The 70,597-nt window shown below is 49.2% G+C and overlaps 2 protein-coding genes and 1 long non-coding RNA gene across 3 annotated transcripts in view; 2 read left to right on the forward strand and 1 right to left on the reverse strand.

Annotated features, from left to right (window-relative positions):
• The first annotated feature begins 5,485 nt into the window (after positions 1–5,485).
• Positions 5,486–28,855, forward strand: LOC309522952 (acidic leucine-rich nuclear phosphoprotein 32 family member D-like). Its single transcript, XM_082206711.1, has 7 exons — positions 5,486–5,656; positions 19,841–19,990; positions 21,093–21,215; positions 22,286–22,481; positions 23,626–23,741; positions 25,240–25,276; positions 26,814–28,855. The coding sequence occupies exons 1-7, from the start codon at positions 5,603–5,605 to the stop codon at positions 26,903–26,905; spliced, it is 768 nt and encodes a 255-aa protein (XP_082062837.1). The 5' UTR covers positions 5,486–5,602; the 3' UTR covers positions 26,906–28,855.
• Positions 28,856–36,235: 7,380 nt separating this feature from the next.
• LOC309523098 lies at positions 36,236–39,806 on the reverse strand. The gene is made up of 3 exons (XR_014215246.1): positions 39,264–39,806; positions 36,739–36,812; positions 36,236–36,630 (listed from the first exon to the last, which is right to left on the reverse strand). It is a non-coding gene; the product is annotated as an uncharacterized lncRNA (long non-coding RNA).
• Positions 39,807–60,568: 20,762 nt separating this feature from the next.
• ANGPTL4 (angiopoietin like 4) overlaps positions 60,569–70,597 on the forward strand; it is a 22,337-nt gene continuing 12,308 nt past the window's right edge. Inside the window, exons 1-3 of the mRNA XM_082206470.1 lie at positions 60,569–61,139; positions 66,312–66,422; positions 69,573–69,708. Of these exons, the coding sequence (XP_082062596.1) occupies positions 60,651–61,139; positions 66,312–66,422; positions 69,573–69,708 (736 nt within the window). The 5' untranslated portion in view covers positions 60,569–60,650. The remainder of the gene's footprint in view (positions 61,140–66,311; positions 66,423–69,572; positions 69,709–70,597) is intronic.

Raw genomic sequence — 70,597 nt, forward strand, 5'->3', positions numbered from 1 at the left:
GAGGGAACCGCCAGAAGGCCCTCGGCGCTGGACCTCAGTGTCCGGGTAGAACGATGGGGGTGGAGACGCTCCTTCAGGTCTACAGGGCTGAGGGGGCATTTAGGGCTTTAAAGGTCAGCACCAACACTTTGAATTGTGCTCGGAAACGTACATTATGAAACAATGTATTTGATTTGAAGGCGACTGCGAAAATATTTGAAAAAAAATAATTTAAAAATTATGTATAAAAATTGTACCCAGGATAGTTGCCTTTAATCAGCAACCGTTTCCCAGCTTGAAATGACAGCAGTTATGGCACTGACAAATTTTTAGTACCCACTTCCTCTTTGCAGTCAAGAGTCATCACATCCTTGGCTTGTCTGTTGCTTTTGATTTCATTATTTGCAACGACGTTATTATTAAAACACGACAAAACAAAATCAGTGTGCTTAGCAGAGCAGCACTTTCGAAAGTTTCAGTAACGCAGCCCACAAGCGAAATGAAAAATCAAGTCGCAGGGTAAGTTATGCAAATGGGCAGAAATGAAACAGAAAACCTCCCAGTTTCAGAATATAAAAGTAATACTAATTTGAAGTGGGTACGTTTCCAAGCACAATTCAAAGTGCTGGTGCTGACCTTGAAAGCCCTAAAGGGCCTTGGTCCAGTATACCTGAAGGAGCGTCTCCACCTCCATCGTTCAGCCCGGACGCTGAGGTCCAGCGCCGAGGGCCTTGCGAGAAGCAAAGCTACAGGGAACCAGGCAGAGGGCCTTCTCGGTAGTGGCGCCTGCCCTGTGGAACGCCCTCCCAGCAGATGTCAAAGCAATAAACAACTATTTTACTTTTAAAAGACAACTGAAGGCGGACCTGTTTAGGGAAGTTTTTAATGTCTGATGCTGTACTGTTTTAAATATCCAGTTGGAAGCCGCCCAGAGTGGCTGGGGTATAAATAATATATTGTTATTAGTATTATTATGGGTAACTCGCGTCGAGAAGCTGAAAAGTGAGGCAGAATGGCTGGCGCGGCGGTATCTTAAACCGCAAACCACGCCCCCTCCTAGCCGCCCGGTTGGGCGCTTACCTGTGGGCATGGTGCGCCCCGCCCACAACATCTCCCCTCCAGGAGGAGGAGAGGCTTTGCTGCAGAAAATGTGCTGATAGGCTCATTCTTTAACTATTTAGAGCAGGCAGCTCCAGAAACTGTTTTGGGGGCCTAATTCGGCCCGCCAGTCAGTTTAATTCAGACCCTATGCCAGTTTATTTCCTGGGGTTAAAATCCTAAAAGAAAAAACCTCAACAACTTCAACCCTAATAAAAGGTCAACAAATTGTTGTAAGAGAGCCAGGGTCAGAGAGGGGAATAAAGGGAAATGACCCTACCAATATCAGAATTCTAGTGTTCTACCTTTAAAACCCCACAAGAAAATGAACTGTGCCTCGGAGAATGCATCGTTTGAGAATAAATCATTTTGCTGTGTCTTTTTCCCTTTGCTGTCACTGAAATGTATAAGAATGTATCACTGGAATGTATAAAAGTGTATCTGAATGTATCCTTACTGAACTGTATCCATGAATGTACCTTTAGTTATTTAGTCGCTTAGTCGTGTCCGACTCTTTGTGACCCCATGGACCAGAGCACGCCAGGCACTCCTGTCTTCCACTGTCTCCCGCAGTTTGGTCAAACATGCTAGTAGCTTCGAGACATCACCTTGCCAACAAAGGTCCGTACAGTTAAAGATATGGTTTTCCCAATAGTGATGTATGGAAGAGAAAGCTGGACCATAAAGAAGGCTGATCGCTGAAGAATGGATGCTTTTGAATTCTGGTGCTGGAGGAGACTCTTGAGAGACCCATGGACTGCAAGAAGATCAAACCTCTCCATTCGGAAGGAAATCAGTCCTGAGTGCTCACTGGAAGGACAGATCCTGAAGCTGAGGCTCCAAAACTTTGGCCACCTCAGGAGAAGAGAAGACTCCCTGGAAAAGACCCTGATGTTGGGGAAGATGGAGGGCGCAAGGAGAAGGGGACGCCAGAGGACCAGATGGTTGGTTAGCGTCTTCGAAGCTACAAACATGAGTCTGACCAAACTGTGGGAGGCAGTGGAAGACAGAAGTGCCTGGCGTGCTCTGGTCCAGGGGGTCACGAAGAGTCAGACACGACTAAACAACTAAACAGCAACCACACAATTCACCTTTCCTACTGAGTATGCAAAGAAACTATGCCACACTTTCTCCAAGGTATCTGAAGAAGTGTGCATGCACACGAAAGCTTATACCCAGAACAAACTTAGTTGGTCTCAAAGGTGCTACTGGACAATTTTTTAATTTATTTATTTCGACTGCGTCAGACCAACACGGCTGCCCACCTGAACCTAGTTGATGGTTGAGCATTGGGACTCCTCCTGAAAGCTAATGTGTTGGGTGGGGCGGAGGGCTTCAAAAGACAGGGCTTTCTGCCACCACCACCCGGTCCACAATGCCCCATTGTTGTGTCTCCTCCCCATTAAGCGTGCTTGACCTTATCACATGCCTGATTAGATCTCCTTCCCAATCAGTCCTGAATGGCTCCACTTCACCAGTTGGGGCACAAGAGACAATGTCTTGATAGAGGGCAGGATGGAGCCATTGACTCCACAAGCACCTCTCACCTGAGGAGAAAAGCGGAAAGCCCCCTCCTCTCCTCCATGCCCTGGGCCATCTTGCAAGCTCCCCCAGTCTCAGGCTGAATTTTGCTAGTACAGTGGTACCTCGGGTTAAGAACTTAATTCATTCTGGAGGTCTGTTCTTAACCGGAAACTGTTCTTAACCTGAAGCACCACTTTAGCTAATGGGGCCTCCTGCTGCCACCGCGCTGCCGAAGCACGATTTGTGTTCTCATCCTGAAGCAAAGTTCTTAACCCGAGGTACTACCGTATTTTTCGCTCTATAACACACACCGGACCATAACACGCATGTAGTTTTTAGAGGAAAATCCGTAGGCATGCCACCCGTAGGCATTCCCTCCATAACACGCACAGACATTTCCCCTTACTTTTTAGGAGGAAAAAAGTGAGTGTTATGGTGCAAAAAATACAGTATTTCTGGGTTAGTGGAGTCTGTAACCTGAAGTTTCCGTGCACAATTCAAAGTGTTGGTGCTGACCTTTAAAGCTCTAAACGGCGTCGGTCCAGTATACCTGAAGGAGCGTCTCCACCCCCATCGTTCTGCCCGGACACTGAGGTCCAGCACCGAGGGCCTTCTGGCGGTTCCCTCGCTGCGAGAAGTGAGGTTACAGGGAACCAGGCAGAAGGCCTTCTTGGTAGTTGCGCCTGCCCTGTGGAACACCCTCCCTTCAGATGTGAAGGAAATAAGTAGCTATCCTATCTTTAAAAGACATCTGAAGGGAAGTTTTTAATATTTAACGCTGTATTGTTTTTAATACTTGACTGGGAGCTGCCCAGAGTGGCTGGGGAAACTCAGCCAGAAGGGCAGGGTATGTATGTATGTATGTATGTATAAATAAATAATAATAATAATCTGTAACCTGAAGTGTCTGTAACCCGAGCTACCACTGTATTCATCCAGACTAATTTGTGCAGCAAAGGCCCAGATCACAAATGGATGTTCAACAGAAAAGCACATCCTGAATGGGGCAACTGTGCCCCTGAAGGACCAGGTGCGCAGCCTGGGAGTCATTCTGGACTCACGGCTGTCCATGGAGGAGCAGGTCAATTCTGTGTCGAGGGCAGCTGTCTACCAGCTCCATCTGGTATGTAGGCTGAGACCCTACCTGCCCATGGACTGTCTTTCCAGAGTGGTCCATGCTCTGGTTATCTCCCGCTTGGACTACTGCAATGCGCTCTACGTGGGGCTACCTTTGAAGGTCACCCGGAAACTACAATTAATCCAGAATGCGGCAGCTAGACTGGGGACTGGGAGTGGCCGCTGAGACCATATAACACCCATCCTGAAAGACCTACATTGCCTCCCGGGATGTTTCTGAGCACAATTCAAAGTGTTGGTGCTGACTTTGAAAGCCCTAAACAGCCTCGGTCCAGTAGACCTGAAGGAGCATCTCCCCATTGTCCAGTAAAATTACAGGGAACCAGGCAGAGGGCCTTCTTGGTAGTGGCACCCGCCCTGTGGAACGCCCTCCCATCAAGGAGATAAGTAACTATACAACCTTTAGAAGACATCTAAAGGCAGCCCTGTAGAGGGATTTAAAAAACAAACAAACACATGTTTAATGTTCTAGTATTTTATATGTTTATGTTGGAAGCCACCCAGAGTGCCTGGGTTGGCCCAGTCAGATGGGCAGGGTACAAATAATAATAATAATAATAATAATAATAATAATAATAATAATAATATTCTTTCTAGCAGCGATAGGATTTTAAAATTACTATTATTAGAGGGGTTTTTGAGTAGAAACCCTGGGGAAATGAGTTACCTTACCCTTGTTGAAATTAAATAATTGATTTTTTTTTTGTCGGGGAGGGCTAGGACAGAGGGCTGGCCCACTATACCTATATGATTATTATTATTATTATTATTATTATTATTACCCAATTCCTGAGCCAAAACTCCACCTATGTCTGTAAGCAATAAAGTTTGTGGCCCTTTCTATTCCATATCAATGTCTGCTTGAGTTTATTCATCCCAATCTTACATTTCCCACAGTTGGGGTGAGGGTTGTTGTTGTTGTTGTTGTTTAGTCGTTTAGTCGTGTCCGACTCTTCGTGACCCCATGGCCAGAGCACGCCAGGCACTTCTGTCCTCCACTGCCTCCTGCAGTTTGATCAAACTCATGCTGGTAGCTTCAAGAACACCATCCAACCATCTCATTCTCTGTCGTCCCCTTCTCCTTGTGCCCTCCATCTTTCCCAGCATCAGGGTCTTTTCCAGGGAGTCTTCTCTTCTCATGAGGTGGCCAAAGTATTGCAGCCTCAGCTTCAGGATCTGTCCTTCCAGTGAGCACTCAGGGCTGATTTCCTTCAGAATGGAGAGGTTGGATCTTCTTGCAGTCCATGGGACTCTCAAGAGTCTCCTCCAGCACCAGAATTCAAAAGCATCAATTCTTCGGCGATCAGCCTTCTTTATGGTCCAGCTCTCACTTCCATACATCACTACTGGGAAAACCATGGCTTTTACTATATGGACCTTTGTTGGGGTGAGGGTACAACGCTGCAACTGGGCCTAAAACAAAACAAAACAAAACAAAACAAAACAAAACAAAACAAACTTCGTGGTGAGTCCCCCCACCTTTATAAAAAAAAAGCACTGGTCATTATTATTCGCAGTATTCGCATGACCAATCCACTATGTTCATTCCTTTTCCCGTTGAAAGGAAAACGCGCCCTCGAACGAAGGCGCCGCGCGGCCAGCAGAGGACGCTGCCCGGCGGCTTCCTCTGAGGCGGGCGCGTCGCAGCGGCAATTCTCCGGCGCCAGGGGGCGCTTCTCCCGGCTCCGTCGGCTCCCCCCCCCCACCCCGCCCGCCTCCCTTTTGTTGCCTGGGGTGCCTGGCTGCTATATAAGCGGCGGCGGAGAGGAGCCCGCAGCTCGCTGCTCCCGTCCGCGCGGCCGCCTGCTGCTGCTCCCCTTCGCCTGAGACTCGCACCGCCGCGCGGAGACGTCGCCCGGCCGCCATGGAGATGAAGAAACGGCTTAACCTGGAGCTGCGGAACAAGAAGCCGGCCGAGGTGAGCCTTCCCTCCATCCCCCGGCCCAGGCCCGGCTGCCTTCCCCCGCCTCCGGCCCGCTTCGCGCACACGTGTGCGCGGCCGACATGTTGGAGACGCGCGCCGCGCTCCTGGGCGCACGGAAACCCATCCTCGCCCTGCAGTTTTTGGAGTGTCCTTTTCCCCATTTCTTCTCATTTCTCCTCGCCTTCTCCCTTTCCTCCGCGATCCTTTACATTCCTGTCTCTTGGAGAGAAAAAAAGGGGGGGCTCGACCTATTTTTTTGCGACCCCTTTTAAGAACCCCCCCCAAAAAAACCCAACAGCAACACATGCGCCGCTTTGCCTTTCGCCTCTCCAAAAGTGTGTTTTTACGCACAGGATAAGTTTTAGGGGGTTCTTGGAACAGGCGGGTTTAAAAATAAAATAATCAAATTGGGATCTGTTTTTTGGGGGGAGGGGGCTCCTGTCCCGCCCCTTGACCCATATGTTTTGTAAAGTGTGTGTGTATGGGGGGGGGGAATCTGGTTCCCCCTACATTCTGAATGCTTGCTTGGGGGCTTGAACCGAGGCCTACTTGGCTACTTCCCACGCCTAGTTGAGGGTTTTTTTTAATGGGGGGGGGGAGGAATTGCTTGTTTCTTTACGGGGACGGGGGGGAGAGAAAGAGAGAGCTCGGTGAGTGGGGTAGTTATGTGGCCGCGGGGGGGGGTGGCTTAAAAATTATTCCCACCCCAGGAATGTTAGAGTAGGCATTTGAATGTGTTCCGGAAAGGTGGAGCGGAATAACCCCCCCACCCCCACCCCAAAGGGAGAAAGAAATGCCCTGTAGGCCTTGGACCGCCCCCCCTCCATCCCGGGAGCGTGGGTCAGAGTTGTGAATTGTGATTTCCCCCGGCTTCGTTAGTCCGGGCTCGTTTTACCCGGTCTATAAATGATGCGTAACTAGAGCGCACATGGTGGGGTTTTTTTAATGCAATCTTGGGTCGCGGGGAGGGGGGGAGGAAGGATGGCGGCAGTTTCCTCCCTACCCATAGGCACTCCCCCCTCCCTCCATAAACCGCTTCCTTGCGCCCTCCCAAAAGCACAGTTCTTCTCTTTCCCGCCCCCCCCCCGCCAGCTGCGCACGTGGAAACGCGTTTACTAAAAAAAACACCCAGACGATTATATATATATATATATATATATATAACTCCTGGTGCTGGGAGGCGGGGGATCAGTGAGGGAAGAGTTTGTTTCCCACCCGCTTAATTCCCTCCTCCTAACCCCCCCCCCATTTCACCACCTCGGGGAGTGGGAGGAGAAAAAACCACAGTGGAGCTTTTGAGAGCGCAGAGGAAAGGAGGGGTTTTTTTGGCGCTGGGTGGCTGCGCGGCTCGCCAAAGAAGGCTCTGCTTTGTAAAAAAAGGGGGGTTGAGATTAAAATCTCAATAGTTTCCCCCCCTCTTGGTTTTGGGAGAGAAGCAGAAAGGGAAAGGAAGGGGTGGGGGGGCGGAGTGGATGCACGCCGAGCCGCGTCCACGTGTAGCTTTTTTTGGAGGCGGGGGGGGGGAGGGATGGGGACTGGGTCAGGCAGGCGGATGGAGAGGCCAAGGGGCCCTTTTATGGTTTGTGGGGGTTTAAAGGGTCATCCAAGATGGTCTAGCAGCAGGGGGGGAGCGTGGCTTGGGCTGAATGAAAGGCGGGTTGCGGGGGGGGGGGGAGAGGGCGGTGCTACACACACACACACACACGAACCAATTGAATTTATGGTTGCACCCAGGAGCTGGGAGATAGAGCCTTGACCCTGACTTGGACGGGGGGGGGGGTTCTGAAACTGCTGTTAGAAGTCTTGCAAGAACACACACAAACACACAATCTCTCTCTCTCTCTCTCTCTCTGTGTGTGTGTGTGTGTGTGTGTGTGTGTGTGTGTAGTCTTTCTGGTCCATTTTTGAGCAAAGCTTTTGGCTGCACCCAGGAGCCAAACTGACCCATATTACTGAGGGTTGCTTGGCTGCAGTTTGGATCAGCCACATTTTTTTGGGGGGGTGTTTTGTGTATTGGGGGGGGCGCTTGCCAGGTGTGGACACTGGTCCTCTGCTGTTGCTTCGCTTGGTTTCCAGGCGCCAGGGCTTCCTGTGTGTGTGGCTGCCATTGTGGGGGTTAAGCCTTGGCGTGCGCCCCCCCACCCCCGCCTCTATTAGGGAGGAGCCAGGACTGCCTTCTCCACTACTGATAGCTCGGGCAGTATCATGGCTCCCCCAGCAAGGAACTCTGGGAATTGTAGTTCTTTGGGGGGGAGGGACTATAAACTGGCACATCTGGCGAGAATCCTGTTTGGAGGGACAGTTTGCGATCATTGTACCTGTGTTTAAGAATAATTTCAGCGTGTTTCACGTAGAAAACACCCTCCCTTAAAAATTAAAAAGAGCCACGCTTAACTACGTAAAACTTGAGTCAGGTCATTGTCTGCGTTGGATGGTAGCAGCTCTCCAGCTGAGAGCTTTCTGCATGCCTAGCAGGTGTACTGGGGGGTCTTCTTTACTCCAAGCAGGTGTTCTGCCACTGAGAAACCTATGTATTCATCACATTGTTGAGACCGGGTGATGGGGGCAGCCTCTCTATTTGGTGTTAGAAACTTGAGGACCTCTGGGATCCCTTCCAGCTCTTGTTATACTATGAAGCTTCCACCTAAGGGTTTCCCTTTTTCCCCTAGCCTCATCCTGGGACGCGGGTGGCGCTGTGGTCTAAAACACTGAGCCTCTTGGGCTTGCCGATCGGAAGGTCGGCGGTTCGAATCCCCGCAATGACGGGGTGAGCTCCCGTTGCTCTGTCCCAGCTCCTGCCAACCTAGCAGTTCGAAAGCACACCAGTGCAAGTAGATAAATAGGTACCACTGCGGCAGGAAGGTAAACGGCGTTTTCCATGTGCTCTGGTTTCCGTCATGGTGTCCCACTGCGCCAGAAGCGGTTTAGTCCTGCTGGCCACATGACCTGGAAAGCTGTCTGTGGACCAACGCCGGCTCCCTCGGCCTGAAAGCGAGATGAGCGCCGCAACCCCATAGTCGCCTTTGGCTGGACTTAACCGTCCAGGGGTCCTGTGCCTTTTGCCATCCTGGGAGATCTTCCTTTCCCTTCCTTTCAAACACCTGCATCTCCTTAACCCACACAAAATGCAAAGGACCAGAGCAGAGCAGGAAGGGAAAAGGAGCAAAAAGAAAGATTTTCCACTAGTTTCCTACTAGCTAAGTATGATGCGAGTTGGAAAATGCTGTTCCGGAGCTTTGTCAAGCTGTCTCCCCTGAACCTTTGAGGCTTTGCTTTATACCAGGGTGGATAAAAACCAGTGATTAAAAAATAATAATAAAAAAATTGGATGTTTTTGATTTTAACTGGATTTTTTACAATACAAAATGCTTTGGGAGGAAAAATGTTTCTAAGGATAGTTTTCTGTTTAAGTTACATTATACTCCAGAGGCTATTCAACAGGAAATAAGGATTTGTTTTAAGTTTTTTATGTGTGCTAAAACTCAAGTCTTAAGTTGTTGCTGTTTTTAATTGTTTAACCACATCGGTTAACAAACATGGATACATACACTATAATGTTACTGTTTTAGTTAAATAAGTTGTTTAAATGGTTATTTTTTTTCTCCTTCCACTAAAGGACAGCAGAAAAGTTCTCCAAATATAAACAGTTAACTTACAAAACTTTACAATGATTTCGTAATTATGTATTCCTAATAGTATAACCAAATCGGTAATTTTTGATACAACTGTTTAAAAAAGGACTCTGAAAAATTTTTTCTCCAAAAATGAAACCTTAAATCTGGTTGTAAATATTAAGATAATACCAATGAGAATGAGTCTTTCTGTAAGAAAGTGATTTAAATCAAGTCTTACTGACTAGCGATTTAAATTGATTTGATTGAAATCAAAACCAATCTGCTTTTTACAATTCGTCCTGCGCTCCAGGCCGCCTTCCGCCTTCCCATGACGCTAGTCCCTAGTGTGGCAAAGCGGCGAATGGGAACTACGTACAGTTGAGCAGTTTGCAGTAGGGTGGATTTAATTAAAATTATTTAAATCACTAGTTAGTAAGACTTGATTTAAATCATTTGGTTATACCGTTAGAAATACATGGACAGATAATTATGAAATTATGGTGAGGTTTAATAAGTTAACTGTTTATATTTGGACAACTTTTATGCTGTACTTTATTGGAAGGAGAAAAATGAATCATTTCCTTAATAAGAATTTTAACAATTTATTTAACTGAAACAATAACATTACAGTGGTTCCTCAGGTTACAGACGCTTCAGGTTACAGACTCTGCTAACCCAGGTTAAGAACTTTGCTTCAGGATGAGAACAGAAATCATGCTCCAGCGGCAGCAGGAGGCCTCATTAGCTAAAGTGGTGCTTCAGGTTAAGAACAGTTTCAGGTTAAGAACGGACCTCCAGAACAAATTAAGTTCTTAGCCCGAGGTACCACTGTATAGCATATCTATCCATGTTTGTTAACTGATGTGGTTAAATTATTTTTTTAAAAAAAACACACACCTTAGACTGAGTTTTAGCACACATGAAAAACTTGAAACAAATCCTCATTTTTTAACAAAAGACCATTGATTTTTTTATCTACCCTGGTTTGGGGGGGGGGAGATGGCGAAGTCTTCCTGGAGCACAAAATTGCGTTTCTCTGAAGGGGGCCCTTTCCGATAGGAGTTGTAAAGGTAAAGGGACCCCTGACCATTAGGTCCAGTCGTGGCCGACTCTGGGGTTGCGGCGCTCATCTCGCTTTAGTGGCCGAGGGAGCCGGCGTACAGCTTCCGGGTCATGTGGCCAGTAGGACTCTGCCGCTTCTGGCAAACCAGAGCAGCGCACGGAAACGCCATTTACCTTCCCGCCGGAAGTATTTATCTACAGTGGTGCCTCGCAAGACGAAATTAATCCGTTCCACGAGTCTCTTCGTCTTGCGAAGCACGGCTGTTAGCGGCTATTAACGGCTTAGCGGCTTTACGAAAAAGGAAACAAACTCGCCAAAGCAAGCCCATAGGGAAATTCGTCTTGCGGAACGACTCAAAAAATGGAAAACTCTTTCGTCTTGCGCGTTTTTCGTCTTGCGAGGTACCACTGTACTTGCACTTTGAGGTGCTTTCGAACTGCTAGGTGGACAGGAGCAGGGACCGAGCGACGGGAGCTCACCCCGTCATTGCGGGGATTCAAACCGCCAACCTTCTGATCGGCAAGCCCTAGGCTCTGTGGTTTAACCCGCAGCGCCACCCGCATCCCGATAGGAGTTATAGCTGTCGTCAACCCCCCCCCAACAAGACAGGGAGCTCTTTGCAGCCTTAAACCTCTGGGCCAGGGGTCTGCAACCCTCGGCTCCGGAGCCGCATGTGGCTCTTTTACACCTTTGCCGCGGTTCCGGGGCGGATACTAGCGAGGGGAGGAGGCGCATTGTGCGCCCCGACACTCCCCACTATGGCGGGCGCTGTACTGGCTGTGACGTCGCATGGGGGCGGTGCGTGCGTTAGTCATGCACCGTCCCGACGTCACCTTCCCGCCCGCCCGCTACATTGTAAGGGGCATGTACGCTGGTCACTGCATTGAAAGGGGGCATGTACGCTGGTCACTGTTTTGAAGGGGAGTGAAGAACACACACACACACACAAAGGTAACTTGTTAATTTAACGTTTATTTCTATGAGGAGGAGTAATTCTGAGGGGTCAAACAAAGAAATAATAAAAAAGTGACAACAAAGTTTTGCGGCTCCCAGGTTTTTTTTTCCCTTCGGAAACGGGTCCAAGTGGCTCTTTTTGTCTTAAAGGTTGCAGACCCCTGCTCTGGGCCAAACCTTCCTCCATCAGCCCAGCCGCTTCCCTGATCTCTGCTGTCCTCTTGTTGCAGACTCTGGACATTTAGCGCAGGAAAAGTCTCTGAAGCGTCTGCACAATTTGGTGATGGTGTGGGAGTTTGGGGGCAACATTAAAAATGCAAGCGATTTTGGTGACGGAAGGATGAATTAACTCCTTCTGTTCTTTTAATGAGAGGATTCCGATTTTGGGTTTAAATTTGTGTAAATGGCAGGGGAGGGGTGCACTTGAAAGGGGAGGTGTTGCTCAGCACCCTCTTCTTGGGACCCCCCCCCCGGACGGATCTAGGTCCTGATCAAAGCTTCCGGGGGTGTTAGTTTCCTTGGATCAATTTTCAAACATGCCACGGTATGTTTATGCCACGATAGCCAGAACCTAGACAAAAGCTGCAACTGTTAAGAGCTTGTGCTTGCTTTTCTCTTCCTCCCTCCTGTTCTTCTTTCCTCTTGTGCCATGTCTGTTTTAGAGGGCAGAGACTTCTCCATTTGGAAGCCATGAGCTGTTTGCAGGGTGGGGGGGCTATAAAAGGGCACACAAATCCATCTCTCTAGTGGCAAAATGGGTCTGTGTGCCTGGATGTTAGCCAGAACATTGGTGCTTCCAGCTGTGTGCAGGATTCTTGCATTGCAGCGGGGTTGAGCTAGATGACCCTATGGGGTCCTTACAATTACAGTGGTGCCCCGCAAGACGAACGCCTCGGAAGACGAAAAACTCGCTAGACGAAGGGGTTTTTTGTTTTCTTAGCCGCTTCGCAAGACGCATTTCCCTATGGGCTTGCTTCGCAAAACGAAGCTTGCCCCGCAAGCTCCAGGGATAGCGGGGAAGCGCAGCGCGTCTTCCCCGCTGTCCCCTCTTTTGAAGCAAGGGGCGGCAGGGAGAAGATCGCTTCTCCCCGTTGCCAGCCCCGCAATCTCCGGGGACAGAGGGGAAGGCGCGCGCACTCTCCCCGGACCCCTTTTGAACCAAGGGGCGGCAACGGGGAGAAGCGATTCTCCCCGCTGCCCCTTTCCTTGCTTTAAAACGGGTCCGGGGACAGAGGGGAAGGTGCACGGCACTTCTCCTCTGTCCCCGGACGGTCTCCATAGGAACGCATTGATTGATTTTCAATGCATTCCTATGGGAAACCGTGCTTCGCAAGACGCAAAACTCGCAAGAAGAAAAAACTTGCGGAACGAATTAATTTTGTCTTGCGAGGCACCACTGTATATCATTCTCTGAAATGCCATAAGCAAATGATATAGGGGTGCTAAGACTTGTGGCTTACAAAGCTTCTGTTAGCGACCATCTTCTCTCTTTGGCAATCCCTTGTAGCCGAGTAAGATTGTCTTCCATAAACACGGTTTTAACAGTGAGTCCGTAAGTGACTGCGGAGGCCAATTCTGGATCCACACATCCTTCCACAGGGGGGACACAGGTTTCCGGGCAGGAGTTGATCCCTGTGAGGGTTTGCCAAGCGTGCCTTCCTCTTAGCACATTTCTCCCATTCGTCCTGAATTCGAGTGTCTTCAAAGCCCACAACACCTTTGGCAAAGGCTGTTCTCCAACTGGAGCGCTCTCAGGCCAGTGTTTCCCAATTGTTGTTTATACTACATTTTTAAAGATTTGCCTTGAGAGAGTCTTTGAACCTCTTTTGTTGACCACCAGCGTCACGCTTCCCATTTTTAAGTTCAGAATAGAGTATAGTGGAACCTCGGGTTAAGTACTTAATTCATTCTGGAGGTCCGTTCTTAACCTGAAACTGTTCTTAACCTAAGATACCACTTTAGCTAATGGGGCCTCCTGCTGCTGTCGCGCCGCTGGAGCACTATTTCTGTTCTCATTCTGAAGCAAAGTTTTTAACCTGAGGTACTATTTCTGGGTTAATGGAGTCTGTAACCTGAAGCGTATGTAACCCGAGGCACCACTGTAGTTGCTTTGGAATACAGTGGTGCCTCGCAAGATGAAAAGAATCCGTTCTGTGATTCTCTTCGTCTAGCGTTTTTTTCGTCTTGCGAAGCAAGCCCATTGACGGATTAGCGCTTTTAGCGGCTTTTAGCGGCTTATTTGCTGATCGGATCAGCTGATAAGCGGCTTAGCGGCTTAGAAAAGGGGGGGGAGAGAAAAACCCCGCAGGAACTCGCAAGACATTGTCGTCTTGCGAAGCAAGCCCATAGGAAATTCGTTTTGCGAAGCACCTCCAAAACGGAAAACTCTTTCGTCTAGCGAGTTTTCCGCCTTGCGAGGCATTCGTCTTGCGGGGCACCACTGTACAATAATCAGGCATCCACACAACATGACCAGTCCAACGAAGTTGATGTTGCCATAATAGGGTGCTGGCTTCCTTAACCCAAGTCCTCCCTTTCCCCCATCTCGACGTTTGGTTCGTTGTATCCGGACGGCTGCACCTTCCATTGGGTTTGAAGGAGGAGGCAAAAAAAACAGCTTGGTTTTCGCAGTGCAAAGAATGCGGCTGCTTCTCGCGCCGTCTGCTAACGCAGCCGGTTCGGCGGCTTTGCTGCTGGCGGCCAGGATTAGGTCACTCAGCCGTGATACCGTACAGCTGACTCACCCAGGCTGTGGGGCTGCTGCTGCTGCGGAAACTTTGTGCCTCCTGCCAAAATCTGGCTGCGCAGAGTCTGTCTGCATAGCCTGGTCTTGTCTTCGCTGACCTGCAAAGAGATGCCAGGGGGGTGAGTGTTTTCCCAGCGAACCGTTTGTTGCCTTTCTTTAGGAGAGTAGGAGCAGATTTCAGTAAGGACAGAAAAAGCTTTCTTAAGTTGGTCCAGGGTTCAGCAACCTTTTTCAGTCGTGGGTCGGTCCACCGTCCCTCAGACCTTGTGACGGGCCGGACTGTATTTTTTGGGGGAGGGAAATGAACAAATTCCTGTGCCCCACAAATAACCCAGAGGTGCATATTAAATAAAAGCACACATTCTGCTCATGTAAAAACACGCTGATTCCCAGACTGTCAGGCCAGATTGAGAAGGCGATTGGGATGCATCCGGCCCACGGGCCTTAGGTTGCCTAAGGTAAAGGTAAAGGGACCCCTGACCATTAGGTCTAGTTGTGACCGACTCTGGGGTTGCGGCGCACTTCTCGCTTTATTTGCTGAGGGAGCCGGCGTACAGTTTCCGGGTCATGTGGCCAGCAGGACTAAGCCGCTTCTGGTGAACCAGAGCAGACCACGGAAACGCCGTTTACCTTCCCGCCGGAGTGGTACCTATTTATCTATTTGCACTGGTGTGCTTTCGAACTGCTAGGTGGGCAGGAGCAGGGAAAAATTAAGTTGTTAGAACATTATTAGCCACATGTTGCCTGTTGCTGCTTCAGTTTTCCTATAAATTAAGTGGGTCAATCAATATGGGAAAAGTAAAAATGTCCCTTAGATCTGAAATATTTTCACGGAGGCTTGAGTTTTCTTTCTTTCTTTGGTTAAATTAGATCAGGCTTCCTCAGCCCTCCAGATGTTTTGAGACTACAATTCCCATCATCCCTGACCAAAAACATCTGGAGGGCTGAGGTTGAGGAAGCCTGTATTAGATCGTGGGAAGGCAAACTAAGGCCCGGGGGCAGGATCTGGCCCAATCACCTTCTAAATCCGGCCCACGTACAGTCCGGGAATCAGCGTGTTTTCACATGAGTAGAATGTGTCCTTTTATTTAAAATGCATCTCTGGGTTATTTGTGGGGCACAGGAATTCATTCATCCCACCCCCCCAAACTTGACATGAGCCAACAGTGTGACGCGACAGCTAAAAAAGCCAATGCAATTCTGGGCTGCATCAATAGGAGCATAGCATCTAGATCAAGGGAAGTCATAGTGCCACTGTATTCTGCTCTGGTCAGACCTCACCTGGAGTACTGTGTCCAGTTCTGGGCACCACAGTTCAAGAAGGACACTGACAAACTGGAACGTGTCCAGAGGAGGGCAACCAAAATGGTCAAAGGCCTGGAAACGATGCCTTATGAGGAACGGCTAAGGGAGCTGGGCATGTTTAGCCTGGAGAAGAGGAGGTTAAGGGGTGATATGATAGCCATGTTCAAATATATAAAAGGATGTCACATAGAGGAGGGAGAAAGGTTGTTTTCTGCTGCTCCAGAGAAGCGGACACAGAGCAATGGATCCAAACTACAAGAAAGAAGATTCCACCTAAACATTAGGAAGAACTTCCTGACAGTAAGAGCTGTTTGACAGTGGAATTTGCTGCCAAGGAGTGTGGTGGAGTCTCCTACTTTGGAGGTCTTTAAGCAGAGGCTTGACAACCATATGTCAGGAGTGCTCTGATGGTGTTTCCTGCTTGGCAGGGGGTTGGACTCGATGGCCCTTGGGGTCTCTTCCAACTCTAGGATTCTATGATTCTAAATATAGTCCTGACCCCCACAAGGTCTGAGGGACAGTGGACCGGCCCCCTGCTGAAAAAGTTCGCTGACCCCTGTATTAGGTGTTTTCATGTGCTGCAAACTGATTTGAGATATATTCCCCCCCCCCCGGCTTTAAAATACAAAACAGCATAGAAAGGAAATGAATAATAATAAATTTCATTGAGAAAGAGAATGCCATGGTGGGGACCTGCAGCCTAGCTTTAAGGTGCCGTTTGGCCTACAGATATCTTGAGTTTCTGACACTTGAGCACAGTTAATTGTGCATTTGTTCAAACTCCAATTAAAACTATTCCAAGGCCTGTGCATCAGGAGATAAACTCCCTCTGCAGTGTTTGATAATCAGCTTAAAAACGGGGGCTGGGGGGGGGGCTTAGAACCCTTGTGTGTTTTCCGGGAGGATTTTTAAAGCCCTTTAAAAAAAAAATAGTCCTTATTCCTTGCATTGGGAAATGGCTGTTGCTTCCGTAACTACGTTGCCGGAGTCCTTTTGCGGCTCGCAGCCACCAGGCGGCTCTGTGAGCTTGGCTGAAAATATTCCTGACTTAATGAAAAACTTTTTTCTGGAGAGGTTGGCAAATGTCTCTTTTTTGGGGATGGACGGACGGACATGTTTGGTACAGAGTCCTCCAGCTCCTGATCTTTAGCACAAAGGCCTGTTTCATTTGCCGATGCTGCTCTTTTCAAACGCCCAAAATCTTTTTTTCTTGGTGAGCATTTTATCTATGACTCTTAACAGCCTGACTCCCTCCTCTAGCAATCTGCACAGAATTTTGCTTAACGGTTGCCATCAATTTGATTTTAATTAATTTTAGAATGAAATGCTTTTAGAATGTTGGATTATTTGATTGTTGTTAGCCGCCCTGAGCCCGGCTTCGGCTGGGGAGGGCGGGATATAAATAAAATTTATTATTATTATTATTATTATTATTATTATTATTATTATTATTATTTATTAACGACTGTCCTATGAGGTGGTCTGTCCCATTTACCCTCGTAATTACAGATAAGAAAACCGGAGGCAAAGCAAATCTTGCCTTTCGAAAGGCCATATATACAGTGGTGCCTCACAAGATGAAAAGAATCCGTTCTGTGATTCTCTTCGTCTAGCGGTTTTTTTGTCTTGTGAAGCAAGCCCATTGATGGATTAGCGCTATTAGCGGCTTTTAGCGGCTTATCTGCTGATCGGATCAGCTGATAAGCGGCTTAGCGGCTTAGAAAAGGGGGGGAAGGGAAAAAAACCTGCAGGAACTCGCAAGACATTTTCGTCTTGCGAAGCAAGCCCATAGGAAATTCGTTTTGCGAAGCACCTCCAAAACGGAAAACCCTGTCGTCTAGTGGGTTTTCCATCTTGCGAGGCATTCGTCTTGCGGGGCACCACTGTATACTGTTCCTGTAGAAAAAGCCCAAGACCTGAGCCATCTTGCGTGGCGAAGGTGTCGTGAGAACTGGGTCCACTTCTTGTAATTTATGGATTTAAGAGCTGGGGGTGAGATCAAGGCCCTGGGTCTGTTTCAGAAATTGCACCTTGTGCCATTGCGATGCAGGACTATGCAGTTGTCCCAGGGTGGATAAAAATCAATTATTATTTTTAAAATCAGATTCTTTTCATTTAAATTGGATTTTTATTTATTTAAATCGGATTTTTAAAATAAAATGCTTTTGGGGAATTCCTCCCCCCTAAAGATAGGTTACATTACACTCCAAAGTTACTATTCATAAGTTACATTATACTCCAAAGGCTATTCATCAGGAAATAAGGATTTTTTCCCCAGTTTTTCATGTGTGCTATAACTTAACAAACATGGATACATATGCTATAATGTTACTGTTTCAGTTAAATAAATTACTAAGGAAATGATTGTTTTTCACCTTCCAGTAAAGTACAGCAGAAAAGTTGAAACTGAAACCTTCATCTGGTTGTAAATATTGAGATTATACCAGCAATAATGTGTCTTTCTGTAAAAAAATAATGGGAGAGGTTGGCTTCCTTCTTCCTTTCTTTACCTTGTTTAAATAAAAGTTTTATTTGGTTTTACAAGTTCATTCACACACATAAAGTTCTTACAGTTGTTAAAATTAAAAACAAGATTCTTCCGAATCTTAGGGGCTTCCCACATCCCATCCGTGGGTTCTTTAAAAAAAACCTTTTTGTCAAGTGCATATTTTAAGTTCATTCAAGGAACAGTCCTCCATTATATCCAAAGTCTTCGTAACGTCGTAAGAGTTATTTAAAGCCTGCCCAAAAGAGTTCAAGTGTTTAACAGTGTTCTTTTAGATACAATCTGTATTTGTCTCATTCTCTGTTGAAGTTTTGGTCCTCCTGGTTTCAGATTTTCCTGGTCGGTCTTGCAATCTCTGCATAGTCACAATAATTTCATCTGCCAGTCCGTTTTCCATTGGTATCTTGTCTTTCCATTGATCCATAAAATCTTGCCTTTCCATTGATCCGTAAAATGAAAGCAATAAACAATGTACAGTGGTGCCTCGCAAGACGAAATTAATCCGTTCCACGAGCCTCTTCGTCTAGCGGTTTTTTCGTCTTGCGAAGCAACCCGATTAGCGGTTTAGCGGCTATTAAAGGCTTAGCGGATTAGAAAAGGGGGGGAGTGAAAAAAAATCGGAACACTTGCAAGACATTTCGTCTTGCAAAGCAAGCCCATAGGGAAAATCATCTTGCGAAGCAGCTCAAAAACGGAAAACCCTTTCGTCTAGCGGGTTTTCCGTCTTGCGAGGCATTCGTCTTGCGGGGCACCACTGTACAGTGGTACCTCGGGTTAAGAACTTGATTCGTTCTGGAGGTCCGTTCTTAACCTAAAACTGTTCTTAACCTGAGGTGTACCACTTTAGCTAATGGGGCCTCCTCTTGCTGCCGCCGCACGATTTCTGTTCTCATCCTGAAGCAAAGTTCTTAACCCGAGGTAATATTTCTGGGTTAGCGGAGTCTGTAACCTGAAGCATATGTAACCTGAGGTACCACTGTACTGCAGTCACACAATCCATCAGATGGGTTCCACACAGTCGCACACACAAAAATGAGCCACAAAACCGCGAAATAAATAGCGAAAACAGACACACCTCAGCGTAACGCTCAAAACGGGGCACGTTTGGCTTCCAAAAAATGTTCGCAAACCGGAACACTTAACTTCCAGGTTTCCATGTTGTTTGAGTACCAAGGCGTTTAAGAACCAAGGTACCACTGTACAGTCATACCTCAGGTTGTGAACGTGATCTGTATCGGAGGCTCCTTCGCAACCTGAAGCACCATGTCTGCGTATGCACGGGACGTGATCCGGCGCTTCTGCGCATGCGCACAATGTCATTTTGCGTGCATGCGCAAGTGCCGAAACCCGGAAGCGACCCATTCCAGTACTTCCAGGTTCGGCAGGGTCCGCAACCTGAAAACGCACAACCCGCAGTGTTCGTAACCCGAGGTATGACTGTATATCATTTCCCAGAAATCCTTTTATCATTTTGCGGTTCTCAAATATCCTTTATTAGGCATAGCAAACCACACATTATCAAACAGACACTGTATACAAATTGTGCAAAGTACAAGCTCAACATAACGAGGTTTGGCCCAGTCAGATCTTTAACTCCAGAGAAGATCAATTTGCATAAATAATACAATACAACTGCTAAATCTCTTTAGTCTTTCTACATGGACAGCACTCATAAATTCAGCCACTATTAAAGTAATTTGATCATTCCTGTCCGAAAGCAGCTCCTGAACCGTGGATAGTGTTAGACATCAGCCTATTGAGTTGTAAGGCCTCTAATAATTGTCTTCTGGCGTAAATGCCAAAATCACAAGAAAACAAAATATGCTCCAAAGTATCAGGTTCCTGTTTACTACATTTGCAGAGACGCTCTGATTCCGGGAGAGCTAAATATCTTCCACTCACTATCGTTCGAGGGAAACCTATTAAATCTGGATAACATAAACATCCTGCACAATTCAAATCATTTTGCAATTCTACCACAATTCCCCAGGTGAAGGAGTTAGTTCTGGACAACTGCCGCTCCGACGACGGCAAGATCGGAGGACTCTCCTCTGACTTTGAAAACCTCGAATTCCTCAGTATGATCAACGTGAACCTCCTCTCCGTCGCCAACCTTCCAAAACTCAATAAACTGCGCAAGGTAAGCAACAAGACGTTGGCGTAAAGCTAAAGGGATCCTTCCAGGAATAATAATAATTTATTATTTGTACCCCGCCCATCTGGCTGGGTTTCCCCAGCCACTCTGGGCGGCTTCCATAGAAACCAAAAAACACTAAAATATCATACATTAAAAACTTCCCTGAACAGGGCTGCCTTAAGATGTCTTCTGAATGTCAGGTAGTTGTTTATCGCTTTGACATCTGCTGGGAGGGCGTTCCACAGGGCGGGCGCCACCACCGAGAAGGCCCTCTGCCTGGTTCCCTGTAGCTTTGCTTCTCGCAACGAGGGAACCGCCAGAAGGCCCTCGGCGCTGGACCTCAGCATCCGGGCAGAATGATGGGGGTGGAGACGCTCCTTCAGGTATACTGGGCCGAGGCATTTAGGGCTTTAAAGGTCAGCACCAGCACTTTGAATTGTGCTTGGAAACGTACTGGGAGTCAATGTAGATATTTCAAGACCGGTGTTAGTGGTCTCGGCGGCCGCCCCCAGTCCCCAGTCTAGCTGCCGCATTCTGGATTAGCTGTAGTTTCCTGGTCACCTTCAAAGGTAGCCCCACGTAGAGCGCATTGCAGTAGTCCAAGCGGGAGATAACTAGAGCATGCACCACTCTGGCGAGACAGTCTGCAGGCAGATAGGGTCTCATCCTGTGTACCAGGTGGAGTTGGTAGACAGCTGCCCCGGATACAGAATTGACCTGCACCTCCATGGACAGCTGTGAGTCCAAAATGACTCCCAAGCTATGCACCTGGTCCTTCAGGGGCACAGTTACCCCATTCAGGACCAGGGAGTCCTCCACACCAGCCCGCCCCCTGTCCCCCAAAAACAGTCCTTCTGTCTCATCAGGATTCAACCTCAATCCATTAGCCACCATCCATCCTCCAACCGCCTACAGACACTCACACAGGACCTTCACTGCCATCTTCCATATACAACAGGTGTGCCCAAGCTTTTTCAGAGAGGGCCAGGTTTGATGAAGTGAAGATGCGTGAGGGCCGAGCTGTTGTTGTTGAGATTTTTTAAGGATTTGACCCCCAAGAAATAAACTGCGAAGCCTGAAGCTTTTCTGTTTTCCCCCTCCGTAGCTGGAGCTGAGCGACAATAGGATTTCCGGCGGCTTGGAAGTCCTTGCTGAGAAAACTCCAAACTTGACGCACTTGAATCTTAGCGGAAACAAAATCAAGGATATAAACACTTTGGAGCCACTGGTGAGTAAAACGCTTCTCTCAAAGGGCTGGAGGAAACTATATCTATCTATCTATCTGTCTATATATATTTGTGTGTTCCTCTTTTGGTGAAGTCGCCTCTCTCCTTTTCTTCCTAGGGGGTGCACCCCTTTTTTCATCCTCAAATTCTAAGGTGCTTTTATTCTCCCTCCTGCCAGAATTCAGCTGCTGCTGCTGCTGCTTTGCTTTGTAACCCAAAGTCAAGTACATAGTCCTCATGGTTTGCCAAGAACTGCACGGTTGTGGTTTGGTGGGAACGCGAGGCCTCAAAACCTTGAATTGGCAGTGGGATTGGTCAGGGTCTTGGGGTTGTAGCCAATTGGGCCCTGTTTCTCGGAGTAGACTCATTGAAACCAATGGGCATAATGTGCCAGAATTAGACGTATGAGTGGCCTTGCCTAGGCAAAAACAAGGTTTTAGAAAATCATTTATTATATTTTATTTTGACAAAGTAAAAATCATGAATAGAAATGCGCTCCCCACTACCGAGACCATTCCATTGTAACTAGCCAGCCTCCCCAAATTTCAACACCTCTTGTGATGGTTTGACCCCTTTCCATTTTAACAGTACAAATTCAACAAACACCTTCCATATCTCCTCAGAATCATTTCTTCTGCATATTCCCCGTCTTACCTTAATGGCACATGTTAAAAGCTTCTGCGTTTTAAAAAAACACAAGTTATTTAAAACATTTTTTCCGATTCATTATATATCATTTCCCAGAAAGCTTTCACCACCTTACACATCCGCCACATATGATAAAAGGTACCTTCTATTTCTTTACATTTCCAGCGGGTGTTTTTTTTTCCCCCCTGCTGCAAAAAAAAAACATTTAATTTTTTTAATTAATTTTACATACCATTGCTAATCTGAAGGTGGTGGCTTGCAAAATATGGTTTATACACACTTTAAATTTGTCGCAGTAACAAACCTGTCGACGGTGAGCAATTTTGCTGCAGCATTCCATGCTGACTGCAGCTCCCGGCTCTGATTTGCAGGGGGGGGGTCATGTGATTATCGTTCGCCTGGTTCACCTCCAAAATCTCCACAGAAAAAGCTGTCTCACCTACGAAGTTTGGACCTCTTCAACTGCGAAGTGACGACGCTCATCAGCTACAGGGAGAGCATCTTCACCCTTCTCCCGCAACTCACTTACCTCGACGGCTTTGACACGAACGACAAAGAGGCGCCTGACTCCGACCCGGAAGTGGACGGGCTGGACGACGAGTACGACGAGAACGGGGAAGGTGAGACTCAGGGCTTTTGAGTTTTTGGAAATCGAACGCATGCCGTACGCTCCAATGCATCGTGGATTTTTCCTTTCCTTTCGCCAACTTCCTGGCCCTGATGCTTTTTTTATTTCTTCCCCATTTGCTGCACCCTAACTGGACACGGGTGGCGCTGTGGGTTAAACCACAGAGCCTAGGACTTGCCGATCAGAAGGTCGGCGGTTCGAATCCCCGCAATGACGGGGTGAGCTCCCGTTGCTCGGTCCCTGCTCCTGCCAACCTAGCAGTTCGAAAGCACCTCAAAGTGCAAGTAGATAAATAGGTACCGCTTCGGCGGGAAGGTAAACGGCGTTTCTGTGCACTGCTCTGGTTCGCCAGAAGCGGCTTAGTCATGCCGGCCACATGACCCGGAAGCTGTACGCCGGCTCCCTCGGCCAGTAAAGCGAGATGAGCGCCGCAACCCCAGAGTCGGTCATGACTGGACCTAATGGTCAGGGGTCCCTTTAACTTCCATCCCTTATACCAGGTATCCCTAAACTCTGCCCCCAGATGTTTTGGGACTACAACTCCCATCATTCGTAGCTAACAGGACCATTGGTCGGGGTTGATCGGAATTGTAGTCCCAAAACATCTGGAGGGCCCAGAACAGGTGTCAGATGTCTTCTAAAAGTCAGATAGTTGTTTATTTCCTTGACATCTGATGGGAGGGCGTTCCACAGGGCGGGCGCCACCACCGAGAAGGCCCTCTGCCTGGTCAATTGGCCTTAACAGCAAAACTTAAAATGCATTACATTTGAGAAACAGAAATGCAATTTTTGGTTATGTCAAAAACAAACCCAAACCCACTTTGTAATGAAGTCTTTCCTTTTGCGGTGCTGTGTTTTTTCCAGAGCCCTTTGCCATTTCTGCATCACCCCCATTGCTTTTACTCGGTGGGAACAACTTCCTCCTCCTGTTTTTGTGCAAGGAGAATCCCAGCTGCTTTAATAAACTGCTTATAATTGCCTTTTTGGGAACTTCTGAATCGATTATCCCTGGGAGAATAGCTTCACGCAAATCGGGGTCGTTGTCGTTTTTTACGTGCTGTGGTGGGAAAAATCCTTCCTCTCCCTCAAACCTGGAATATATGTATTTTTTTCTTCCGTTTCTTCCCCTTTCCCAGAAGGTGAAGAGGAAGAGGAAGAAGACGAAGAAGACCTCGACGAGGATGCAGTCGACGACGAGGAGGATGAAGAAGATCTGGATGGGGAAGAGGAGGAGGACGGGGTTGATGATGAAGTAAGTTTGCAAGGGGGCTTTCCTTCCCCCCTGCTTTTAACTTCGCGTTTCCCAGAGCGGTTAGAACAAAGGGTGCTCTGTTCAGTAACAGCATCTCACCCTCAGAGAGAGAGGAAAGAGATTTGTTTTGCAGATAGCTGATCCTTCAGACTGGAAAACTGCCTTGCACAAAGCTAGGCCATTTAAATAATCACAATAATATTCTTTTCCTCTGTACAGGTACCCAGGAGAGGCTGAGATCAAATGCATGCTCTTACCATATTCTAAAGGGGGACGCAAGATTCTGGTCCTCATTGTTGTGGTTAAAGAGCTAGTTTCAAATAGGGGACCTCTAGCTCCAAAAGGGACACGGGTGGCGCTGTGGGTTAAACCACAGAGCCGAGGACTTGCCGATCAGAAGGTCAGCAGTTCGAATCCCCGCAATGACGGGGTGAGCTCCCGTTGCTCAGTCCCTGCTCCTGCCAACCTAGCAGTTCGAAAGCACGTCAAGGTGCAAGTAGATAAATAGGTACCGCTCCGGTGGGAAGGTAAACGCCGTTTCCGTGTGCTGCTCTGGTTTGCCAGAAGCAGCTTAGTCCTGCTGGTCACATGACCCGGAAGCTGTACGCCGGCTCCCTTGGCCAGTAAAGCGAGATGAGCGCCGCAACCCCAGAGTCGGCCACGGCTGGACCTAATGGTCAGGGGTCCCTTTACCTAGCTCGATTTTAGCCACAGCGGCTCGCCAGCGCTTCAAAGACAGTGCTCTTCTCTGTCGCTGCGATACAGCGCCTATCCCCAAAATCTAGGGTTGGGGGGGTGTTAGATACAGGCGACTCTCAACTTGGCACTGGGGCTATGCTTCGGGGACGTTGCGCAAAGCTGTAATCGTCTGCTTTTAGAGTTGGAACTGACTGCGAGGGTCTTTGCGTCTTTCACCCAACGTTGGGACTTCGAAACCCACAACCCTGAGATTAAAAGTCTCATGGGGTCTGCGGTGGGTGGGATTTGGGGGGTGGATGGAAACAGATTTCCTGGGCACCCTCTTTGAATTTTGTTCTTTTTTTTAACTGCCACTGGTGGCGCCATCATTTCATGTCTTTAGGCGCCAGGCGAAAAACATTCCTCTTTACCTCTTTGCCCAAACTTTTTTCAAAGAGGGCCGGATTAAATCGGGGGCTGGATTAAATCGACCGGCAGGCTGGATTAGTCCCCCGAAACAAGACTTTGGACATGCCTGCATGAAATAAACTGTGGCCTGTGAACGTGTGGGACAGAGGAGTGTTATTAACGATTATTCTTTTGCCTTCCTGTCTGTATCCTCCTTCATGTTTTTATTTAACCATTATTGATGTTCCGTAATGTGCTTTTAATGTTGCACGCTGCCCTGTGATCTTTCGATGGCGGGAGGTTTATAAATTGAATGAATAATAGCTAAACACGCACAGGTTAAATCTGTGCAAGCTGCGGGCTGTGTCCCCTTCTTGGGTCGAGGTAAAAGTTTCTTCTCTCTTGACTTCAGGAGGAAGAGGAAGGCGAGGATGACGACGAAGACGAAGGTGAGCCTTTTTAAATCAGCGCTCCGGTCTCTGAGGGATGGCGGAGAGGTGGCAAGCCTTTTCCTCCCAAAGGATAGTTAATCCAAGGGCTATTTAGGTTATTTACGTTTGCTACTACTGCGGCCTGTGTTATGTTAGCCCAAAATGGAAAACAAGCAAGGTCCCAACTAAAGAGGAATGGAAACTTAAACTGGTGGAATATGCGCAGCTGGCGGACCTAATATTGAATAAGAGAACAAGAAGAATGTACGTTTAGAGAAGAAATGGTTTATGGAATATACGGGGGGGGGAATTGTGTACACTTGAAAACGTGGGCAGCGTTAAGATAAATTCAACAGTGTCAATAAGTTTTGAGGGAATACCGAATGGTATAATTTGTGTAAAATTCGCAGGATGTGCAGAATGAGCCATGGAAAGAGAAGGGAAGCTATTATTCATTTAAACAACCTTAAAATATCAGTCTAAATGGTAAAACAGAAAGTTTAATAAAAATGAACTTTTTAAAAAATATAATCTGAGGGCTGGTTAGGCATGGGCTTTTAAATCCCAGGTCCTCAGTTTGAATAGTCCTGTAGCTCTGAGCAAACCTCCCAGCCTCCTGTCTGTATCACAAATTGCACTAGCATACCTAACAAGGGGGACGCGGGTGGCACTGTGGGTTAAACCACTGAGCCTAGGGCTTGCCGATCAGAAGGTTGGCGGTTCGAATCCCCGCAGTGACGGGGCGAGCTCCCGTTGCTCGGTCCCTGCTCCTGCCAACCTAGCAGTTCGAAAGCACGTCAAAAGTGCAAGTAGATAAATACCGTATTTTTCGTTCTATAGGACGCACATTTCCCCCTCCAAAAATTAAGGGGAAATGTGTGTGCGTCCTATAAAGCGAATGCAGGCTGCGCCGCTAAGCCCAAAGCCAGAACAGGAAGACGGAGCACTGTGGAGCGCTCCGTCTCGCTGCTCTAGCTTGGGGACGGTGCCTTCACCCCGCTGTCCTGCAGAAGCTAGCAAGGCTGTTCCCAAGCCAGAACAGCAAGACAGAGGGCTCCATCTCGCTGCTCTAGTTTGGGGACGGCTGCGCGCAAACCTCTGTAGGGCAGCGGGGCGCTGCGCTCCAAAGGCTTCAGGGATCCTTGAGGCAGCGCTTCCCCCCACCGCCAGCCCCACAAGCTCTGGTGAATGTACCTTGAACGCACCTTGTTTTAGAGGGGGAGAACAAGAAGAAGAAAAATTTCCCTGTTCTCCCCCTCCTATGGTCCAGTGCGTCCAATGGAGCGAAAAATACGGTAGGTACCGCTCCGGCGGGAAGGTAAACGGCGTTTCCGTGCACTGCTCTGGTTTCGCCGGAAGTGGCTTCGTCATGCTGGCTTGTCTAGAACATTTTCAGCAGTTCCTTGCTTGATTTCGATAGGCAGTGAGTTCCAGTGTTTAGCCCCATCCTTGTTCTTACAAGTACAGAACAAAGAAATAATTTTGCCAGGGGTGGACATTGCTGTTTGTTTTTAAATATGTGTGTTTTTTCTCTCTCCCCCACCCCCCCAAAAAGATCTGCCTCAGGGCGAGAAGCGGAAACGAGAGATTGAGGACGAAGGGGAAGATGACCCCGACGAAGATGATGACGACGACGAAGACGACTGACCGGCTCCCCTTCCTCATAGCCAGACGATCCGTTTTTTTACGGACTGTGACTTTCCTGGCCCCTGCTGTTCCGCAAGTGAGACTGTGACAAAAAAATTCTTCACTCCCCTTCCTCTCCCGCCCCTGTGGGCCCCCCACCCACCCGCACTCTGACCCCCGGCCCCCCCACAGTTGCTTCCCGGCTCACCAACCCCTTTGTATCGCTGCGACATCCACAGTATATTTTTTTAAAATGTAGAATACAGTTGAGGTGTTTCAGGAGACGTTGTCGGGTGGCTTTCTCTCTCCCCCCCCCCACAGAAAATGCGCACAGTTTTTCTCCTCCACCACCCTCCCCAAATACCCCAGCCCCTTCAACTCCTCTCCTGTTTTGGGGTATTTTGTGACCAAAGGCTTTGCGAATCAGATGGTGCGTCGGACAAGCTCATTTTCGCCCTTCTTCCACACCACTTGCTCCCCCCCCAAAAAAAACCCACAAGTTCTCTGCTCTGCCACTAGGGGGCAGGGCTGGGTGGGGGACACCCCCCCCTGCAGGTGGCGGTTTTGGAATCGGGGTGCAGTGATGACGACGGCGACGAATTCTCCAGCTGTCATGGCAGATTCCCAGACCACTCTGGATGCCGTTCCATTTTTCTAACTCTTCTTTTTTGAGAAAAAAGCCTCTTTTTTTAAAGCCCTGAATTGCAGCCAGCTGATCTGCGGGTCGTTGGCCCAACACTTTTTCTTGGGGGGGGGGCTTTTTTTGGATGTGGTGTGTCCCTGTAACCCCCCCCCCAAACTGTTCTGATATTCTTTCCCCAGTTGGGTTGACTTGAGTTACCTAAGACCTGCAGGGAGAATTCCTTATTATTTGCTCAGATTTCCAATTTAATTTGAGGGGGTTCCTGCTCCCCGATGGAGGGCTGGCGTATTATTTCAGAGCTCGCCTCCCCCCCCCACCCAGTGGGGGCTTGAATCACAACCCCCCCTCCTTAACTTGCTTTATCCTTAACAAGGCAAGTGCTTTAGAAGAAAAACAGAGTCGCCGTCTTCCCGACTCCTGTGTTTATTTTTATATTGTTTTCTCCTTCCCTTCCCGGTTTTGGAAATTCCACCTGAGGCTTCTAACTTGGAAGGGCAGCACAAAAAAACATGACAATAAGGGGAGGGAGAGGACAAGAATGAACGAAGAGCGAAATTGTGCTGCGGAATAATGTTTCGTTTGGGGGTAATGGAGTTGGCGCGTACACAAACACAAAAGCCTTTCCTTAAATTCTGTGTCCGCAGATGGCGATATTTCATTGTCGAGCCTAGTTGCAGCCCAGAAACTCTTTTCTTTTCTTTTTTTGTCTCTCTTGGAGGGAATTGCGGCAGCATGCGACAAGTTGGGTGGGGGACGGTCTCAGGGGTCCCTCCTTCGGGGTTGGGGAGACGATGACGGCTGCACATCTGGGCACGGCGCTGGGGCCTAGGAATGGGGTTGGCGATAAAAATCCTACAAGATTGGGAGGGGGAGAGAGATAGGTTCTTTCCTACTGAATCCCAGATCTTTGCTTGGTGGGGAGGGGGGGAGGAATAGCTGGATTGCTGTAGATTCTGGGGTTCAGTATCTTGTCCCAGGGTAACACCACCTTCTTTTCTGCTCCCACCAAAAAACCACCACCACCACCACAAATAAAGAGTTGTGTTTCCATCTTCCGTGGGATAGCCTGCCTGCCCCCACTTCACAACAGAACATGGTTTTTCAGAGTTTTAAGATACTAGCCCTAGTTCCAAAGCAGGCCTTATGATGTGGTCAAAAGCTAAACCCAGAAATGAAGATTCCCTTCTCCTTTTTTTTGTGCGTGCGGTTTTTTTTTGTTTTGTTTTGTTCTTTCTGGGGTTTTCCGGTCCTTTTTTAATATATCTCCTTTTTGTTAAGAGAAATTTGAATACGACTTTTAATAAAAGACTTCAGTTTTTAAAAACCAACCTTTGCGACGTTATGAGATCTGCATCCGTTCTTTGGTGTCTCGCGGGAAGAATTTTATTTCGCAAAACAAAACTACTGCTTCCATTTGAAATGGACGCTTGGCGGGCAGCCAGACAGGCGCGAGTTCGAAAGGAATGCAGTGGTTCTCAAACTTGAATCCGTCCTGAGGTCCGTTCCAAAACCAAAGCGTTCTAAAACCAAGGTGCGCTTTCCCATAGAAAGTAATGCAGAACGGATTAATCCGTTCCAGACTTTTAAAAACAACCCCTAAAACAGCAATTGAGCATGAATTTTCCTATCTAACGAGACCATTGATCCCTAAAATGAAAGCAATAAACTGCAGTCACACAATCAATCAATCAGTAGCTGAACTGGCTTCCACACAGTCCCAAAAACAAAACAAAAAGAGCCACAAAAAACACGCAAAATAAATGGCAAAACCAGACAGACCTCGGTGAAACAATCAAAACAGAAGTGTAACACTCAAAATGGAGCACGTTCAGCTTTCCGAAAAATGTCCGCAAACCGGAACACCAACTTCCGGGTTTGCAGTGCTTGGGTTCCAAATTGTTTGAGTTCCAAGGCGTTTGAGAACCAAGTTACCACTGCAGTAAAAAAGCTGACTTTGGTCAGCTGGAAATAATTTTCCACCCGAAAAGAATCACTAACCCTTGGGACCGGGGTTTCGCCAACCCGAGTCTCTGTTTTTGGACTACAATTTCCATCATCCCTGACCACCGGTCATGCTAGCTAGGGATGATGGGACCAGAGAATATTAAGAAGCAAGACAGCTAGTTGGCATGATCTTTATTAAACTGCTGTAGCAGGGTGCTCAACTCCCAGGCAACAGGGAGGAGAGGAACCCAGAACATTGGTGCGCAAGCTCTTATATAGACTTTTGAAACTGCCACCCTGTAGCTCAAGACCACCCCCCAAAACATCATACATGCATCACAGAAGGGGCAGTCTACAGCAGAATTCTGTCTGGCAGGAAACCTGTTAATGGGTTTACCTGGACAGCCTGGCCATTCTTTGGTGATGATAGTTACAGGTAGGTAGCCGTGTTGGTCTGCCGTAGTCGAAACAAAATTTTAAAAAATTCCTTCCAGTAGCACCTTGTTGTTGTCGTTTAGTCACCTCCGCCTCTTCGTGACCCCCTGGACCAGAGCACGCCAGGCACTCCTGTCTTCCACTGCCTCCCACAGTTTGGTCAGACTCATGTTACTAGCTTCGAGAACACTGTCCCACCATCTCGTCCTCTGTCGTCCCCTTCTCCTTGTGCCCTCCATCTTTCCCAACATCAGGGTCTTTTCCAGGGAGTCTTCTCTTCTCCTGAGGTGGCCAAAGTCTTGGAGCCTCAGCTTCAGGATCTGTCCTTCCAGTGAGCACTCAGGGCTGACTTCCTTAAGAATGGAGAGGTTTGATCTTCTTGCAGTCCATGGGACTCTCAAGAGTCTCCTCCAGCACCAGAATTCAAAAAGTAGCACCTTAGAGACCAGCTAAGTTTGATATTGGTATGAGCTTTTGTGAAGAACTGTGCATGCACATGAAAGCTCATACCAATAACAAACTTAGTTGGTCTCTAAGGTGCTACTAAAAGGGATGCGGTTGCGCTGTGGGTAAAACCTCAGCGCCTAGGACTTGCCGATTGTATGGTCGGCGGTTCGAATCCCCGCAGCGGGGTGAGCTCCCATCGTTCGGTCCCAGCTCCTGCCCACCTTTCCTGTTGGCCACGGTTTGGTCTCCAGCAGTGTTTATAGACTACAATGCCCATCATCCCTGGCCACTGCTCCTGCGAGCTGGGGATTATGGGAGTGGTAGTTCAGCTGGAGACCAGACCCAAGTTTGGGAAAACCCCAATTTAGGGAAAAGCGGAGTAAGGGGGCGGGCACCATTGCCATTCTGAGAGGACGAGGGAGGTGTTCAAGGTGAGTTGACACAGGTGTCATAATTGCGTTACCGTATTGGCCCAAATTGGGACGCGGGTGGCGCTGTGGGTTAAAGCCTCAGCGCCTAGGGCTTGCCGATCGAAAGGTCGGCAGTTCGAATCCCCGCGGCGGGGTGCGCTCCCGTTGTTCAGTCCCAGCGCCTGCCAACCTAGCAGTTCGAAAGCACCTCCGGGTGCAAGTAGATAAATAGGTACCGCTTACCAGCGGGAAGGTAAACGGCGTTCCGTGTGCTGCGCTGGCTCGCCAGATGCAGCTTTGTCACGCTGGCCACGTGACCCGGAAGTGTCTCCGGACAGCGCTGGCCCCTGGCCAATAGATGTGAGATGGGCGCACAAACCCCAGAGTCTGTCAAGACTGGCCCGTTCGGGCAGGGGTACCTTTACCTTTACCTTTATTGGCCCAAATATAAGCCGTACCTTTAAAATTCATGGGGAGGGGAGAGAGAATACCCAAATATAAGCCACTCTCTTAAAATTCCACAGGCACTCACCCCCCCCTTCCATTTTACCGTATAGTGGACGCTCAGGTACTTCCGGGTTTCAGCGCGTCCGTAACCTGAAAACGCGCAACCTGAAGTGTCTGTAACCCGAGGTACGACTGAATGTCTGTTTCAGCAGCGATATCGTAAAAGCCTGTTTTTGTAGGGTCGTGAATTTAAGCCACGCTTGGCGCTGTGGGTTAAACCACAGAGCCTAGGACTTGCTGATCAGAAGGTCGGCGGTTCGAATCCCCGCAATGACGGGGTGAGCTCCCGTTGCTCGGTCCCTGCTCCTGCCAACCTAGCAGTTTGAAAGCACGTCAAAATGCAAGTAGAAAAATAGGTACCACTCCGGCAGGAAGGTAAACAGCGTTTCCATGCGCTGCTCTGGTTTTGCCAGAAGCGGCTTAGTCATGCTGGCCACGTGACCCAGAAGCTGTACGCCGGATCCCTCGGCCAATAAAGCGAGATGAGCGCCGCAACCCCAGAGTCTGCCACGACGGGACCTAATAGTCAGGGGTCCCTTTACCTTTACTAACTTTCTCCTTTTGGGAAAAGAAAGCGTGGCTTATATGCAGGCCAATACGGTATGTTGTGGAGAAAGTGAGTGAAGCTTTTTATTTGAGGAGGGGCTTGTCCCACTGGCTCTTTTAAAAGCTGGAGAGTTGCTCTCTTGCAAGATTCCTTTTCGGCCGAGATGTAGGCACACCCTTAGTGCACAAGAGGGTGCTGTTGAATTTTAACAAACCTCTTCCACCGATTGCAATGAAGGGCTGCAGTTGGGGGGGGCAGAGTCTTTGCTTGGCATGCCGAAGGTTGTCTGTTCAATCCCCGGTGTCGGCCGCGCAGGTCCCCTGCCTGAAACTGCAGAGCTGCTGCCAGTCTGTGCAGGCATAGCTAAGCTAGGTGGAGCAACGGTCTTTGCACGCAACATGTCTGGTTTTCTTTCTGCAAACTGCAATCTCCCTTAATCTCCAAGCTTAATGGCTGAACAGATGATGCCCTTCTCTGTGTCTCAACAGCGGCACACACAGCTTACGAGGAAGAGGGAATTGAGATGAAAAATTGGTGCAGGGAGGTAAAGTAAAGGGACCCCTGACCCTTAGGTCCAGTTGCGGATGACTCTGGGGTTGCGCGCTCATCTCGCTTTATTGGCCGAGGGAGCCGGCGTACGGCTTCCGGGTCATGTGGCCAGCATGACCAAGCCGCTTCTGGCAAACCAGAGCAGCGCATGGAAACGCCGTTTACCTTCCCGCTGGAGGGGTACCTATTTATCTACTTGCACTTTTTATGTGCTTTCAAACTGCTAGGGACAGGGACCGAGAAGTATAGTTTCTCTCTCTCTCTCTCTCTCTCTCTCACACACACACACACACACACACACACACACACACACAGAGAGAGAGAGAGAGAGAGAGAGAGAGAGAGAGCCTGCAGCCAAGGAGGCCAGCCCATCTATCATTTAGGGTGATTAATTTTTCATCTAGACGATGCCTTTTAAGTACCAAATTGCAGTATTTGCAAGAGTGCTGCGAATGATTAATTTAAACGGGCTTAGAATCGGTTTTTGTGGGCGAGGCCGGGGGTGGTGGTGGGAAAAGCTTTTATCAGCCCATGCGCAACATATATTGATGAGTGGCTCTGTGTTCAGATCAAAGAGCAAGCATCTCAAATATAAACCATCGGTCTGGATTATTCTGAATCCTGGCACCCTCTGGTTGTGACCGCACTGCAACTCCCAGCTTGCCTTAGGCTTTTGGGAACCTGAGACCAAAAAAAATGGGCTGATTCCTTGCCCTTTCTCTAGGGACATGCACATGCAAAACCCATAAAAATAATTTTTTTATTCCTTGCAACAGGATTTGGGGCAAAATTGATATCTATCGATGGTTTATTTTCTGGGGCTGTTTTGCTTCTGGCAGGATGAAATAGACAAGGCATAGGCAAACTTGGCCCTCCAGATGTTTCGAGACTACAGTTCCCATCATCCTTGACCGCTGGTCCTGTTAGCTAGGGATGATGGGAGTTGTAGTCCCAAAACATCTGGAGGTCCGAGTTTGCCAATGCCTGAAATAGACACTGAGTAAAAATTCCTCCAAACAAAACTATTCATGGCTTTCGTTCATTAAACTGTAGACTAAACGCAGTGCTCAGAACGAATGAGTTTGGTTTGGCCAAGTCCCCGGAACTGGTTCGAAATCTGAACCGTGCCTGGAAGTAGTTCTCGGAATTGCCAGGTGAATTGAATTTGAGTCAGGGTCAATTTCTAGTTGCTAATCAGGTTCATTCTGTTCCATGTGTCTTTTTAAATTTACGGAATCGTAGAATTGGAAGGGACCTCAGCGGTCATCTAGTCTAATATCATCAAGTGTAATATCACCTGGAGTACTGTGTCCAGTTCTGGGCACCACAGTTCAAGAAGGACACTGACAAACTGGAACGTGTCCAGAGGAGGGCAACCAAAATGGTCAAAGGCCTGGAAACGGTGCCTTATGAGGAACGGCTAAGGGAGCTGGGTATGTTTAGCCTGGAGAAGAGGAGGTTAAGGGGTGATATGATAGTCATGTTCAACTATATAAAAGGATGTCACATAGAGGAGGGAGAAAGGTTGTTTTCTGCTGCTCCAGAGAAGCGGACACGGAGCAATGGATCCAAACTACAAGAAAGAAGATTCCACCTAAACATTAGGAAGAACTTTCTGACAGTAAGAGCTGTTTGACAGTGGAATTTGCTGCCAAGGAGTGTGGTGGAGTCTCCTACTTTGGAGGTGTTTAAGCAGAGGCTTGACAACCATATGTCAGGAGTGCTCTGATGGTGTTTCCTGCTTGGCAGGGGGTTGGACTCAATGGGCCTTGTGGTCTCTTCCAACTCTTTTATGATTCTAGTCCAGCCCCCTGTGACGCTGGAATCTCAGCTAGAGCATCCATGACAGGCGGCCATCTAATCTCTGCTTAAAAACCTCTGAGGAAGGAGACTTTCTGAGGGAGTCTGTTCCACTGTCAAACAGCTCTTATCGTCATAAGTTTTTTCCTGATGTTTAGCTGGAATCGCCCTTCTTGTAATTTCTTTGGTTTTAAGAACATTCAGTCATACCTTGGCTTCCGAACAGCTTAGTTCTCAAGCGTTTTGGCTCCCGAACGCCGCAAACCCGGAAGCGACTGTTCCGGTTTGCGAACTATTTTTGGAAGCCGAACGTCCGACGGCGCTTCCACAGCTTCCGATTGGGTGCAGGAGCTTCCTGCAGCCAATCAGAACCTGTGTTTTGGTTTCCGAACAGTTTGGAAGTCGAACAGACTTCTGGAACAGATTCCGTTCGACTTCCAAGGTACGACTGTAATCTTAGGGGGAAACACACTAGTTCCATTCCACTCTTTCTGTGTGTGTTTTGATGTTTTGAGCCAGCTTGGAATATTCGGAAAGCTATGTCTTCGTTCGTTCTCCCTCCCTCCCTCCCTCCCCCCCTCTCTCTCTCTTTCTTTGAGGGCCATTTAGGTGAACTTGAACCCGGACTGGTTCCTTTTAAAATCAACTTAAAATCCTTGTGGTTATTTCCAAGGAAAAAGGAAATAAAAAGCAGAAATTCCCTACGTGTCTATTCAGAAATAGGCACCATGGACTCCAGCGGGAGTTTTCCCCTGAAAGACTCGATTGCAGCGCAACTTTTGGCTTGAAACTGAGGCCTGCAACAAATTGCTTCCGAGGAGCAAAATGGTAAATAATTCAGGGCCTGGGATAGGCAGGACGAGATGGGATCCGGTCCGCCAATTCGAGGCTCCCCAGGAGGCAGAGCGAGAGATAAAAGGCACAGCCGCCCTTGCAATATTCATAAACCCCGGAAAGCAAAAGCCGCTGCTCGCTGCTGATGCGCCAATGGTTTTGCTCGTGGCTGCGGCTGACATGCAACAGCCATCGATCCCGGGGCAGCTCTGGACTGTCAGGGAGGGATTGGAGGCGGAGAGGGATAGTTTGTGATTTGGGGAGGGCAGCCTCCGCGCTGCACGAAAATGAGTTGCTCAGTGAGCAGCTGGGAACGGCCACAGCGTGGTGGGTTTGAACAGCTCGGTTTCAGATCGGAGAACCGGGCCCAAGCTAGCAAAATGAATTTCAATAGGGGCCAATCTCCGGCTCTGCTCCTCGGAAGCAATCTCAGGTTAAATAAGTTGGAGTTCTTGTTATTAAATATACAGTGGTACCTCGGGTTACATACGCTTCAGGTTACATACGCTTCAGGTTACAGACTCTGCTAACCCAGAAATAGTGCTTCAGATGAAGAACTTTGCTTCAGGATGAGAACAGAAATCATGCTCCGGCGGCGCAGCAGCAGCAGCAGGAGGAGGCCCCATTAGCTAAAGTGGTACTTCAGGTTCAGAACAGTTTCAGGTTAAGAACGGAGCTCCAGAACAAATTAAGTACGTAACCAGAGGTACCACTGTACCAAGAAAAAAGCACACTGAGAACTCATAGAATCATAGAGTTGGAAGAGACCACAAGGGCCATCGAGTCCAACCCCCTGCCAAGCAGGAAACACCATCAGAGCACTCCTGACATATGCTTGTCAAGCCTCTGCTTAAAGACCTCCAAAGAAGGAGACTCCACCACACTCCTTGGCAGCAAATTCCACTGTCCAACAGCTCTTACTCAGGCCAATGTAAGTTTCAGTAGTGGGATTGGTAAGGGTAAAGGGACCCCTGACCATTAGGTCCAGTCGTGGCCGACTCTGGGGTTGCGGCGCTCATCTCACTTTACTGGCCGAGGGAGGCGGCGTACAGCTTCTGGGTCATGTGGCCAGCAGGACTAAGCCGCTTCTGGCGAACCAGAGCAGCATACAGAAACGCTGTTTACCTTCCCGCCGGAGCGGTACCTATTTATCTTCTTGCACTTTTTATGTGCTTTCAAACTGCTAGGTTGGCAGGAGCAGGGACCAAGCATCGGGGGCTCACCCCGTCGCGGGGATTCGAACCGCCGACCTTCTGATCCGCAAGTCCTAGGCTCTGTGGTTCAACCCACAGCGCCACCCGCGCCCCATTGGGATTGGTCCCTACTTGCAAATCAATAGTCAATTGTAACGAAAACTAATCCATTCAAAAGTATGTATTCTGACAAGGGTTACAAACTCAAATAGAGGTTTCAAACTCTAACAGAGATTACAAACTCAGACTCATAAGGATATGTATAACACAATAATTCGTTCCAGAATTAGAAATAAGAGCTTATGAGTAGAGATGGGATCATGTTAAGTCCATAGTCAGATTTGACGTGAAGGTCTTAGTTTTAATCATTGAGTAGAAGTCAGTTATGGATCAGAAACCAGCACAGTGTCCTGTTTCGATGTATTCACCTTCATCAGCTGGAAGCATCAAATATTACATGAAAATACATTTAAATTCTACATTATCATAAATTATAAGACAGTCATAAATTATAAAACAGTATTATATAACATTTGGTTCCTTACCTAATTTTTTAAGGGTCGTGTAAGTTTTCGGATAAATATATCCTGTTCTTTTCTCCGTTTCTCAGAGATAAGAACTGAAAATAATCAGTATTAATAATTACTTGTGTTGAATCAAATTAAAAACTCTAAGGCAGCATATAATCATATGATTCCTCACCTATGTGAAGTTCTTCACTTAGGCATGAAGAACCAGACTCCGCTAACCCAGAAATAGGTTAAGAACTTTGCTTCAGGATAAGAACAGAAATCGTGTTCCAGCGGCGCAGCAGCAGCAGGAGGCCCCATTAGCTAAAGTGGTGCTTCAGGTTAAGAACAGTTGCAGGTTAAGAATGGACCTCTGGAACGAATTAAGTACTTAACCCGAGGTACCACTGTATTATTATTATTTTCATATGTGTGTGTGTGTGTGTGTGTGTGTGTGTGTGTGTACACACACACACACACACACACACACACACACAGTGGTACCTCAAGTTACATACGCTTCAGGTTACAGACTCCGCTAACCCAGAAATAGTGCTTCAGGTTGAGAACTTTGCTTCAGGATGAGAACAGAAATCGTGTTCCAGCGGCACAGCAGAAGCAGGAGGCCCCATTAGCTAAAGTGGTGCTTCAGGTTAAGAACAGTTTCAGGTTAAGAACGGACCTCCAGAACGAATTAAGTACTTAACCCGAGGTACCACTGTAGATTATATTCAGGTCTGGGAAGCACTTATCTTTCAGAGAGGAAGTTGGCGGCGAAAACTGCATGTCAGAGCAGCAACTCTCAACATCAGGGTGAAAGTTCCAGCTTTCCATCTTTCCCAGGACGGCAGTAAACATTCATGAGGCGTAAACAAGGTGATTTATCAGCGCCTGGGGCCTTGGGAGCGGCTATATTTAAGCACCAAAACACTCTTGTTTTCCAGATGAATGGGGAGGCGTGAGCAATGGGGCAAAAGATGGCAAGCCTGCACAGAGGAGGGAGGGATAAATTTGGGTGCTGGGAAGCAGCACAGCATCATTCCTGGCCTGGGAGACTGGCACAAAGGGCACCTGGAGTGACGGCAGGAGATTAACTTTTTCATATCTGGCTTTTCCTGCGAAATATGAAGTGTAATATAGAATAGTAAGGTTGGAAGGGGCGTCCCCAGAGGTCCTCTAGCCCAACCCCCTGCTGTGATAAGAATTTTAACGTCTTAGATATATAATAAATGTTCATAAACGTACCAAGCAAGCACGTACATAGATCAGCACAGGAAGACCGACCGGAAACCATTTTTTGATTCCCAAACTGACAAAATGTTTTCTCTGCAAGGTCAAAGGAAAATGGAAAAGCCTCCCCATTGTCCTTTCCTTCACTAATCCTCTCTTAAGGATATGTCTGTGTTATGTGTATGTCTGAATAGGGTAAGCCTGTGACCTGGCTCAGGAACTAAGTGTTTATCATTACAAAAGACTGGCCAGGCTCCCCAGGGTATCCAATCAAGTGAGCATTAACAGGTAACCTGTCAGACGAGATAAACAACGCACTCGGATTTCTGTTGTAGACCACCTTCTCTGTGATGTAGGTATGATGTATGGAAGGGTGGTCTTGAGCTCCAGGGCAGGGAATTTAAAATGTCTATATAAGGGCGGACACACCTGGGTTCTGGGTTCCTCCTCCTTTCGTGCGTGTGGGGGGAGCACCCCGTTGCAACAGATCAATACAGATCAGGCTTACTAGCTGCTTTGATTCTCAATATTCTCTGGTTGGCCTCTGTTATTTTCTCCTACCAATAGGGAACCTATGTAAGGACTCTATATGGGCTCTTGGATACCCCATAAGGGAAAAGGGGCAGATTTTTGTTTACAACACTGCAATGCAGGAATCTCAGCTGAAACATCCAGGACAGATGGCCGTCCAATCTCTAAGGAAGTTCATATAACAGTTCCATATCATGTTCCTTAAGCAGATAAATAAAATTCATTGAAAACTATTTAACAAATAATAATGCAGCCGTAGAATCACAAACGGAAGCCTGTTAGTCAATGAATTCTCCCCGCGCACGGAAGGGTTTCTGCGGATGAAATGCAAAGTCCCCATTGCCCCTCCCGCCGCTGCCCTGGCCGCCACGTTGCCCTCCGAAAATCTGCTCTGGAGGGTGGGGAGAAGCCCCCCCCAGTAGATTTAGAGGGTGGGGAGGGGAGGGGAGAGGGTAGGGAAGTTCTATTGGGCAGCCAGTAGTCTTTGCCCTTTGTGGAACGACTTTGACTGGCTCCCACCCAAACTGAGCATTCTTCGAAACAGCAAAGAGAGGCAGAGTCCAGGAGAACTTGGTGCAAACGTGTACATTTTTAAGAGGCGTTTAAAGGTCATTCTGGCCTCCGCTTCATGAGTTAATCTGATCCAGGGAATTCGGGGGGAAGGGGTCGCCGTCTTGGGGAAAGGCCTGCTTCTGAGTTGTCGCCAACCCACGAGCAGGGTCTCCTCAGAAGCAGCCCCTCTGACTGTCCCAATTTTCTAGTCCTAGATTTACAGAAGCCGTCCCGGTTTCTGATTTTACCTTGGAACATAGCTGTCAACCGTCCCTTATATGGCGGGAAAGTCCCTTATCCCAGCGCCGTGTCCTGCTGCTGTCCCTTACTGATGATGTCCCTTAAATTTCCTGGGTTTCAAAGGAAGCAGCTCCTCTCCCTCCCTCCCCGCCGGCCGGGGAGGAGGGAGGCTCCAACTGTGTTGCTTGGCTGCGTTGCTCACCCAATAAGGAGTCTAAGAACGACTGGGGGGGTGGAGCTTGCATGCCTTGTGCCAATCAAATTGGCCGCCTTGCCTGGGGACTCGCCTTTGCTCAGCGCTTCCCAGCGGAGAGGTGACGGTGGTTTACCTTGCTGCATCCCCTTTGCCGGGTTGCTGCGCTGTGGGAACCACCGCTTGAGGCTTCATTTGGCTGCTGGCTGGGCTTTCTGCCTTTGGCTCGGAGGGGCTCAGAAGTTGAACATACCTGTGCTGGGAAAATCCCTTATTTTGGCTGCTGGTCCCTTATTTTCGAGGCTGCTGGTCCCTAATTTTCAAATCTGTAAGTTGACAGCTATGCCTTGGAATATCCCGTTTTCCTTAGGATGTCCCCTCGTCGAGCAAACTTTCCAGGGTCTCAGACTCAGGGGGTGCTACGTGGAGATGCTTCCTGGAACAAAAACACCGGCATGCAGAACAGGTGCCCTTTCTACTCGTGCCGCTCTTACCTGCCTCAGGTGTGCTCTTGAAATGGTGGTGATCTTTCCTTGCTTGGACAAAGCACAGGGAACAGGGATTGGTTTCTGTGTGGCCGCTGGCATGCAGCCTCCAAAGCCTGCACGCAAGGAAAGATGGTCCCTAAGCTATACAGTGGTACCTCAGGTTACAGACGCTTCAGGTTACAGACACTGCTAACCCAGAAATATTACCTTGGGTTAAGAACTTTGCTTCAGGATGAGAACAGAAATCGTGCTCTGGTGGCGCAGCGGGAGGCCCCAGTAGCTAAAGTGGTGCTTTAGGTTAAGAACAGTTTCAGGTTACTGTATTTTTTGCTCTATAAGACTCACTTTTTCCCTCCTAAAAAGTAAGGGGAAATGTGTGTGCATCTTATGGAGCGAATGCAGGCTGCGCAGCTATCCCAGAAGCCAGAACAGCAAGAGGGATCACTGCTTTCACTGCCCAGGGATCCTTCTTGCTGTTCTGGCTTCTGAGATTCAGAATATATTTTTTTCTTGTTTTCCTCCTCCAAAAACTAGGTGCATCTTGTGGTCTGGTGCGTCTTATAGAGCGAAAAATACGGTAAGTACGGACCTCCAGAACGAATTAAGTACTTAACCTGAGGTACCACTGTAAACTGGTCCCCACCCCTGCTATTAGCCCCCAACCCCAGAACCTGACTGGATGTAGGAATGTTTTCCATGGAAGAAAGGTGATGATCACTGTGATGATGATCAATGTTTATTATTTATACCCTGCCCATTTGGCTGGGTTTCCCCAGCCTCTCTGGGCGGCTCCCAACAGAATTTTAAAAACACACACACAAAATCAAACATTAACATTAATAAACTTCCTAAACAGGGCTGCCTTCAGATGTCTTCTAAAAGTCAAACAGTTGTTTATTTCCTGATGGGAGGGCGTTCCTCACTTCTCGCAGGGAGGGAACCGCCAGAAGGCCCTCGGAGCTGGACCTCAGTGTCCGGGCTGGACAATTGGGGTCGAGATGCTCCTTCAGGTATGCTGGACCAAGGCCATTTTGGGTTTTAAAGGTCAGCACCAGCACTTTGAATTGTGCTTGGAAACGTCCTGGGAGCCAATGCAGGTCTTTCAGGACCAGTGTTATATGGTACCAGTGGCCACTCCCAGTCCCCAGTCTAGCTGCCACATTCTGGATTAGTTGCAGTTTCCGGGTCACCTTGAAAGGCAGCCCCACGTAGAGTGCATTGCTGTAGTCCAAGCGGGAGATAACCAGAGCATGCACCACTCTGGCAAGACAGTGCACAGGCAGGTAGGGTCTCATCCTCCGTACCAGATGGAGCTGCCCTGGACACAGAACTGACCTGCGCCTCCATGGACAGCTGTGTGACCAAAATGACTCCCAGGCTGCACACCTGGCCCTTCAGAGGCATAGTCACCCCATTATCACCCACGTTTTCAATAGGGGGTTTGCAAGCGGTGTCCTGCCCTCTGCTTTTGCCTTCCTTAACTATCCCACACCAGAACCCCCAACTGCTTGTGGGTTCCACCCCAGTCACCGCCCAGCACCCTCTGCAAAACCTCAACTAGTCTGAGAAAGATCTCAAGGAGGGACCCACAAACTAAGGACCGACAGCTCCAAGGAGTTGGGGGACGGACGGCTTTTTAGCAGGGGAGCAGGTGAAGGCTTTCGGCAGACCTCAGCCCAGACAGCTTTGTCTTGTCAGCTGTCGCTGGAGATCAAGGGGTGGCCTTCAGGCCTGCTCTCATTCTGCTACTTTAATTAATCAGAAAGTTAAACGTCATTTGGGCCGACGTTGTCTCACCCGGCTGGCAAGAAACGACAGCTCCAATGATCGTTAGCACAAATTTAAGGCATTGATTAAGGGGCTGAATGAGGCCCTGCAGGCAGCTGCTCTTCATAACTGCCTCTTGCATGTGTCAAAAATTTAAGACAAACCATAGCTAAGCCCATGTCAATGCGTAGGCACTCCCAGTTGAAAAAAACATGTCTTCTGCATTTCCCCGCAGTCCCACTGTCCCCACTGTGGAAGGACATGTGGGTCCAGAATTGGCCTCCACAGTCACTTAAGGACTCTGTGTTTATGGAAGACAATCTTACTCGGCTGCAAGGGATCGCCAAAGAAGAAGAAGAACTGGAACGTGTCCAGAGGAGGGCAACCAAAATGGTCAAAGGCCTGGAAACGATGCCTTATGAGGAACGGCTAAGGGAGCTGGGCATGTTTAGCCTGGAGAAGAGGAGGTTAAGGGGTGATATGATAGCCATGTTCAAATATATAAAAGGATGTCACATAGAGGAGGGAGAAAGGTTGTTTTCTGCTGCTCCAGAGAAGCGGACACGGAGCAATGGATCCAAACTACAAGAAAGAAGATTCCACCTAAACATTAGGAAGAACTTCCTGACAGTAAGAGCTGTTAGACAGTGGAATTTGCTGCCAGGGAGTGTGGTGGAGTCTCCTACTTTGGAGGTCTTTAAGCAGAGGCTTGACAACCATATGTCAGGAGTGCTCTGATGGTGTTTCCTGCTTGGCAGGGGGTTGGACTCAATTGATGCAGCCCAGAATTGCATTGGCTTTTTTAGCTGCCGCTTCACACTGTTGGCTCATGTCAAGTTTGTGGTCAACCAAGACTCCTAGATCCTTTTCACATGTACTGCTCTCAAGCCAGGTGTCACCCATCTTGTATTTGTGCCTCTCATTTTTTTTGCCCAAGTGCAATACTTTACATTTCTCCCTGTTAAAATTCATCTTGTTTGTTTTGGCCCAGTTCTCTAATCTGTCCAGGTCATTTTGAAGTGTGATCCTGTCCTCTGGGGTGTTAGCCACCCCTCCCAGTTTGGTGTCATCTGCAAATTTGATCAGGATGCCCTTGAGTCCATCATCCAAGTCGTTGATAAAGATGTTGAATAAGACCGGGCCCAAGACAGAACCCTGTGGCACCCCACTAGTCACTCTTCTCCAGGATGAAGAGGAACCATTGATGAGCACCCTTTGGGTTCGGTCAGCCAGCCAGTTACAAATCCACTGAGTGGTAGCATAGTTAAGACCGCGTTTCACCAGCTTCTTTACAAGAATATCATGGGGCACCTTGTCAAATGCCTTGCTGAAATCAAATCCAAACTCCTCCTCTTCTTCTTCAACAACAACCCTATAAGGAAGGCACGACTGAAACATGGCGACTGGCCAAAAGCTCACCCAGTGGACTTTTATGGCTGAGTTGGGGTCGTTTGAACCTGGGTCTCTGGAGTCTTAGTCTAACACTCTTCCTGCTGCAGTACAGTAAGCTTTCCTTGTGACATTGATTTCCACGGGCTTTGCAGCTCGACGGCATAATTTAGAATGCGTGTGTTTTGCTCGCGCGACAATCCCACCAGTTCATCAAGAGCGAATTTCATTTGACAGATGAATGCCCAGTGACCTACTTTCAGCCCGTCTTGCGAGTAACTCTTTGCAGCCCACGGCAGATGTTGTTTAGTTTCATTCACCCTGGGTTAGTTGTCGATGAATTAAAACGGGCATGTCCAACAGGTAGATCGCGATCTACTGGTAGATTGCGGGGTGTTCTTGGTAGATCTCTGGCCCCTCAGAGATCTCTTTCCCCCCAGAATAAAAAAAGTAAAGAAAAAAGAATTTAAAAAAGCACAACAACTACGGCTTCCTGTTATGTATATCGCGAGGCTCATTTGGTTTCATTCATGCATCTCTTCTCTTCCATTCATTCATATCTTCCATTTCTTTCCTTCATTTGCTTGCTTAGAAAAAGCTCGGCAACATTGGCTTCCGGGGAAAAGCCGGACAACTCTTTGCCTTCCCAAAAAAATGCTCAGCAACTTTTGGCTGCGGGCCAAAAAGTGGACCATCAGATTAAGACTGGGGATTCAGGACCCTCAACTGTGTACAGTGGTACCTCAGGTTACAGACGCTTCAGGTTACATACGCTTCAGGTTACAGCCTCCGCTAACCCAGAAATAGTACCTCGGGTTAAGAACTTTGCTTCAGGATGAGAACAGAAATTGTGCTCCGGCGGCGCGGCGGCAGCAGGAGGCCCCCTTAGCTAAAATGGTGCTTCAGATTAAGAACAGTTTCAGGTTAAGTACGCACCTCCGGAACGAATTAAGTACTTAAACCGAGGTACCACTGTATTATATATAATTGACTTTTGTGGTTTTTTTAAAGTAATATTTATTGAACAATTAATAAAGGTACAGAATAAAGAAAAAAAAACATTTAACAGAATAAAAGAAAAAGAACAAAGAATACCAACAAACAAAACAGAAAAAAAATTAGGGTTTTCATATCCTATACTTCATCACTAGTTTCTTGACCTCCTCACACCTCCCTTATTGTATTCCAGTTCAGATATTTAGTTCAGCAAATCCTTACCCTCTATCCTTAACTTTACTCAAGATCTTAACCTATATTAAAAATACATTTTCCCTCATTATCAATCTATATTTACATATTCTTATTAATATTTTCACCAACACCGCTTATTTTCCATCCAACGTCCATTTAACATTCATAAATTTTACAATATTTCTGTAGATATTCTTTAAACTTTTTCCAATCTTCTTCCACCAACTCCTCTCCCTGGTCTCGGATTCTGCCAGTCATCTCGGCCATTTCCATGTAGTCAATCACCTTCATATATATAACTGACTTTTGATTGTGTTCTGTGCGTATTGCAATGCTCATTCCGTTCTATTCATTCATCTTAAAAGATAAGAGTGCAGTGGTAGCAGCCGGTTCCCTGGTCCGGATGGGTGGGAGCTGGCCTGCTCCGAATGGGGTTACACTTCCTCTGAAGGAGGAGGTTCGTAGCTTGGGGGGTCCTCCTGAATCCTTTGCCGTTGCTCGAGGCTCAGGTGGCCTCAGTGGCCCAGATTGCCTTCCATTGGCTTTGGCCGGTGGCCCAGCTACGCCCCTATCTGGACAGGGATAGCCTAACTGTGGGCATGCAAAGGTCGCACGGCCAGCTGGATAATCTCCTTCCAGCTGTCCTGCTGCGAAGACCCATCGGCCTCTGCTCCGACGTAAATCAGCGACCTGGGCATCAAAGCCAGGGCACACTATACAGTGGTGCCTCGCAAGACGAAAAGAATCCGTTCTGTGATTCTCTTCGTCTAGCGGTTTTTTCGTCTTGCGAAGCAAGCCCATTGAAGGATTAGCGCTATTAGCGGCTTTTAGCGGCTTATCTGCTGATCGGATCAGCTGATAAGCAGCTTAGCGGCTTAGAAAAGGGGGGGAGGAGGAAAAAAACCAGCAGGAACTCGCAAGACATTGTCGTCTTGCGAAGCAAGCCCATAGGAAATTTGTTTTGCGAAGCACCTCCAAAACGGAAAACTCTTTCGTCTAGCGAGTTTTCCGTCTTGCGAGGCATTCGTCTTGCGGGGCACCACTGTATCAGCAAATAGAAACTGCGCACACAGAATAGGCGTGAGGCTTGTGAAAGCATACTACAACTACGGATTTATTAATCATAAATCAGGACAAAGAAATATGTCGCTTCTCTCTTTGTCTTCTCAGAAAGACAGGGGGAAACAAAAATTATACACACAATGGAAGTTCCCAGCAAGCTGTGCTGGAATGTAAACAGACCTGTGACACGTAACAGTTCCACACGTCTGCTCCTTAAGGTGGAATGGGAATTCTCAACGCTAACTACTGTCTTCTATGCTCTGGTAACCTCAAGGTTAGATTACTGCAATGCGTTGTACGTAGGGCTGCCTCTGAAGACTGTTCCGAAACAGTCCGAATAGTCAGCTTGTGCAGAATTTGGCAGCCAGTTTGCTCACCAGAGCACATCAATTCTTCTGGCCCAGAGATGGAAAGGAGAAGTCCTGACCAAAGACGAATGGCTGATGAAGATGATGGACTATGCCAAAATGGCGAAATTGACTGGGAAAACCAGAAACCAGGAAGATAAGAACTTTTAAGAAGGAATGGGGGGGGGAATTCACGATGTCCTTAAGAGAACACTGTAAACAACTAAGAATTTGGCAGGATTTGAGTAATGCTTGAAATGTACTAAAAACTAGGGGGGGGAAGGACTATTTAAAGAAAAATAGAGAAATGTGATGCAGCAGGAAAAGTTTGATAATGGAAACCATGGAGGGGTAAGTCTAAGGATTCAAGGAATCCTAAATGTTGATTATTATGATCAGGGCCGGGTTTAGGTTTAATGAGGGGCCATTTATATGTCCAGCTGTCCTTTGTCAACAACAAATTGCCGCTGTTTTGTTGTGTTGAATATATGCTAGATGGTCATTGATGGACCTCATAGGTAAAGGTAAAGGGACCCCTGACCATTAGGTCCAGTCGTGACCGACTCTGGTGTTGCGGCGCTCATCTCGCTTTACTGGCCAAGGGAGCCGGCGTACAGCTTCCGGGTCATGTGGCCAGCAGGACTAAGCCGCTTCTGGCAGAACAGCGCACGGAAACGCCATCTACCTTCCCCCCAGAGCGGTACCTATTTATCTACTTGTGCTGGTGTGCTTTCGAACTGCTAGGTTGGCAGGAGCAGGGACCGAGCAACGGGAGCTCCCCCCATCGCAAGGATTCGAACCGCCGACCTTCCGATCGGCAAGTCCTAGGCTCTGTGGTTTAACCCACAGCGCCACCCGCGTCCCTGGACCTCATAGGTATCTCAAGCCATTTGCGCATGTTGCCATACAACCAGTCCATGCAGAATGCAGGCACCCTATATATAGAAAGGAGCAAACCAGTGATATTTTAGGGAGCAGGCTAGCAGGCAGGGCCCATGACTTACATCCTAGGAGCCTACACAACACAAAACACTGTTCCTGTATGTAGGTTTTACTTTATTTGGGTTTTTTATCTTATATTTTGGAAATGTACATCCAGATTTTTTTTCTTTAAATTTTTTTTGGGGGCCCCAAGAGAGGGGGAACCCTAAGCTATAGCTTGTTTAGCTTATACGTAAATCCAGCACTGATTATGATTAATGTTTGAATTCAAATTTAGAATGTAAAACTGAATACAAAAAGATGGAAGAAGAAGAAGTTGGTGTTTTTGAAGTACCGTATGTTTTGCTCCATAAGACTCACTTTTTCCCTCCTAAAAAGTAAGGGGAAATGTGTGTGCGTCTTATGGAGCGAATGCAGGCTGCGCAGCTATCCCAGAAGCCAGAACAGCAAGAGGGATTGCTGCTTTCACTGCGCAGCGATCCCTCTTGCTGTTCTGGCTTCTGAGATTCAGAATATATTTTTTTTCTTGTTTTTCTCCTCCAAAAACTGGGTGCGTCTTGTGGTCTGGTGCGTCTTATAGAGCGAAAAATACGGTAGATGTTGTCCTTTCACTGTGGTCTCACCAGTCGAATGATGCAAATCTGCGGTGCTCACAATTCATGGGTGGACTGATCCTGTTTCACACTCATTGGGTGCTAAAAGGGTGGCAGGTTTTGCCCAGCAGCCTTTGCCAGCCCTAACGCCCACCAGATGTTGGGACTACAATTTCCAGCAGCCTAAGCCAGCACAGCTGCCTTGCAGTAAACACAGATGTGGTGCAGACTGCCACAGTTTTTTTTCCCTTGGTGGGCCTGCATTTTTTACATTAGTCCGCTGGAGGTCAGGATTCAAGGGGGAGGGGACTGACCCCCCTGGTCAGAGCAGCCAGAGGCAAACACGATCCATTTTCATTTCACAACACGCGCCATGTGTCTGCAAAGCACGTGAACTGTTCAGACCGAGAAACAGGAGACCAGCGAATGCCCACTGTTGCAGGAATTTATGTTTAGGTTGGGGGGGGTTGCCCCTCCAGCAGATATCATGCACATGCAGCCCACTACCAAAATAGCACAATCAGTGGCGTAGCACGGGTTGTCAGCACCCGGGGCAAGGCAAGTAATTTGCGCCCCCTAACCCGTGGATTTGCGCCCCCTAACCCTAACCCCCAGATGTTGCGCCCGGTGCGGCCGGCCCCCCCTGCACCCCCACGCTACGCCACTGAGCACAATCACTTTTGTGACTTTTGTGATTTGTCCCCACAAAACACCCCATCACAGTTTCTTCCTATCTATTCAAAAGGCCTTTGCTGCACGATACCAAATGTAAGAATTCACTGATCAATGTATCCATGTACTGGCTCACTGGGAAAACTTCAGAAATTCATATAGACATGTGAGTTCAGCTACTCAGCAGCCCAACAAGAAAAAAATTATTCTGAATCTCAGAAGCCAGAACAGCAAGGGGGATCGCTGTGCAGTGAAAGCAGCAATCCCTCTTGCTGTTCTGGCTTCTGGGATAGCTGCGCAGCCTGCATTCGCTCCATAAGACGCACACGCATTTCCCAATATTCTCTGGTTGGCCTCTCTTATTCTCTCCTACCAATAGGGAACCTACGTAAGGACTCTATATGGGCTCTTGGATACCCCATAAGGGAAAAGGGCAATTTTTGTTTACAACACTTGCAGCGTGTCCTTCCCCTCTGCTCCTCTTCTTCCTTTCGGCCAAAATCCTCCTCCGTCCTCCAACAATCGGCCAGGGAATCTGAGAAGCCAACTCCTTTTTCCGGAGAAGAGCTCCGCTTCTGGGTCCCAAGGGGGACCAGCGATCTGGGTCAGCGTGGCCCTCGGAAAAGGCAAGCCAAGGGCAACGCTGTTTATCTAGGCTTGTGTTCCAAACCCGGTACTGCTGACTAAGCCAACATGACAAGGAGGAATTTCCCACTTGGAAAAAGAAGCTTAACCCCTTGCTACACTGTCCAGATCGCTCTCTTTTTTCATGGGTGTAACCAGGACGCCCACCTCTCACCATGTGCTGTCTAGCAGATTTGGAATGAAATGTGCCAACAGTTTTTTTTTAAAAAAATTACTCTCTTTTGACCCTAAGTGCGCAGAAAAGTCTTGTCAAAATCTCTCCACAATTTCTACTCTTAAGTTACGTATTGTTATTTATTCATGTGATTTGGGGGGAGCTGTCCCCTTGGCTGTATCTACCATATCTATCTATCTGTCTGTCTGTCTGTCTGTCTGTCTGTCTGTCATCTCTATCCAGTGCTTTTTTTCCTTAAAAAAAAGTTTAGGGATACTCTCATTTTGACTCAAGAACATTACCATTTTATTGTTCAAATTGCGGGAAATAAATACAGTAAATGGACAAAAGTACAAAGATTCACAAGATGTTTAGGGGTGTGCGTACCCCTGCGTACCCCCAGAAAAAAGAACTGTATCCATCTATCTATCTATCTATCTATCTTTGTTCTTTCATTGCTATTTATAGAAAATAAATAAAGTTCCAAACTATATACAGCAACAAACAACAGCAACAGCAATTTATTATTTATACGCCGCTCATCCAACTGGGTTTCCCCAGCAACGCTGAGCGGCTTCCAGCATATATAAAAACATAACAAAACATTACACATTAAAAAGCTTCCCTATATAGGGCTGCATTGTCTTGGAATCTGCACAGACTTGCCACATATATCAGCGCTGGATTTCAGGGTGGGGCAGGTGTTCCCCATCCCCCTCGAGCCGAGGGGGTGCAAAACAACAACCACCTATATTTATTATGGGTCCTTACGGAGAAGATTCATGCAAAAGCCACTGTACCAAAAGGAATTATTGTGAAAATACTAAATACAGTATTTTTTTGGGAGGGAGGCCCACCAAATTTTGTCCTCGTTCGGGGTGCCTTATTACCATAGTCTGCCCCTGCATATTTTGTGTAAGAAACCTTCATGTGGTTTTTTCATGGTGTTAACGGAGAAATCTGAGGGCTCCCTTGGACAAAAAACAAGGATACCAGCCAGGAATACAAGAGCAAAACAGCAGCCAGTAGGCTTCGTCTTTATTACTTTTATTAGCTGCTAATCCCCATGTTACACCCCCCCCAAAAAACTACATCACTCATACATCACGGTTACATCATGAAAGGGGAGGTCTGGTGGCCGTAATCTGAGCATCCTGGACCCTGCCCCATGGTTCCCCTTGCCCTCACCAAACACCCATCAAGTGAAACAAAAGAGATATTTACATTTCCCTGTTTCCCAGCCACGTTAATCACATCCTTTTGTCTTCATCTGGGTTTCTTATTTCTGGAATGGCTACCTGTCTGGCACTCAGGTATCAGGAGGCCAGGGATTATTCTTCTTTTTCTTGTTTTCCTACTCCAAAAACTAGGTGCGTCTTGTGGTCTGGTGCGTCTTATAGAGCGAAAAATGCGGTACTTAGTTCCTGGGCCAGGTCACAGGCTCACACCCTATTCATATCTTAAATGTGCCCTTAAGACAGGATTTGTGACGAAAGAGACAATGGGGAGGTTTCCCACTTTGACCTTGCAGAGAAAACATTTGCTCAGTTTAGGAGTCAAAAGGGTTCCAGGTCGGTCTTCCTGTGCTGATCTATGTATAGTGGTGCCTTGCAAGACGAAAAGAATCCATTCTGTGATTCTCTTCGTCTAGCGGTTTTTTCGTCTTGCGAAGCAAGCCCATTGACGGATTAGCGGCTTTTAGCGGCTTATCTGCTGATCGGATCAGCTGATAAGCGGCTTAGCGGCTTAGAAAAGGGGGGGGGGAGGGAAAAACCCCGCAGGAACTCGCAAGACATTGTCGTCTTGCGAAGCAAGCCCATAGGAGATTCGTTTTGCGAAGCACCTCCAAAACGGAAAACTCTTTCGTCTAGCGAGTTTTCCGTCTTGCGAGGCATTCGTCTTGCGGGGCGCCACTGTACGTGCTTGGTTGGTACGCTTATGAACATTACCATGTATCTAAGAGCATAAAATTCCTATCACACAAGCAGGCCAGGGGGCTCCAGGCAAGGCCACATGAAATGGAAGCCAGGAGGGCACGGGGGCCGTGGAATCTTCCGTTGGCTCCGGACACCCAATGGCAGTCTGCTCCGCACAGGTACTCCCGTCCTCTGGTGGAAGCATAGGTGCCAACTCCCTGGGGCTCTGGATGCCTGAGCACCCACAAAATTCCCCATAAAGGGGCAAGGCACCCAGGGGCATCCTCACTGCCAGTGGCGTAGCGTGGGGGGTGCAGGGGGGGCCGGCCGCACCGTGCGCAACATCTGGGGGTTAGGGTTAGGGGGCGCAAATCCACGGGTTAGGGGGCGCAAATCACTTGCCTTGCCCCGGGTGCTGACAACCCACGCTACGCCACTGCTCACTGCATGGCAACCATGGCCCCAGGCACCCATGGTTGCGGGCCCAAGCTGGCACCTCCTGGGTGGCAGTATTTGGTGGTGGCATTTGAGTGGCATTAGCAGATTGATTTTTTTAAAAAAGATGTTTATATATTTTTAATTAATTTTTCAACATATCATTTCCTACATTCATATACCTCAGCTTAAGTACGTAATTCGTTCCGGAGGTCCGTACTTCACCTGAAACTGTTCTTAACCTGAAGCACCACTTTAGCTAATGGGGCCTCCTGCTGCTGCCGCGCCGCCGGAGCACGATTTCTGTTCTCATCCTGAAGCAAAGTTCTTAACCTGAAGCACTATTTCTGGGTTAGCGGAGTCTGTAACCTGAAGCGCATGTAACCTGAGGTACCACTGTAACATCACTTCTTATCTTATACAATATTTTTGACTTCCGTCAACACCTCTGATGATTTTCCGTTCTTTATCACTTATTCTGCATTTCTTAATTTCTCTACTACTCTTAAAAGGGACGCGGGTGGCGCTGTGGTCTAAACCACATAGCCTAGGGCTTGCCGATCAGAAGGTCAGCAATTCGAATCCCCACGACAGGGTGAGCTCCTGTTTCTCGGTCCCTGCTCCTGCCCACCTAGCAGTTCGAAAGCATGTCAATGTGCAAGTAGATAAATAGGTACCGCTCTGGCGGGAAGGTCAACGGCATTTCCGTGCGCTGCTCTGGTTTGCCAGAAGCGGCTTAGTCCTGCTGGCCACATGGCCGGAAGTTGTACGCCGGCTCCCTCGGCCAATAAAGCAAGATGAGCGCCGCAACCCCAGAGTCGGCCACGACTGGACCTAATGGTCAGGGGTCCCTTTACCTTTACCTATCACAGGAGAATGGATGCCTTTTTCGGACTATCTGAATAAATATTATAGTAGGTAAAGGTAAAGACCCCTGGACGGTTAAGTCCAGTCAAATGGGGTTGTGGCGCTCATCTCGCTTTCAGGACGAGGGAGCCACAGACAGCTTTCCGGGTCATGTGGCCAGCAGGACTAAACCGCTTCTGGCGGAACAGAACACCGTGAGGGAAACCAGAGCACACGGAAAAGCCGTTTACCTTCCTGCCGGAGCGGTACCTATTTATCTACTTGTGCTGGTGTGCTTTCAAACTGCTAGGGACAGTTGAGCTGGGACAGAGCAACGGGAGCTCACCCGTCGCAGGGATTCGAACCGCCGACCTTCCAATTGGCAAGCCCAAGAGGCTCAGTGGTTTAGACCACAGCGCCACCTTTACCTTTTGTCTTCATATTCAGCACCTTAAAGCAAAACAGCACATACCGTATTTTCCGCCCTATAGGACGCACTTTTCCCCCTCCAAAAATGAAGGGGAAATCTGGGTGCGTCCTATGGGGCGAATGCAGGCTTTTGCTGAAGCTTGGAGAGGGAGAGGAGTTGGTGCGCACCGACCCCTCTCGCTCTCCAGGCTTCAGGAAGACATCCGCAGCCTAGGCAGCCCTGTGGGAGGTCCCGCAGGGATGTCTAGGCTGCGGATAGCAGCCTGTCGCCCAGCGCGAGGGGCGCCCTGAAGCAGAGCGCCCCCGCGCGGGGCAGACATCCGCAGCATGGGGAACCTTGCAGGAGTTCCCCGCAAGGCTCCCCACGCTGCGGATAGCAGCCTGCCGCCCTGCTTGGCCGCCCCGCTGCGGATAGCAGGCCAGCCCCACAAGCTCGGGGGACAGCAGGGAGGTGCAGCGCCGCCATCCCGCTGTTCCTCGACCTGGTTCGGTTTCCCTGACCTGCTTTTGGGGGGGAAATAAAGGAAATTCCCCCCAAAAAACTAGGTGCGTCCTATGGGACGGTGCGTCCTATGGGACGAAAAATACGGTATGTAAAATCCCTGCAAATCCAAGACAGATTCCAAGTGGGACAAAAGGTACAGAAGGCTTGTTGAAAGTCCCCCCCCCCTGCCCAATACCAGTCCTTACAGTTGTTCGTTGACCTGATATACATCACGAATAGAAATTTATTTCTAGATGTAGTTTAGTTACCATTACTGTGGATGCCTGGCTCACCTTTCCTGCGCAGAGAAGCCAAAGCCACCCACGTATCCAGCTAAGCTTCATTACCCAGGAGGACAATTACAACATGCTGAGGCTCGTGGCTGTGAGCAGTTGCTATTAATTTGTTTTGCAGGGAGCCTGGAAGAGAGAGTTTTGTCCCAGGAGAAGGGCCTTGGTTACGCTGAAGGCTCAGGTCAGATGACCAATTTGTGTGCAATGTGGGGAGTTTCCTTTTTTTGACCCTCCCTGACGCAACTGTGCATCCTATAATAAGATCTTTCCTCCTTTCACAGATAAAAATTAAGATTTCCTGATCCTAAAAATGGTAACGGCATTTGGCTTTCCGGTAGCTCCAGATTTCCTGGAGCTAAATCACAATTGGGCGTAGGGTTCAGCCACATCTGGCAGTAAAAGGGCCCGTATACAGTGGTGCCTCGAGTTAAGTACTTAATTCGTTTCGGAGGGCCGTTCTTAAGCTGAAACTGTTCTTAACCTGAAGCACCACTTTAGCTAATGGAGCCTCTTGCTGCTGCTGCGCTGCCGGAGCACGATTTCTGTTCTCATCCTGAAGCAAAGTACTTAACCTGAAGCACTATTTCTAGGTTAGCGGAGTATGTAACCGGAAGCGTATGTAACCCGAGGTACCACATTAAACATTTTAAAAACTTCCCAATACAGGGCTGCTTTCAGAAGTCTTCTAAAGGTTGTATGTTATGTCCTCGTCTCGGGGGGGGGGTCACATAACTCCGTCCCCTCCAGCGTTTCTCCGGTGAAAATAGGAACAGCGGGACGTTCTGGGATCCATTGGGAAACCAGGACGGCTTCTGGGAACCTGGGACTGTCCCTGGAAAAGAGGGACACCTGGAGGGTCTGCTCCCTGTCGCTTTCCCCAGTGGCGTAGCGTGGGTTGTCAGCACCCGGGGCAAGGCAAGTAATTTGCGCCCCCTAACCCGTGGATTTGCACCCCCTAACCCTAACCCCCAGATGTTGCGCCCGGTGCGGCCGGCCCCCCCTGCACCCCCACGCTACGCCACTGGCTTTCCCTACCTCGCAGGGGGGGGGGGTTTGAGGGTCAAGGGGGCAAGGGAGGGAAACTGTGACTGCTGCCTGCTTCCCAGGTGAAACGAGCACGGGAGGAGGAGAACCGGGAAGGAAGCGAGGCCTTGTTTCGTTCCCCGAACGACTCTCCCTTTGTTCTTGGCACTGCCTGGACGCCTTTGATGCAATCGGGCCTTTCGCACATCCTTTATTCCTCCCACACTCCCTCCTTCCTTGGGAGGTTACTGTGCGAAAGGTCGCCGGCAGCTGCAAGCAAAGGAAATCTGAGGTCTCGCCAGTAGGCGCTGGGAGTTGGGGGTCTCCGAATATGAGCCCTCTCTTTCAGAGAGGGAGAAAGCGAGCCTACGCTTGCAATTAGAACCACATGGGCCCTCCGGACGCTGCAAAGAACCGCAGCTCCCCGCCTGTGCCGCGAGAGACGGCGCAGTTAGGAACGCGGGGATCTGAATTGCACGGAGGGCATTGGAACGCTTGCCCATCGGGCTGAGTATGACCTGCACGGACTGGCAGACGCTCGCCAGGGCTTCAGGGAGGGGTGTCTCGCACCCGTGCCTGGAGACACAGGCAAAGGGATGGAACGGCTCAGAACCGTTCTTTGTGTGCCTCCTCCTGGAATGTGGCAACATGAGAACAGGGCCTTCTTTGCAGTGGCTCCCCATTTGCAGGACACTCTTCCCAAAAGAGGCTCACTTGGCGCCTTCATTGCATATCTTTAGACGCCAGGGTAAGCCAGTCCTCGTTCCCCGAGCCTTTGGCTAATTCAACAGTCCCTGGCTTTTTAGACTGTGTCAGACGCTCCAAGTTTCGCTGTTTTCCAGGGACAGTCCCAGATTCACAGAAGCTGTTTAAAAACAACCATCCACTTCTTTTTTTAAAAAAAGCAGACTTAAAGGCAGTGGAGCTGTTGCAGCAAGCGAGTCGTATGGACCCAGGGGTCAGCAATTTTTTTCAGCAGGGGGCCGGTCCACTGTCCCTCAGACCTTGTGGGGGGCCGGACTATATTTTGAAGGGAAAAAATATGAACGAATTCCTACGCCCCACAAATAACCCAGAGATGCACTTTAAATAAAAGGACACATTCTACTCATGTAAAATCATGCTGATTCCCGGACCATCCGTGGGCCGGATTTAGAAGGCGATTGGGCAGGATTCGGCCCCTGGGCCTTAGTTTGCCTACACATGGACTACTCTGTCAGATTTGGTTTCTCTAAGTCAGGGGTCAGAAAGGCTTTACCTGCCTGGGCCAGTCAAGTCCCGCAGAGATCTCTTTGCGCTGGATTGCATGAATGTGTGATTGTGCGTGTGTGATTAGCAGCCTCTGGGCATGCGCAGAGTGATTTTTCGCATCTGGGCATGTGCAGATGCGATTTTCATCATCTGGGCTTGTGCAGACGTGATTTTTGGCGTCTGCGTGCACAGACGCGATTCCCACTGCCGCACTGCGCCGGTTTAGCACAGTGCACAGGTACTCACCAAGCGGATGGCTCGGTTCGGGGGCGGCTCGTAGGCCGGTTAAACTGCCCCCGTGAGCCGCAGGTTGCAGACCCCTGCTCTAAGTTTTTAAGAGCTTAAGAACCAGATATAAGGGGATCCCATCCCTTCCTGTGACTTCCAGTAACTGGCAATCTCATTCCCCGCCCCCCGCCCCATCTTAAATTTGGTTCTTCAAATCTCCACAAGAGTTTGTCAGCGTAACCACAGACACGAGGACCCAGTGATGCTAAGATGAAGGAAGAAGGGGAAAACTCAAGATCACCAGGCAGTCTTGGGGGCTGCTTTAATTGGAAAGGTTGTCCAGCAAGGTTTCTGGTGAGAAACATCCCCTGGGTCCAGGGAAAAGAAGGGATTTGCTCAGAAAATGTTTCCTAGCTTGCTTTTGCTTGAGACAAGTTGCACCAGAAAGGAAACCAGATGCAAATTTGTTGCTGTCGTTTAGTCGTTTCCGCCTCTTCATGACCCCCTGGACCAGAGCACGCCAGGCACTCCTGTCTTCCACTGCCTCCCGCAGTTTGGTCAAACTCATGCTGGTAGCTTCGAGAACACTGTCCCACCACCTCATCCTCCGTCGTCCCCTTCTCCTTGCGCCCTCCATCTTTCCCAACATCAGGGTCTTTTCCAGGGAGTCTTCTCTGCTCATGAGGTGGCCAAAGTCTTGGAGCCTCAGCTTCAGGATCTGTCCTTCCAGTGAGCACTCAGGGCTGATTTCCTTCAGAATGGAGAGGTTTGATCTTCTTGCAATCCATGGGACTCTCAAGAGTCTCCTCCAGCACCACAATTCAAAAGCATCCATTCTTCGGCGATCAGCCTTCTTGATGGTCCAGCTCTCACTTTCATACATCACTACTGGGAAAACCAGAGCTTAAACTAGTGGAATGTATAAATTTGAAAATACAAATAAAAAACTAGATGGGCCAAGGGTCTTATCCAGCATGCTCTTTTTATTCCTAGCTCCAAAGGATGTCCGCTCTTAAGTTTTACGGGGAATGAATCATCTACTTTCACCTGTGGCATCACACTCAGGGCATTGTGGGTAACGAAAATGGCAGCTGCCTCCTGTAGCTAACAGGGGGTGACTGGAAACACACCCACCCACCCGGAAAACCAGCTCTGCCTCTCTGCTCCTTATGCAGGCCAGGCCGGATGAAACCTTACAAGCCCACAACATTGTTCTCTTCCTTGACGACGTGAACCCCCCCCCCACTCCAACCCACCTCATTTGATCACCGCAATCCATTCAAGTTTGTTCTGTCCTGAACTTTTACACACTGACTCCCTCTTCCCCTTTGAAGGTCAAGTGTGGGAAGAGGAAGAGAACAGGACAGAACGAGGGAATCAAATTCTACCAGCAGATTGCACCAGATGCTGTTGTTGTTGTTGTTTAGTCCCTTAGTCGTGTCCGACTCTTCATGACCTCCTGGACCACAGCACGCCAGGCACTCCTGTCTTCCACTGCCTCCCGCAGTTCGGTCAAACTCATGCTGGTAGCTCCGAGAACACTGTCCAACCATCTCGTCCTCTTCCATCCCCTTCTCCTTGTGCCCTCCATCTTTCCCAACACCAGGGTCTTTTCCAGGGAGTCTTCTCTTCCCATGAGGTGGCCAAAGTCTTGGAGCCTCAGCTTCACGATCTGTCCTTCCATTTAGCATTCAGGGATTATTTCCTTCAGAATGGAGAGGTTTGATCTTCTTGCAGTCCAGGGGACTCTCAAGAGTCTCCTCCAGCACCAGAATTCAAAAGCATCCATTCTTCGGCGATCAGCCTTCTTTAGGGTCCATCTCTCACTTCCATACATCTCTACTGGGAAAACCATAGCTTTAACTATATGACCTTTGTTGGCAAGGTGGTGTCTCTGCTTTTTAAGATGCTGTCCAGGTTTGCCATTGCTTTTCTCCCAAGAAGCAGGCGTCTTTTAATTTCGTGGCTGCTGTCACCATCTGCAGTGATCATGGAGCCCAAGAAAGTAATATCTCTCACTGCCTCCATTTCTTCCCCTTCTATTTGCCAGGAGGTGATTGCACCGGATAACCTGTCTCTAAAATCAGAACAGCCATGTGCCACACTGCAGCTGGAAAAACTGCGTCCAGGAGAGGCTGGGAAGTGCGGCTGTGGGGTTGCTTTCATGGTTCAGGGATGCTTGCTAAGGATTCTGGCTGAGATCGGAGGGGGAGGTCTAGGTTCCTGGAAGTTTCTTTCCCTCTTCCTCCAGGTGAGTTATTATCAGTGTTAGAAACCCAGACATAAACAGTGGTACCTTGGTTATCGAACGTAATCCGTTCCGGAAGACCGTTTGGCTTCCAAAACATTTGGAAACTGAGGCACAAAATGCAAACGCAATTGAGAAAATCAAAAAAAAATGTAGCGGAAGCCACGGAACCATTTTTGGCGTTCGGGTTCCGAAACATTCGACAACGGAGACGTTCGAGAACTAAGATACCACTGTTATAATTGCCAAATGGGTTACAGTCACCACAATAGAATGTAGAGGCGCTGTTTTTTTCAACGGAAGGAAAAACCTCAAAGCGGTTTTAGGACACCTCGAAACATCAAATAAAACCAACCAATTGGAGCGCTCGCAGGCCAGTGTTTCCCAATTGTAGGTGTTTATACCACATTTTTATGGGACGCAGGTGGCACTGTGGGTTAAACCACAGAGCCTAGGACTTGCCAATCGGAAGGTCGGAGGTTCGAATCCCTGCGGCGGGGTGAGCTCCCGTTGCTCGGTCCCTGCTCCTGCCAACCTAGCACTTCAAAAGCACATCAAAGTGCAAGTAGATAAATAGGTACCGCTCCAGCGGGAAGGTAAACGGCGTTTCCGTGCGCTGCTCTGGTTCGCCAGAAGCAGCTTAGTCCTGCTGTCCACATGACCCGGAAGCTGTACGCCGGCTCCCTCGGCCTGTAAAGCGAGATGAGCGCTGCAACCCCAGAGTCGGCCACGACTGGACCTAATGGTCAGGGGTCCCTTTACCCTTTATACTATATTTTTAAAGATTGGCCTTGAGAGAGTCTTTGAACCTCTTTTGTTGACCACCAGCATTACACTTTTCATTTCTAAGTTCGGAATAGAATACAGTCGTAACAGTGGATCACAAACGCCTTGGTACTCAGATGTTTTGGCTCCCGAGTGCCACAAACCCAGAAGTGAGTGTTCCGGTTTGTGAACATTCTTTGGAACCCGAATGTCTGGCAGGGCTTCCGATTGGCTGCAGGAGGTTCCTGCAGCCAATCAGAAGCCGCGCCTTGGTTTCCAAATGTTTTGGAAGTCAAACGGACTTCCGGAACGGATTCCGTTCAACTTCCGAGGTACCACTGTAGTTACTTGGGAAGGCTATTGTTAAGCATCCAAACAACATAACCAGTCCAATGATGTTGATGTTGAAGAATAATTGCTTCAAGGCTAAGTAACTCAGCAGCAGAGCAAATACACTGTGTAGGAAAGACAGGGTCTGCCCAAGACATCATCCTGCTTGAGGCAAAATGGAAGGTGGTACCGCAACATGGGAGCCAACTCAAATCACAGAATCGTAAGAGCTGAAAGGGGTCCTCAGGATCATCTAGACCAACCCCCTGCTTTGCACCTACCCCATACGGGGATGGAACCTGCAACCTTGGCGCTATCAGCCCCACGCTCTAACCAGATGGTATAAGAGGTCAAGGTCCCTTCCCCCTTCCCCCAATAAAATATTTGAGGGGGCTGTAACTGCCTCTCCAGGGGGACGCGGGTGGCGCTGTGGGTAAAACCTCAGCGCCTAGGACTTGCCAATTGCATGGTCGGCGGTTCGAATCCCCGCGGCGGGGTGCGCTCCCGTCGTTCGGTCCCAGCGCCTGCCAACCTAGCAGTTTGAAAGCACCTCAAAGTGCAAGTAGATAAATAGGGACCGCTTACCAGCGGGAAGGTAAACGGCATTCCGTGTGCTGCGCTGGCTCGCCAGATGCAGCTTGTCACGCTGGCCACGTGACCCGGAAGTGTCTGCGGACAGCGCTGGCTCCCGGCCTATAGAGTGAGATGAGCGCACAACCCTAGAGTCTGGCAAGACTGACCCATACGGGCAGGGGTACCTTTACCTTTACCTAGCTGCCTCTCCAAAATTGATAGACATTGCCATTCAAATGGTGTTTGTGTGTGTGTGTGTGTGCGCCAGTGGCGTAGCGTGGGGGGTGCAGGGGGGGCCGGCCGCACCGGGCGCAACATCTGGGGGTTAGGGTTAGGGGGCGCAAATCCACGGGTTGGGGGCGCAAATCCACGAGTTAGGGGGCGCAAATTACTTGCCTTGCCCCGGGTGCTGACAACCCACGCTACGCCACTGGTGTGTGCCTCGTCTTGTCATCCATTTTACGGGGTGCAGCTTACATGTCCCCCCATATTTTACTCAAGTTGGCACCCTTGGTTCTAAATGCCTTGGTGTCAGTGCCGGATTAAACTCTGCAGAATCCCCTAGGCAGTCGAAATCTCAGAGGCCCCGCTTGCAATTTATCTCCAAATACGCTTCGGATTTTGCCAACCCACAATTTTAACAAACCGATTTCAAGATCAAATCAATATTAGGTTGATACGTCGTCTCCGGGCCCCTCGAAGAAGCCCGCTCTGCCTGTTTGGTAACCCGGCGCTGCTGCGCGTGGGTCGCCGCAACCGAAAGAAACACAAAATCCTCTCCGCCACGCGGAAAGATAGTTCTGTCCGTTCCTCGGGAAAAACAAACTTGCCCAACGTGACAAGTTAGCAGCCATGCGATAACAACGGCTCTGGGAAGCTGCCAGCGCTTCCGGGCCCCACCCTGCGCTCCCGTCTCCGAGGATCCGTCTTTCTGCGAAAGAAAGGAGGAGCGCCGGGACTGGAGGGGGGGCGCAAGGCGAAGCTGCCGAGGCCATGTGCGCGCGGGCGGGCGGCGGGGCGGCGTCTATAAAAGGGGGCGCGTCCGGCGCGGCCTCTCCAAACCGTGCGCTCTTGGCGAGGTGGCGACTGTTGCGCGCTGCGCTCGGACCAAGTTCATTGTCTGCCGGGGCGATGCGTTCGTGGGCGCTGCTGGTGCTGAGCGCGGCGGGGCTGGCGGCCGCCGCTCCTCCTCCTCCTCCTGCCGGTTCTTCCAGCAAGGAGCGCGCTTTCAAGGCAGCCTCCTGGGACGAGGTGAACGTCTTGGCGCACGGGCTCCTGCAGCTGGGCCACGGCTTGCGGGAGCACGTCGAGCGCACCCGCGGGCAGCTGCGCGAGATGGGCGCCCGCCTGAGCGCCCACAACGCCTCGCTCGGCAGCCTCGAGCGCTCCGCCGACGAGCAGCGCCAGCAGCTGGGGCGAGCGCAGCGCCTCCTCGACGGGCGCCTGGACGACCTCTCCAGCCGGCTCGGCGCGCTGGCCGGCGACCTGGCGGCGCACGAGGAGGCGGCGCGGGAGCGCCTGGGGCGCCTCGACGGGCAGCTGCTGCGCCAGGTAGGCGCCGAGAACGCCAGCGGCAGCCCCCGAGGGAGCGGACAAGCGGCGGAGTTGGGCGCCCTGCAGGTGAGTCCCGGGGTGCTGCCCCAGAGGGAAAGGGAGTGGACAGAAGAGGCATTCTTGCAGTAACACTTTTAACCAGTGCTTTTCTTCTAAATTAAAAGGTTCCTTTGAGTACCCCCCCCAAAAAAAAAACCACTGTTCAAAAAGTTACCTGGGATCGCCCCTCTGAAGGAGGGAGGTAGCTGCCCTCTAGGAAATAGAGTTTGAGTGGGGAGGAGAGGTAAAGCCGGCTTTTGGGGCTTTTGGTCTTGGCTTTCAAATTTTATGAGCTTTATCTAGCCTCCAATGCTTCCTTGACACCTTTCGGGTACCCAACGAATCGATTGTTGAGACTTTTTCTAAGCGGTGCGAAGGGCTGTGAAATGTAAACCGTTTGATTAATAAAATGAATGGGTCGTGCAGAGAGAGAACTGGGGTGCCCCCTATATTGGCATAAGTGCCTCTTTGCAGAAGAGCTGTGTGGGCACCAGATGCAATAGCCCGGAGGGCACCGGGTTAACAAAGCTTGAGATAGGACAGTATTTCCTTAGGGCAGAGGTTTTCAACCTTTCTGAGTCCGTGGCTCCCTTGGCCAACTGCTTTCTTTCTGCGGCACCCCTGTGGGGCTCTGGGGCCCAGTTATGCCCCCCCCCGGCAGAGCTGGCAGCTTCTCACCCTTTTTCCGAACACCCTCCTAAGTTGTGACGTGTTCCTCCAGCCTCCTCTCCTCTCCCTTCTCCTTGGGAGTCCTCTGGTCAGCCGCTGCTGCCTCTGAGCTGGCCCCCCCCTGCCCCAAAGAGAGGTTCCTCCTCACACTGCCCCACAGGGGCCTGGGAAGCACCCCCTGGCCTGCCCCGGAGGCACCATTCGCCTGCGGAGCTTGTAGCCAGGGCTGCTGCAACACACAGCCGTGCAAGCCTTTGGGAGACAGAGATGTGAGAGGGCATCAGAGGAAGGAAAGAGGGACAGAGGCCAGTGTTGCCCACGGCACCCTAGACCATCATTTAAGGCACCCCAGGGTGCTATGACACGCTGGCTGAAAACTACCGCTTTAGGGAACTGGCAAGAGGTTGGAGAGCTGAGAGTCTGTTGCGAAAGAAGGGTGCTATCTATCCTCTGGGTTTTCTCTCCCTTAAGAAAGTTTCCCGTTCATAATGATTTTTGCCTGTGCTGGGTTTTATCTATTAGCATCATTTGGATTAGTATTGCTTATTAATTAATCAATCAGTGCATTAGTGAGTGCACGATAGATCTCTCTTCCCAGTAGCATGCAATACAAAGCTTGATCGAGGAAGAACAAAAACTTGACAGAGGGAGACAGAGAAAAGTATATGCAATCGTCAGAGAGACCCGGGAACCTTAAGATCTTAATATGTGGCTAAGGGAAGACAAAGGGATGCGGGTGGCACTGTGGGTTAAACCACGGAGCCTAGGACTTGCCGATCAGAAGGTCGGCGGTTCGAATCCCCGCAATGACGGGGTGAGCTCCCGTTGCTCGGTCCCTGCTCCTGCAAACCTAGCAGTTCGAAAGCACCTCAAAGTGCAAGTAGATAAATAGGTACCACTCCGGCGGGAAGGTAAATGGCATTTCCATGTGCTGCTCTGGTTCGCCAGAAGCGGCTTAGTCCTGTTGGCCACATGACCTGGAAGGTGTACGCCGGCTCCCTCCGCCAGTTAAGCGAGATGAGCACTGCAACCCGAGTCGGTCACAACTGGACCTAATGGTCAGGGGTCCCTTTACCTTTAAGGGGAGACAATGGAGAAAGAGGAGGGAAACTGAGGCACGGGTAAGCCTGGGAGGAATATGCCGTTGTTGCAATCACACATCCTTAGGCTCCACTTCAATAATTTATAAAACACGTCGTAATTTACTTGTTATCCAAGGAATATGAGTCTACAGCCCTTATCAAGTTGCTCCGTTTGCAATTGCAACAAAGAAAATCCGAGTGTGGCTCGCGAGCCAAACGCTGGCCGTTTGCAAAGGTGGTTTATTAAGTTGAGCAAGCTAAGAGTAACTACAGGAGGTTCCAAGGTTTATTTCAATGTTGGTTGCCTTTTGAACAGAGCGTGCATCAGCCCATGCTTTTGTTCACAATGCCCTATTGATACGAGCACTAAATATTGATTGGCCTTGAGAGGGATTGGCTTCTCCTGCCTTTGCAAGAATTCCCAGAGAAACCGGGGGCTCCCCGTTGTTCTGCAAACAAGGCCAAAAGTGACATTTCAAGTGTGGAGCCTTAATTTGCCGATGGGGGGGGGGGGCGAGGCTTCAGAGCTTTCATTGGTTCCAGGCAGTGGCGTAGCGTGGGTTGTCAGCACCCGGGGCAAGGCAAGTAATTTGCGCCCCCTAACCCGTGGATTTGCGCCCCCTAACCCTAACCCCCAGATGTTGCGCCTGGTGCGGCCGGCCCCCCCTGCACCCCCCACGCTACGCCACTGGTTCCAGGCACTTCTGCGAGACAAGCTCTCCGCCAGCAATGGCGAGTGACCCGCTTTGCAAGGCTGTTGTGAGAGCGAAGCAGCTGCCGATTTCGAAACTGCAGTGTGTGTCAAACGCAGAGGTGTGGGACATTCCTGGGCTTCCACTGTCATCCTTGACCATTGGCCATGTTGACTGAGGCTGATACGAGCTGGAGAACTTCTGCAAGGCAGTGCTAGAAACACATGTGTGTATAGGTGTATATATCTAGATATACCTATCTTAAACCTGGGTTGTAGTTACCACAACCATATGTCTAGGCACCATCCCCCCCCATGGCACTGTGGGTTAAATCACAGAGCCTAGGACTTGCCGATCCGAAGGTCGGCGGTTCGAATGCCCGTGACGGGGTGAGCTCCCGTTGCTTGATCCCTGCTCCTGCCAACCTAGCAATTCGAAAGCACACCAAAAAGTGCAAGTAGATAGATAGGTACCACTCCAGCGGGAAGGTAAATGGCGTTTCCGTGCGCTGCTCTGGTTCGCCAGAAGCGGCTTTGTCATGCTGGCCACGTGACCCGGAAGCTGTACGCCGGCTCCCTCGGCCAGTAAAGCGAGATGAGTGCCGCAACCCCAGAGTCGGTCACAACTGGACCTAATGGTCAGGGGTCCCTTTACCTTTACTTTACCTCTGGTTATGTGCTTAATTCGTTCCAGAGGTCCGTTCTTAACCTGAAACTGTTCTCAACCTGAAGCACCATTTTAGCTAATGGGGCCTTCTGCTGCCGCTGCACTACTGGAGCACGATCTCTTTACCTTTACCTAAACCACTTTGAGGGTTTTTTCTTTAACATATAAAAGTATAGAAATGAAATTAACAACAGCAACAATACAGTGGTACTTCGGGTTACAGACGCTTCAGGTTACAGACTCCGCTAACCCAGAAATAGTACCTCGGGTTGCTTCAGGATAAGAACAGAAATCATGCTCTGGCGGCACAGCAGCAGCAGGAGGCCCCATGAGCTAAAGTGGTGCTTCAGGTTAAGAGCAGTTTCAGGTTAAGAACAGACCTCCGGAACGAATTAAGTTCTTACCCCGAGGTACCACTGTACTGTATTTAGCTACCTGCTTAATTTATAGAGCTGCCCTATAGCAGAAAGACTCTGGCCCATATTGAGTCTGCAGCCGCTGCCCCCCAACTCATTTAAAGCCATGAACAGGCAGGGAGGGGGTCATTCTTAACGCTAGATCAGTGTTTCCCAACCTTTTTTGGGCAAAGGCACACTTGTTTCATGAAAAAAATCTCGAGGCACACCACCATTACAGCCCCGTGACGTCAGCGCACAGTGTCACGCCGGGAGGGACATGAATTGCTAGCAAATTACATAATCACCTCCTTGAGGGCTGGCTCATCTTCTCCGAAGGCAGAACCCCATTAATTAACAGCACAGACTCACACCATAGCCAAGACGAGGGGGGAAAACCTCAGTCATGCACATGTGGGGGCTAAATGAGGACGAAGACCGGGCAGAGAGCAGGGTTCAAATCACCCCACCTGGCCAGGACAATCCCTGGGTGCTCCCTTGGGCCACTCACCTGACCCACCTCGCAGGGCTGTTGTTGCGAGGATAACACGGGGAGAACCACGCGCGCCCCCGGGAGCTCCTTGGAGGAGAAAGCGGGCGATGAATGCAATGCACGAAATATATGAGAGGCGACCAGGTTTTGCAGGTGAGGGGCCCCCGCCAGCCTCCGCTTCCAACACCCGGCGCAACGACGCCGAAGTTTCCCCCTGGGCTCGGCTCGGGGAGCAGCGCTGCTCCCCCCCGGCTCCCCTTTGCCCTCCCGGCTCTCTCTGCCGCCCACTGGGGACCCCCCTCACCTGCCAAGTCCGGAGCGCCGGTGGAAGTTGCATGCATGCATGCAGGGCGCCGCGTTGCCATTGCATTGCACTGCACTCCATGCAACGCATGCACGCATGCATTGCCTTGCACGCCCGCCAAGGGGTCTCCCCGCGGTCCGATGCGTCCCCTCCGGCGCGGATGCAGCATTGCAAAAATAACCCCCCCCCCCGACGCAGCCCTACCTGGGGGGCAGCCTCCACCTCCGCCGCTCCGCCTCCGCAGGGAACCCCGGGCTCCATCCTGCCGCCCGATCTCCGCGGGGGCGCAGGCAGGCTGCGCGGGGTCTGCGCGGAAGAGCCCCTGCCCGCCCAGCCGCTGCCGCTGCGCTCATTCCATGGCCGGGAGAAGAGCGCTTCAAACAAAACGCCCGGCCCGCCAGGCCACGCTGGGAAACGTAGTTTGTGCACCCCGCGCGGGCGCGGAGCCCAAGGGCGAGGGGACTACGGATCCCGGCAGCCCCCGCGCTGGGGACGGAGAGGGAGAGGCCGGGTGCAGGGATGGAGGGACGGGTGGGCGAGCGAGTGAGTGAGTGGCAGCCGCCAAGCCTTGGCCGAGAGCCAGGAAGGGCCTCCCCGGAGGAGGAGGAGGAGGAGGAGGAGGGAGGCGCAGAGCGGGAGGGAGGGAACCCCAGGGGTCATCTAGTGACGGCGCCCCAATCGAAAATTTGACTTTAAAAAAAAAATCTTTCGAATTTTTTAATTTTTCCCACGGCACACCAGGCAACATCTCGCGGCACACTAGTGTGCCGCGGAACAGTGGTTGGGAAACACTGCGCTAGATGGTTCATTTTCCAATTCCCTTCTTTGCCTCTGAATGGACAGCGCCTGACGGCTAGGGCCAGTCTGCTAAATGTGAATCTTTGTTTCCAAATTTCAGAATTTGATGAGTCGTCAGAACCTGAAGATTGAGGAGCTGTTTCATAAGATTAAGCAACAGCAGTACAGAATGGACAAACAGAACCTGCAGATCAAAAGTCTCCAGAGCAAGGTATGACCTACAGTTTGAAACTCTGGTTCAGAGACGCACTTTGCACATGCCTAAAAGCACTTTCCTGCAGACCGAATTCATTTTTTGGGAGGGGGAGGGCGGAGAAATTTAAACCGCTCCTTATCTCCAAATGGATCCCACAGCAGGATGTGTAAATATATATTTAAATGAACATTATAGCATAAGGCATAATCAATTTAAGAGGAATGAAGTAACGCAACCAGCTAAAAAAATGTTGCAATCTAAAATATCTGGGCAAATAAACAAAAACTTTTCACCTGGCAGTCCAAAAAAATGCATTGTCAGGCATACCTGAGAGAGGCACTTTTTATAGTTAAAAGTACTCTTTGCACATTTAAGTGCTGTGATAATGGCAGTATCAAATATGGGAAAGATTTAGGATAAAATGATGGTTCTTGATACCAACAGAATTCAGACTAATCTGCTAAACTGCTTCTTCCCAGTTAGTCTAGGATCATCCATGTAGTGATTATAGATACTACTACTAATAATTTTATTATTTGTGCCCCAGCCACTCTGGGCAGCTTTCAGCAAACAAAAAAGCATCATCATCATCATAAATTTTATTTATACCCTGCCCTACCCGGCCAGAGCCGGGCTTAAGATCACTAACACCAGTAAAATTACAGTACAAACATAATAGGGGAACAAACCCCAATTTAAAGTACAGGTTAAAACGAAATTTAAAGTGCAGCCTCATTTTAAAAGTAGCCCATAGATCAAAACCATAAGGGGAGGGAAACATAAGGGTCAGACTGAGTCCAAACCAAAGGCCAGGCAGAACAGCTGGAAGCATGAAGCATTAAAAATTTCCCTATACAGGGTTGGCTTCAGATGTCCTCTAAAGGTTGTATAGTTACTTATCTCCTTGACATCTGATGGATGTTCCACAGGATGGGTGCCACTACCGAGAAGGCCCTCTGCCTGGTTCCTGCTTCTTGTAGTGAGGGAACTGCCAGAAGGCCCTCGGAGCTGGACCCCGGTGTCCGGGGTAGAGATGCTCCTTCAGGTATAGGGGACCGAGGCCGTTTAGGGCTTTCAAGGTCAGCACCAACACTTTGAATTGTGCTCGGAAATGTACTGGGAGCCAATGCAGATCTCTCAGGACCGGTGTTATGTGGTCTCGGCCGCCACTCCCAGTCCCCAGTCTAGCTGCCGCATTTCGATTAGTTGTAGTTTCCAGGTCACCTTCAAAGGTAGCCCCATGTTAGAGCGCATTGCAGTAGTCCAAGCGGGAGATAACCAGAGTATGGACCACTTTGGCAAGGCAGTCTGCGGGCAGGGAGGATCTCATTCTGCGTACCAGATGCAGCTGGTAGACAGCTGCCCTGGACACAGAACTGACCTGCGCCTCCATGGACAGCTGTGAGTCCAAAATGACTCCCAGGCCGTGCACCTGGTCCTTCGGGGGCACAGTGACCCCATTCAGGACCAGGGAGGCCCCCACATCTGGTAGGTGGATTGCATAGGAAGCAATGTGTAGGTCTGTTCAAATTGGTAATGTTGGGCCACTCACAAAAAAGTGTCTAATGGGTGAGAGTATTTCTTAGTTATTGCTCTTTCAATTGTGTTGCGCAAGGCTCCTCTTACGTTGGACACAGTTCAAGAAAAACACGTGTGAGATGGTTTATTTATTTGGAGCATAAAGGATCTGTTCCTGTGTGATGGAAAACTCCACCACGGGGTCCCCAGATCAGAAAAGCTTTCCTCCGGTAGTTTATCTCAGGCATAAGGGTAAAGGGACCCCTGACCACTAGGTCCAGTCGTGGCCGACTCTGGGGTTGCGGCGCTCATCTCGCTTTCTTGGCCGAGGGAGCCGGCGTACAGCTTCCGGGTCATGTGGCCAGCATGACTAAGCCGCTTCTGGCGAACCAGAGCAGCGCACGGAAACGCCGTTTACCTTCCCGCCGGAGCAGTACCTATTTATCTACTTGCACTTGGACGTGCTTTCGAACTGCTAGGTTGGCAGGAGCAGGGACCGAGCAATGGGCGCTCACCCAGTAGCGGGGATTCGAACCACCGACCTTCTGATCGGCAAATCCTAGGCTCTGTAGTTTAACCCACAGCGCCACCCGCGTCCGATGCAGAATGTAGGCACCCTGTATATAGAAATGAGCAAACCAGTGATATTTTAGGGAGCAGGCGCGGCCCATGACTTACATCTTAGGAGCCTAACACAACACAAAACACTGCTGCTGTATGTAGGTTTTATCTTATTTGTTTTTTATCTTATATTTTGGAAATGTACATCCAGTTTTTCCCCTTTATATTTTTTTTGGGGGGGCCCAAGATAGTGGGGCCCTCAGCTGTAGCTTGTTTAGCTTGTACGTAAATCTGGCACTGTGTCTGGCAGATAACTTGCCAGTCCCATCACCAAAAGCTCCCTTGATATAAGGACATAGTTTCTACCTTCCCTTCCCTTCCTTTTCTCTTTTCTTTTCTTTTCTTTTCTTTTCTTTTCTTTTCTTTTCTTTTCTTTTCTCTTCTCTTCTCTTCTCTTCTCTTCTCTTTTCTTTTCTTTTCTTCTCTTTTCTTTCTTTCTTTCTTTCTTTCTTTCTTTCTTTCTTTCTTTCTTGTTCTTTACTTATACTTTTCAAACTCATACATTTCATTAGTTTTACAATCAATTTAACATTTCCAAATTTTGGCGTCCTTCCCCCTCTTTCTGCGGTTCCTTAAATTTATTTTTTATACCTTCTGCATATCCACGTTCATTTAACTTTCTTATTTATTTATCTACTGTAAATCTCTAATAAAACGGCAGGTTCTTACATTACTCCTGCTAATGTTCTTATCTGTTTACAATTGATCTGTCAATATTCAATGAACCCATTTCCATTCTTTTATAAAGTTTGTTATCTCAATTTCTTATACTTCTGGTAAGTTTCATAAGTTTTTGTATCCATTCTTCCTTTGCTGGGACTTCTGCTTCCTTCCACTTTGGGGGCAAGTAACATTCTTGCCACTGTAGTAGCAAACATGGATAAATTTATACACAATTTAGGTAGTTCTGTCCCCATAATTTCCCAAAGAAAAGGCTTCTTCACTTTCCACTTGCGCTTTGGAAGGTAAATTATAATTCCCTCTCATTCTCTCTTTTCTCTCCTTCCGCCCTCTCCCAACCCACAGGTCAACGTGCTGATTCCTTTGCACGTCCGAGAGAACGAAACGCAGGGTCCGAAATGGAAGGCGAGCGTTCAGCGAAGTGTGGACCGGTCCGGCAACCACAGCCAAAGTCCCCGGCCAAAGTCCCCAGCGATGCCGAGTGAGTTCCACACCTTGCCCCACACATAGCTGATGGCAGGGCGACAGAAACCCTTTACTTAAATATTTCCTTTGCTTAGAAACGGAATCTTTTGGAGACAGCGGGGGCTGCTGCTGCCGCAGCTCAGTTCTGCTGCTCCCGAGTAGACCCATTGAAAATGACTGAACGTGGGGAACTGCCTCGTGCTAAGTCTCTCTAGCACAGCGTTGTCTAAACCAGCGTTTCTCAAACTTGGGTCTCCAGCTGTTTTGGGGGGACTTCAACTCCCATCATCCCCGGCTCACAGGACCAGTGGTCAAGGATGATGGGAAATGTAGTCTGAAAACAGGTGGAGACCCGGGTTTGGGAAACACTGGACGCTGATCAAGGTTTAAAACTGGGGTCTTTCAAAGCCCTATTTTCTCGTCTGGCTAGTAAGGTAAAGGGACCCCTGACCATTAGGTCCAGTCGTGGACGACTCTGGGGTTGCGGCGCTCATCTCGCTTTACTGGCCAAGGGAGCCGGCGTACAGCTTCCGGGTCATGTGGCCAGCAGGACTAAGCCACTTCTGGCGAACCAGAGCAGCGCACGGAAATGCCATTTACCTTCCCACCAGAGCGGTACCTATTTATCTACTTGCACTTTGATGTGCTTTCGAACTGCTAGGGTGGCAGGAGCAGGGACCGAGCAACAGGAGCTCACCCCATGGTAGTCCAACGACATCGGGGGACGCACAGGTTGAGAACCACTGCATGGTTGGACAATGGTACTTTTGTAGCCCCAGACATCGGAGGTGGCAGCGGTTCCCTGCTCTCTCTGCTTCGACACGGCACTCTACGTGGGTCGCGGCTGTGTTGGAGCATTCGTGACACCCGCTATGGGGAATTCGAGCTGGGGGATTCGAGCCGGC

Source organism: Podarcis vaucheri (assembly GCF_965113315.1).
Source record: "Podarcis vaucheri genome assembly, chromosome: 18".
NCBI classification, from domain to species: Eukaryota; Metazoa; Chordata; class Lepidosauria; order Squamata; family Lacertidae; genus Podarcis; species Podarcis vaucheri.

Bases quoted from the DNA above. Each gene is read 5' to 3' on its own strand.
- LOC309522952 (XM_082206711.1), top strand. From the start codon at position 5,603: ATGGAGATGAAGAAACGGCTTAACCTGGAGCTGCGGAACAAGAAGCCG. The intron at 5,657-19,840 runs GTGAGCCTTCCC...ACAATTCCCCAG, and splicing joins GGAACAAGAAGCCGGCCGAG to GTGAAGGAGTTAGTTCTGGA. The intron at 21,216-22,285 runs GTGAGTAAAACG...AAATCTCCACAG, and splicing joins TAAACACTTTGGAGCCACTG to AAAAAGCTGTCTCACCTACG.